The following is a 72089-nucleotide window of genomic DNA, read 5'->3' as shown; positions in this document are numbered from 1 at the left end:
ATTTCCAGGGAATTTGGCAAAGCCAATTTTTGCAACCTCCTTTCCCTTTTAGCAAGGAGAGTGGGAAAGTTCATGATGGAAGTTTCTCAGCTGAATGAAAGTCATAAACAAACACGGACTGGACTCCCCCAGTAGATGAAGACTCTCTGATTGTTCCAGGATCAAATACATTAATACAAATCTGAGGTCTGACAGATTTCAGACCTCAGCAGTCTCTCTGCATTCTCTCCACCAAAACCATTTCAGCTGACTTGATCAAGGAATGTGTTAACTGATTTTTTAACATTTGGACAGGAAGTGGTAGTGGGCATATGGTTAATTTAAGCCAAGACTGGATTATAATTTAGCTGTGAGAGCCATAACATAGTTTCTGCCTCTTTACATGTGTGCTAAGTTGCTTCAGTCATGACCAACTCTATGCAACCCTATGGACTATAGCCTGCCAGGTTCCTCTGTCCATGGGATTTTCCAGGCAAGAACAGTGGAGTGGGTTGCCATGCCCTCCTCCAGGGGATATTCTCAAGCCAGGGATGGAACTCACGTCTCTTATGTTTCCTGCATTGGCAGGCAGGTTCTCTACCGTCAGCGCTCCCTGGGAAGCCCTTCTGCCTCTACCTGATCTGTAACCATGTAGTTAGTATAGACTGAACGCAGATTGGTATATGCTTTAGAAAAAGCCAAGGATGTACCTAGAGATTATCATGCTGAGCGAAGTCAGAAAGAGATACCACATGATGTCACTTATATGTGCAATCAAAAACACAGTGCAATTCAACGTATCTATGAAACAAAAATAGACTCATAGATATAAGGGATGACTTGTGGTTGCCAAGTGAGGGGAGGGGAGGGAAAGAATGGGAGTTTGAGATTAGCAGAGGCAAACTATTATATATAGGATGGTTAAACAACAAGGCCTACTGTATAACATAAGGGACTATATTCAATATCCTGTGACAAACCATATTGGAAAAGAATATGAAAAAGAATATATGTTTAACTGAGTTCACTTTACTGAACAGAAGAAATTAACACAATATTGTAAATCTACTATACACCAATAAAATTTTTTAAATTAAAAAAAAAAAAGCCAAGAGACTTGCCTAGATTCCTCAACTCATTCTGAACTTTCCAGATCTTTATTTTCAGGAATCGTTGTATAACTCACTAAATAATTTTAGTGTATACTTTAAAAAGCTGGAAAATTTGAATGCATCCTTTAAGTATATCTATTATCAGAGCAGCAAGACAATAAAACAGATGCAGGTAGAGCCTAAGTTGTGATGTTTGACACCTACAGGTGCCAAATACTTGGTGTTGAGTGGATGTGGAAGAAAAAGAAGAAGAAAGCTTGTAGGTAGGCTCTCTCTTATCCTTTTTCATCTTAGACCAAGTGCTCAAAAACAAAACATGCTTAGTTAGGAATCAAATGTTCTCCTTACTGGGAAGAAGGCTCGGAGAAGGCAAAATGAGCAGGATGCTGTAGGCAGTTATACTGATTAGGAAATTAGGAAGCAAAATAATCTCTTCTCATCAATAAGTGAAAGCAGGTCATTAGAGGCTTCTTGTGAAATGTGAAGACAATCTCCTGTGAGGACTGTTGATGCTCTAAGGTTCAAACAGCAGAAGCTGAGTCCTATTAGGGTATGAATTCGGGTTTTAAAACTTATCCTTCTCCTGAGTCCTAGTAGTACAATTAGAATTAAATTAAATTGGATCATGAACATTTGAACTGTATAAAGAAAAATACCACATCATATTTAAGCATTCATATTTCTTAAAGTTTTGCTCTAACCCTTCCATATTTTTATTTTTTAATGAAGTATAGTTGACATATACTAGTTTCAGGTGTACAAGATAGTATCTTGATATTTTTATAGATTATATATTGGCTATATTCCCTGTGCTATACATTACATTCTTGTAACTTATCTGTGTTATACCTAACAGTTTGTACCTCTTGATCCCCTTTACCTGTTTCCCCTCCTCCCACTCCCTCCCTTCTTGCAACCACCCATCTCTTCTCTGTATTCTATTTCTTTTGTTACGTTTGTTCATCTGCTTGTTCTTTAGATTTTGCATATAGGTGAAAACATATAGTATTTTGGGATATTTTTAAGTGTTTATATTCATGGTCAGTTAATTATGACTTATTTTATTTAGAGGGTTTTTTATTTTCAGTGTAATTGGCTAAGGTTTACAGTAGAGATTAAGGAAATGAGCCTCTGATCCACCCCCTTCTCTGAGAACTGCCTTTGCTCTTCTGGACCTCAGCCTCAGTGACTTTCCTTTGTGAAAGTCTTGACTTTTCCCTGATTTCCAGCATGGCTGAGTGGATCAGCATGGACACTGGCTCAGGCTGAGACAAATTCTCTCTGGAGAATTTGAACTTGGGAAACGAGGAACAGACTCTAGGGAGTGTGGGAGGATGTTTAAATGCTAGACACATAATTTGGGAGTTTGGGGCCAACTAAGGGTTTATTTAACTTATATGCAGACTATATCATGTGAAATTCTGGGCTGGATAAATCATAAGCTGGAATCAAGATTGCTGGGAGAAATATCAACAACCCCAGAAATGCAAATGATACTACCCTAATGGCAGAAAGTGAAGAGGAACTAAAGAGCCTCTTGATGAAGGTGAAAGAGGAGAGTAAAAAAGCTGTTTAAAATTCAACATTCAAAAAACTAAGATCATGGCATCCAGTCCCATCACTTCACGACAAATAGATGGGGGAAAAAATGGAATAAGTGGCAGATTTAATTTTCTTTGGCTCCAAAATCACTACGGATGGTGACTGCAGCCATGAAATTAAAAGATGTTTGCTTCTTGGAAGAAAAGCTATGACAAACTTAGCATATTAAAAAGCAGAAACATCATTTTGCCAACAAAGATCCATCTAATCAAAGCTATTGTTTTTCCAGTAGTCATGTATGGATATGACAGTTGGACCATAAAGAAAGCTGAGCACCAAAGACTTGACGCTTTCAACTGAGGTGCTGGAGAAGACTCTTGAGAGTCCCTCAGACTGCCAGGAGATCAAAACAGACAATCCTAAAGGAAATCAACCCTGAATATTCAGTGGACAGACTGGTGCTGAAGCTGAAGTTCCAATACTATGGCCAGCTGATGCGAAGAGCCCACTCATTAGAAAAGACCCTGATGCTGGGAAAGATTGAGGGCAGGAGGAGAAGTGGGTGACAGAGGATGAGATGGTTGGATAGCATAACCGACTCAATGGATATGAGTTTAAGCAAGCTCCAGGAAATAGTGATGGACAGGGAAGCCTGGCATGCTGCAGTCTATGGGGTTACAAAGAGTTGGACATGACTCAGTGACTGAACAACAACAAATGTCTGTAAAAGCGGACCGAGCCAGTTTTGTGCAAGAGTATAAAGCACATATGCCAACCAAAAAGTAGAGATGGAAACTAGAGACCTGAGAACAAGAAACAACTTCCTGGGCTCCCAATGGCTTGACAGATTCTGCTTCTGGCCTCCCCAGGTTCTAACTGTTCTTATGTGAAAAATCCCCAGCATTCCTTCTAGAAAATCTTTTTTAACTGAAGCGAGTTAAAAGTGGGTTTCTGTCACTCATCACCAAAAGCAGCAGAAGCTAAGGATTCTGACACAGTTACTCCTAGCTCCTGGGAAAACCTCGCTCATTGGTCCAGCAGCCACAAGTCAGGCATCACCTGTATCCTATGCTATTGTTGTTGTTGTTGCTCAGTCATGTCCAACTCTTTGTGACACCATGAACAGCAGCACACCAGGCTTCTCTGTCCTTCACTGTCTCCTGGAGTTGGCTCAAACTCATGTCCATTGAGTCGGTGATGCCATCCAACCATCTCATCCTCTGTCATTAGGCAAGAACAAAACAGAGGTGTGTCCTGGAGCTGCACGAGTGCCTGGATCCTAGTCTCAGGTCTACCTCAATCCAGCCATGTGATCTGGAGCACACTGTACACCTCACTGTGCCTTTGCTTCCTCTTCTGCAGTATCCCAAGGCCACCTCTTTCCATTTGCAAGGTGCTGAGTGGGTCCTCAGTAGACACTGATCTTCTTCCATTAAAGTGACAGTTTCTCTGGGAAATGTGGGGTTTAGCTCCTCTATTGATCTGATTTTTTCTTTGAGACTTTGAGCTCTTAAAATAAAGGTCTTAAAAAATACCCAGAGTATTTCATGCTCATTCAGGGTCCATTTCAAAAGATGGAGCCAGGCTGCCTGGCAGCATGGATCTACTGCTTGTCTTGCTGCAAGACAGAAATGAACCAAATAACATGAAGGGACATGATCAGGGATTGGAGGATTTTATAAGCTTTATAGCATTTAATTCTTACAAACAATCATATTCCTAATATACAGATGAGGAAAATGAGTCCAGAGTATCTTCGTAACTTTCCCAGGTGTCACAGGCGACAACTCGGAGGGCCAGAACTATACTCAGGTCTGAGTGATCTTAACCACTGCTCTCAATTTTCCCACTGCCTGCAGCTTGATATACAACCCATCTTTGACCTTTGTATAAATTCTGCTGTCCAGACCTTGTTTTTATGGTTTTGATATGACTCATTGATCTTCCAGAAAGCAAGCAATGGGGAAATGGACCACTTTCCCTCATTCAGATATGAAATCCTTCCTGACTGTGACTGCTGTCTCCATCCCTTCACCTCTCCATTATCAGTCTCCTCCTCTGGAAAAATAAGTTTTAAAATAACATCAACATTAGCAAAGTGTTCTGAGAATGACACAAATAAGCCATGGGAAGCACTTCAGGAAATGTCTAGCAGATAGTGAACACTTGAAAAATGTTGGTTATTAAACATAGCATCTGCTTACCTCCCTTCCCCTGGCATAAGTGGCATCCTTCACTTTTAATCAGATTTACACCTTTATTTAGCAAGGAGATCAAACCACCAGTCAATCCTAAAGGAAATCAATCCTGAATACTCATTGGAAGGACTGATACTTAGGTTGAAGCTCCAAGACTTTGGCCACCTGATGCAATAGCCAACTCACTGGAAAAGACCCTGATGCTGGGAAAGATTGAAGGCAGGAGGAGAACAGGGTGACAGAGGATGAGATGGTTGGATGGCATCACCGATTCAATGGACATGAACTTGGGCAAACTCTGGGAGGTGGTGAGAGACAGGGAGGCCTGGTGTGCTGCAGTCCATGGGGTCGCAAAGTTGGACACAACTTAGTGACTGAACAACACCTTTATTCATTTATTCCTTTGATCCACAAACAAGTATTAATGACCGTGCTATGAGAGCACAGACACGGATCTAAATCGACATTTCGAGCTAGGGAAGTGAAGAAAGAAGGAGGGGTGTTCAGAGAAAGTATAATGTAGATTAAGACTAGGATGCAGGAGGAGATATGACACATTCTAGGGAACAAGTAGCTCATTTTAAGACATAAAGTTAGAGCATATCATTCTTAGGATCAGAATGATTGATAGTTTTCCATATCACTCACAGTTGTGATATAAGCTGAAGTCATCATGAGGAATGGTCTACAAGACCTCTGATGATGTGCCTCTGCCCACTTCTCTCTGTCCTGCTCTCCTCCAACCCACCAGCCTTCTCACAGATCCTTGAAATCACCCCCAGGGCCCTTGCACTTACAGCTCCTCCTCCAGATATACGAATGTCTCACTATCTCAGCTCCTTCAAGTTTTCATTCAACTATCATCTGAGATATATCAGTGAGATATTCCCTGAACACCATCTTTTAAACTGTCCCACCCTCTCCTCTCACCCCCTACTCCTTTCTTGCTTTAAGTCTCTCCACTGAACTTATTGCCTTCAGATAGGTTCCATCTGTCTACCCAACTAGAATGAAGCTCTGAGATTTTGTTTCTGTTCACTGTTACATTCTCAGCACGAAGAAAGGACTGTTCCTGGCACCTGATAAAGGTTAATTGAATGAATGAATGTGGTCAGTCACAAAATGGCTAAAACAAAAGAGAAGTTGTCAAGACCCAGATTACAGGGAGGCCCGTGGGCTAAGACAAGGAGATAGAATCTAAGCTTAAATCCTGTGAGGAACCATGAGGGGTGACAGCAGGGTGTGGTGTGATCAGAGTCACACTGTAAACAATCTTTTAGACTAGGGTGTGGAGAACAGTTCGGACAGGTAGTGAGACCATTTCAGAGACCAAAGCTGTGATCCCCATGAGAAGTCAAGAAGGCTTTAATGGAGACTGTGAGCACAAGGATGGGGGAGAAGGAGCGGAGTGACAGGCATCTAAAGGGAGAATATATGGGGCATGGTGACTGGCTGACAATGGCAAATACCTAAGGGGGGCAGGCAGCGTCTTAAATGACTCCTTTGGTTTCTTTTAGAGAATATGAGTGGCAATTTGAAGAAGTGAGTTTGATTTTGCATATATTGAATTTTACGTGCCAATGAAGATGCCCATAACTAGTCAGAGATTTGATGTTCAGTGAAGATCTGAGTTAGACCAAGGAATCTCATTGCATAAATGGTAGTTGCAAGGGTTCCAGCTGAAATTGTAGGTCCTGGAATTGTAATGGAAGCCTTACGGTGGCACCCTACTGTGCGGGGGATGAGAGATGGTAGGAAGTATCAATAAAAATGGATAGGAATCCAATGGGAAACAGATTTTACTCTCTCTCCACGTAGAACTTGGAATGCATTATTCCAATATAACCCCCTATGGTAACTGACCCTGCATAATAATTAGGTACAGTGCTATTGGTCATCTACGTTGTGAGTGAATTTGGTCTTGTGAGCTAGCATAGGAAACTAACCACCTGCTGCATAATATTGTTTCCCTGATAAAATGTATAGCCCATTCACAAGCTGAGGACTGCTGATATTACAAGATGAGAAGTCTGCATAGCAGCCCACATTTTTTCAGAATTCCAGCTGTACCTTGTGAATTCTTCCACCTAAAGGACAACTCTTTCATAAAATGTAAGTAAAGTATGCTTCTAATTCCCAAATGGGTTGCTGATGCTGAGGAATGTAGATCATCTACATATCACAGCTGAAGCTCTGAGATGGGTGGGATCCTCGAGCAGTAGAGCACAGAGGAAACAGAGGTGAGCTCCTAAGGCATGATAACTGAACTCGGGGAACACAAATATCTGAGAGTACATTATAAAACTTGGTATATGTGTTACACACAGAGTCTGTGGAATTCAGAGTGCAGGATTTGGATAAAACAACTGGCTATAAATAATTGGGATTTTTACTTACTTCCACAGCCCACACCCAGATCTTGGTTTCTAATGGTGGTGGTTTAATCACTAAGTCATGTCCAACTCTCTGCGACCCCATGGACTGTAGCCCACCAGGCTTCTCTGTCCATGGGATTTCCCAGGCAAGATTACAGGAGTGGGTTGCCATTTCCTTCTCCAGGGGATCTTCCCAACCCAGGGATTGAACCCAGGTCTCCCATATTGCAGGTGGATTCTTTACAGACTGGAGCTACCAGGAAAGCCTGGTGGGATCTTTGGGTTGCCACTAAAAAAAACTCAAACTGACTTAAGAAAAAGGAGAGAGAAAGAAAGGAAAGGAAAAGAAAAGAAAGGATGGAAGAAGTTAGGAAAAAAGAGGGAATGCTATTGGCTCACATATCTGTAAAGTCAGGGGGAAACTTCTACAGCTCCAGGCATTACTGGATCCTGAATGATGCTTTCTGGTCAGTTTAGCTTTCTACCACCTCTTGACTGATTTCTTCTGTGTTGGCTGCTTACCCGGCAAGCTGACCCTTCACAGAAGCAAGATGGCTGCCATTCGTTTCAGGTTTATGTTCTATTTTCCCAACACGTTTACAGAAAGAGGATGCCTCTTTTCCAATCACTCTAACAAACAGAGTGAACACAAGTGATTGGACTAGCGTGGGTCATGTGCCATCCCTAAAATGACACTAATATACAGAGGGAATAGAATCCATATCAGCCACACCTGAGTTACATGCAACCTAAAATGCAATCAGACCTGAAGTAGGAGAAATAAGTGATTCCCCAAGGAAATTATGGATTCTATTACCAGAAGGAGGATTAGATGCTGGGCAGCACGAATACCAGATGTCTCAGGGGAACCAGACTGGAGAAAAACCTTCCTTAGGGGCTTCTTTTCCCAGAAGGCCTCTTTAAGGGCTGATCCAAAGGTATTAGTGATCTCAAAGAGGCAAAAATAAATAAACAAATAATTTCACATTACGTGTAAAGAGAATGGATTTGACTGAGGACATATCTCCCACCTATGAATGGTAGAATGCTTATCTCCAACCTTTCTGTTTCACCCACCTTCTTCTGCTACAAGACCCAACAAATTGACTTTAATACCCAGCCTTCCCCTGTGTCCAGTGTCACATTGATCTCTGCTGTTACTTGGCAGAATGATTGAGAAGGAGAAAATAAGAAATTAAGTTCAGCAATTCTTGAGATTGGTGTTGAGTATGGAAACAGAAGTTACTTCTGAAACTTGCAGGTGTGCTTTTTTTTTTTTAATTTGGCTGCACTGGATCTTAGTTGTAGCACACGGGATCTTTAATTGTAGCATGCAGGATCTTTTAGTTGCAGCATGTGGGATCCAGTTTCCAAACCAGGGATCAAACCTGGGCCCCTGCATTGGGGGCCAGAGTCTTAGCCACTGGATCATTAGGGAAGTCCCTACAGGTGTACTTCCACATAGAGTCTACCCCCACTTCCCCTCACTCTAGAAATTCATACTGTGTGTGGCTCACCCTCAGGTCATACTTCTTTAAAAAGAAAAATTGTTATTCTACATGCAGGGAGATTGAATGATAGGGCCTGCCACATCCTCTATTTTCTGTGGCAGGGAAAAGGGAATGGGTTGGAGCAAAGAAGGGCTGGGGTGGACTCAGCTCAGGCACCAGCCAAGGGACCAGTGTCGGTAGTTGGTTTAGTAAAGCAGGCTGTACAGGTCACAGGATGGGTCTAAGATGAGAAAAGTAAAGTCCTAAGTAGTGACAGGGATACCAAGAGAAGGCAAATAAGGAGTCTAAAGACACTGCATGAAACAACACAGGCTCCAGAGTCCACAATCCAGTTGTTTTAACAGAAGTGCTACAGCCAGGTGGGGAGAGTGCGAGAGTCGGCCCCTAGAGGTAATTCAAGCTCAAAGGCAACAGGAATTAACAAGGAGAGAATGCACAATGAAAGCCAAGTAGGTACATATTAATGTACAAATGGATTCATGTAGATAATACATGGGACTCTGGAGTAGGGCCAAGGTCATGATGCTTGGACATTCCTCCATAAATCTAAAAATGTAGCCCTTTAAATTCAACCTCTGATATCAACCAATACTATGTTCAAAAACCTTGCTAAGTCCTACTCTACTGGAGCCAACTTTATAGCCTGATGTTTAAAATAGTGTTTTCCCACGAATTCTTTACTAAACTTGTTTCTTGACTTATGATCTGTCAACAAAGGGGTTGTTGTCTCCTAAAATATGGATTCAGCTTTTTTAAGGCCCACACCTTGGCTGGGCACTCCTTTAAGAAAGCTCCCTCTTTTGATGGCTATTTTTCTGCTGAAACAGATCATCAATTCTTTCAGTCTGTGTTCTTGTCGTGCCTGAAGCATTTATGCCTTACTTAAGCCTTTCATTATAATCAGCTGCCCTTACTTTGCTATTCCCTGCAAAGGCTTTGCCTCAATCACATAAGCATTAGAACAACTGCCCTTTTAGCTATGGATCAAGTTTTCTTTGGGGTGCCCTATGTAAATGAGAACACTTCAAAATGCTAATTTATAATAAGTCAAAAATTGACTGACAGAGTAATAATACTACTGCTATGAGTGGACTGTTGAGAGCTAAAAGAATGGATCAAGAAAGAACACAGCTGGGAAGAAGAGGTGAACTGATCAAAAGCAAGGACAGAAAAGGAAGAAAGAGAAACACAGGCAGTGGTTGCCATCAGAGGTGTGGGGATGCTATTAGGCTGGAACTGAAAGGGAAAAAGACAAATTTCTTTGTTACTGTCATGACAGCTGTATAACAGAAAACAATATAAGATTTGGAAGTCTCCAGGAAAAACAAATGAATTTGATAGAGTGACTGATAGGATAAAGCACTTTTAAAAACTATGTATATGAGAAAGGCGAGTATTACAAATAAAAAGGACAAAAAGGAAGGATAATGGGAAATTTTTCAAGATAAGAAATATAATCACTGTATACCTTTTGACTCTTTATATCAATAATAGATATTGTTCACCAGCATTGATACGATTAGTTTACCCTTGAACAACACAGTTTGAACTACATGGTTCCATTTATACACCAATTTTTTTCCGTAAATATATACTACAGTGCTACATGACCCATGGTTGGTTGAAACCATGGATGTAGAACCATGGACACACAAGGCCAAATCTACAGTGATACATGGATTCTTGACTGTGGTGCCAGCACCGCTAATCCCCATTTGGCTCAAGGTTCAATTATATAAACAGTGACGTCACTATAGTAGAAGGATGGGAGTAGGGAGTATAAGTGAGCTAAATCCTCAACTATTACTTCAGGATGTACATAAATAATACCTGAAGTTGATACATCAAGAAATAAGTAAAGGAACTTATTATCTGGGAAATAGCTTGAAGAGTTAAAAACAGTTGCCTTCAGAGAACAGGAAAGGAGGATGGAACAGAGATTGTTGCTTCTCATCACAGTTCTTGTGTTATCTAACTATTTTTAGTTAGCACAGGACTTAGTGTCAGCGGAAGTTTTACCAAGGACCTGCCCTGTGCTAAGTATTGTTGTTATTGAGTCAGTAAGTTGTGACCGACTCTTGTGACTCCATGGACCCTAGCCTGCCAGGCTCCTCTGTCCCCGGGATTCTCCAGGCAAGAATACTGGAGTGAGTTGCCATTTCCTCCTCCAGGGCACCTTCCCGACCCAGGGATCAAACCCGTGTCTCTATCATCTCCTGCACTGGCAGGCAGATTCTTCGCCACTGAGCCAAACAACAAACACTTCTCTGGCTTACTGCCAGACACAAAGCACTTTACGTTTATCAACTCCTTCAGTCTCTGCAACAACTTGATGAAGTGGTTAATCTTATTTTGCCCATTTAACAGAAAAGGAAATTGAGGCACAGAGGATGAAAACCTTGCCTGAGGTCACAGTTGAGAGTGGTTGCGCTAGAATTTGAGCCCAGGTAACCCAGCTCATAGCCTCTGAACTTTCCCTGCTCCCTAACAAAACCAAGGCATAGATATTATTATCTCAACTTTGGAGATGAGGAAAGAAAAAGTTTGGAGATGGGGAGAGAAAAAGTCATTTTCTAAGATCACATAGATAGTGGATAGGATCTGTATGACTATGGGTTTGATTAACTTTAATACTAATGCTCTGTCCCTCCATGGCATCATGCAACTTTGTGTTTAAAAAGGTGAGCTAGTTGTGAACAAGGCAAGAACGTCCATTTCTGCCACTGCTATGTAATATGGTGCTGGAAGTTCTAGCCAGTGCAGTAAGGTAAGAGAAGAGAAAGGGTGAAGAGAGAGAAGAGAAGAGAAAAGAGAAAAGCATACTGATGAAAAGAAAGAGAAAAGGAAGAAATAAAGTGGTCCATATTTACAGAGGACATGATACACTACATAGAAAATTCCAAGGAATCTACAAAATACAACTAGAATAAATGAGTTCAGCGAGGTGACAGGATATAAGATAAATATTCAAAAATCAGTTCTATTTCTACATATTAATAATAAACATATAAAAATCAAAATTAAAACTACAATACCATTTATAATCACTCCTCTCTGCCCAGGTGATACTTCATGTGCTGAGACATGAAGAGTAAGGAGCCTACAGAGACTAAAGCAGGAATGATCAAAGTAAAAGAAGTAACACAGGCTCTGATATGATGGCATGAGTTTGAAAGTGTTCCAAGAACTAGAAAAAAGTCCAGTACAGCTGGAGCAAAATGAGTAAGATGGGAGAATGGACTGAAGGGAGTTTGAAGAGAGACACAGGAGCCATGGAACCTTGAAAAGGCATAGTGAGGCATCTTCTCCTTGGGAAATGATTGAGGGGAAATGAAACAATTTGATTTCACTTCAGATTGAATGATCACTCTGGACACTCTGTAAAGACGGCTTTGGAGAGGAGCAAGAATGAAGGCAAGAAAAATGGGTGAAGATCACTGAAGTAAATAATCCAGGAAAGAGATCATGGTGCTGATTCTAGCTAAGATAGTGGCAGGAAAACAGGGAATTAATGAATTTTGGAGGTAGGGTCAGCAGTACTTATTGATGGACTGAAAAAAAAAAAAAAGAGGACAAGGAAAAGGGAGGGGATCAAAGACAACTCCCAGGTCTTTGGCTTTGGCAACTGGAGAAACAATTATGCTGTTTGCTAAGATGATGAAAAACATGGGAGAAATAAGTAAGCAGAGGAGTGGAGCTGAGAAATCAAGTTTTCAGTGCGGGACATAATAAGACTGAAATTCCTAAGGGACAATCAAGTGAACATGCTAAGTAGACTCTCTGGATCCAAAAGAGAGCTGAGATACAGGCCGAAAGGGGAGAGCTTCAGCATATAGATGGGTGGTTCTTGACTCTGGCTGCTCAATAAATTACCTAAAGGGCTTTTTAAATGTGCTACTGCCCAGATGCTACCACCAAATCAACTAAATCAGAAGCTCTGGAGGTAGAAACCAGGCGTCAGACCTTCTAAGGAACACTTAGATTTAGAGATTAGAGGAAGGAGAAGGGACCGGCAAAAGAAGATTGAGAAGTGGCCAGTGATACAGGAAGATGCCCAGGAGCTATGGCTCATGGAAGCTGAGTGGGGTATATTTCAAAAAGGAAATAAAACATTGCTACACCAGGATGTTATGATAATTCAATGACCAACACATGCAAAGCACTTTGTAAATTTTTAATTGATAAACACTGGGCTTCCCAGGTGGCGCTAGTGGTAAACAACCTGCCTGCCAATGCAGGAGGTAAAAGTGATGTGGATTCAGTCCCTGGGTGGGGAAGAGTCCCTGGAAGAGAGCGTGACAACCCACTCCAGTATTCTTGCTTGGAGAATCCCATGGACAGAGCAGCCGGTTGCAAAGAGTCAGACACAACTAAAGGGACTTAGCACAAACAAACAAACATTAGATGAGGTATTAGCATCATCTAAGGAGAAAACTTGACTTCCCTGGTGGCTCAGACAGTAAAGCATCTGTCTACAATGCGGGAGACCCAGGTTCGATTCCTGGGTTGGGAAGATCCCCTGGAGAAGGAAATGGCAATCCACTCCAGGACTATTGTCTAGAAAATACCATGGACAGAGGAGCCTGGTAGGCTACAGCCCATGGGGTCGCAAAGAGTCGGACACAACTGAACAAATTCACTTTCACTTTCACTTTCACTTAAGGAGAAAAATTACTCTCCTCCTGGTACAGTAGTCCTACCTGGGCCACAGAGGAAGGATATTTCCAACAAACCTGAACCTTAGATAAATGCTGGCAAGGGAGGTCTACCCCTGGCACTTCTTACACTTATAAGAAATAATAAAAAATATTATGGCTGTGAGGATTAAACAAATTTATACCCATTCTCCTTAGCTCAATGCTTAGCATTTCATCATCAGAGTAATAATAATAATTATTATTATTTACTCTAACAATACTAAATTATTTCTAATAATAAGCATTTATTTCATTACTTAGTATTATTATTAATGCAAACATAGTGCTATTTGCTAGGCAAAGTTCTAAATGCTTTACATACACTTACTCTGTTAGTATTCCAAAAGGTTAGCTATTGATTTGTTGTTGCTGTTGTTAACTCCAAATGATTTGTTAATTCCAAATGATTTGGTTTCCCAAGTGGGCACTAGGGGCTTCAGCATTCCAGAACCATTGTTCTGATGTGCAGGTCAATAATGGCCTCATGAGGCTTCTCTGGATGTGGCAGAGAAGATGGGATCTGTCCTGAAGGAAGTCTATGGGCCTCCAGCGCCATGAGTCAATTCCTAGGACCACCTAAAGGACAGCAGGGCTGTCCTATAGGACAGCTGTGTTCCATAGTGATGTCTGAATTCCTTCATGGAGGCTATGTCATAGGCAAGTTCACATCTGGGCATAGAGACAATTTCATCTGGGTTCTTCAACTCAACTACCAATCACTCATATATATCAGGTACTTAAGCCTCATGCTGGCTTTGGAAATAGAGATGGTTATTCCCCATTCTACAAGAGAGGAGACAGAGGCTTAGGTTAAAAACTTGTGCAAATTCACACAACCAATTAGGATCAGAGTCAGGACTCAAACTGAACACCCTAAATCCACATTCAGACCTTCTTGTCTACCATGCTAATCTATTTTTTTTTTTTAACCAAACTTTAAGGAGTTAGAGCTATGGCCAAACTAAAAGAAATCAGTGACAAAGACATCAGAAGAGACCACCTTCAATACACTAAGGGGAAAAAATGGGCAAGGAATATGAACAGGTAATTTGCAGAAGAGAAACACAAATGCCAAAAAAAAACAAAAAAGAGGTAAATAAAATATAAATTTTAAAAAACATATGTATATTATTTTATACTCATCAGATTCATTTTAAAATGTAAAAGTCAGAAAACAATAAGCACTAGAAAGGATAATGGGTACAACCCTTAGACATTGCTGTTGGGAGCTGTAAATTGGTGCATAAAATCCAGAGAAAAAAGCAAGGTATCTAGAAAACTTAAAAACTCATAACCCCATGATTCTACTTCTAGATATTATTCATAGAGAAACTTCTCTCATTTGTATACAAGGAGACACGTATAAGGATATTTCCTATTGGTAGCATGGGAAAAGGTAAACTATTTTAATGTCTGTTTATCAGGGAATGAATGCACAAGATTGTGTATTCATTCCATAGGACACTGTCTAGAAGTTAAAGTGGATAAACTAGATCAATGTATATCATCATGAATGAATCTCAAATATACATACTTGACTGAAAATGGCAAACTGGCAGAATAATGCATGAAGTACAATATCAATGAAAGAACTGATTTTTAGAAGCAGAGGTTGTAGGGATAGTGCAGAGTGAAGAGGGAATGTATTTGGAACCAGAGCCATCTTTGGTTAAAACTCTTCAACAAATCATTTCCAAAGTCTCCCCATTTCTTTCTGATACCATCTTTACTTCTGTCTTCCTTTTTTCCCCTTCCAGTTTCTCTCTCTCTCCTAAAAACTCCTAATCTAATTTCCATGAATCAGTTTCAGAGAAACTGTAAATTCTCTGACATCATAAGTAAAGCTTTGTATTTCTAAGTATTATCCCTGGGGAATGGGTCCATAGTTTCCATCAGATTATCAGAAAGGTCAGTGTCCCACTAAGATTAAAAATTCAGAGGAAAAAGTTTTTTCAGAAAAACATGCAGGTCTGATACTGTTTCCCTTGTCTATCATGCCCCGGGAGTAAGAGTTATTTCTTGTCAGAAAAAAAAAAATAATATAGAGAGAAAATGTAAAGTGATTTGTTCTGACCCTGTTTCCACTAGCCCCTTGCCCTGGGAGAAAATACCCCGCCTTTGGAAACATAAACGTTTCCATCCTCCCCAGGCCTCCCATCCATCATTACAGGCAGGCACTGGGCAACACAGCCGGCCTCCTTCACTGCCACGCATGACCCTTTCCATCAGATGTCTAGCTCTGGCCAGTTTGTTGACAATTATGAAGATTTTTTCCCAACCCAGCCAAACAGCCTGTGCACCATCAAAGCTCTCCAGACGTGGGGAAACTATAAGAGACTAGGAAAGCATAACTTGCTTTGTAGAGGACGCCCACGCAGAGTGCCCAGACCCAGGTCCAGACATAGCTACAGGGGCTCCCCAGGGCTTCTCTGTAACCTGGAGCTCTGGGCCCCACATTTCCCTAAATTAATAGGTTGTCTGGAGAGACCAGTGGCATGAGGACATTTAATACATATACCTGGGGTGAGCTGAGGGTCAGCCAGGTGGCTCTGCTGAGCTTGGCTGGCTTGCTCCCGTGGATGTCAACTGGCTATCAACTACCCGGACTAGCCTCTGCCAGGTGTCCAGGCTCTGCTTTGCTCCAAATGTCTCTCATTCCCTAGCACTCTAGCCTGGGCATGCTCTTATGGCAAATAGGAAAGGACAAGACAGCACACACTGAGCCTGCACTAAGCCTCTGCTTGCATCATATCCAATAATACCCCTTTGGTCAAAGCAAGTCACAGGGCCATGCCCAGAGTCAAGGAGAGGGCTTGATATCCTGCTCACAGTGAGCAGGCTCTGCAAGCCAGGGGTCAGGCTCTGCCTTTTATCAGGGATGTCTTTTCAATTTTTTGAGCAAATAAGAGACTACTTTTCACCTATCTGATTAGTGAAGGAAAAAAAATAATTTTTGTAACACTGTGTGTTCCAGGCACCATTTAAATGAGGATAGGGAGTGTTAAGGGATGCAATGGGGCTTCCGTGGGGGCTCAATTGGTAAGTAGTCTGCCTGCCAACGCAGGAGATACAGGTTCAGTCCCTGATCTGGGAGGACCCCACGTGCCACAGAGCAAGTAAGACCATGTGCTACAACTATTGAGCCCAGAAGACGAAAATACGGAGACCACATGCTCCAGAATGAAGACTGCATGCTCCTGAACGAAGGCCACATGCTTCTGAATGAAGACTACTGAAGCCTGAGTGCCCTGGAGCCTGTGTTTCATAACAAAAGAAGCCACCACAATAAGAAGCCCACATATTGCAACCAGAGAGCAGCCCCCACCCGCCACAACTAGAGAAAAGCCTGCCCAGCCAGGAAGACCCAGCACAGCCAAAAATAAATAAATGAAATTATTTACAAAAAAAAAAAGAAGAAGAAGGGATGTGAAGAAGGAGAGCAAATAAGCCTCACTGAAATCTTGGGGAAGAGTCATACTGGGAGAGGGAAGAGCAAAGCAAAGATGGGCTCCCGAGGGAGAGCTGGGGCCAGGGGAGAATACAGGATTTGAAGGCAGAGAGATGAAAGGGAGACAGGCTGTGTAGGGCCGCTGTGAGGAGTTTCTTATAAACTCTTGCACCTTTCTAACATTTCAAAATCAAATGTGTGTCCCTTTCAAAAGCATAATTTTAAAGAAATACAGACAGCAAAAACAAATAACAATCTTGAGCTGCTCTCCAAGATTCCAGTATTAGTGGACTCTATGAGCATTTTCGGAGAAGGCAATGGCACCCCACTCCAGTACTCTTGCCTGGAAAATCCCATGGACGGAGGAGCCTGGTGAGCTGCAGTCCATGGGGTCGCTAAGAGTCGGACACGACTGAGCGACTTCACTTTCACGCATTGGAGAAGGAAATGGCAACCCACTCCAGCGTTCTTGCCTGGAGAATCCCAGGGACGGGGGAACCTGGTGGGCTGCCGTCTATGGGGTCGCACAGAGTCGGACACGACTGAAGCGACTTAGCAGCAGCAGCCTCATGAGCATTTTATCCTAATTCCCGGCCACCACATCCTCAAGCTTCCCGGAGCCTGCAGAGTATTATCATTGTTGAGCACAGGCTGCCCTCTGCTGTTCACTTTTGGATGCGCACCCACGAGTATCCCCTGAAGCCGCAAAGTCATTGTCCCAAAAGAAGGCAGACAAGCCGTTGTCAGAATGCCTTGTCTTCCTTGCCAGCAAGTTTGATATCTCAGGAAGCCCTTGAAGGGCAGAAAACAAGAAAAAGTCTCCCAAAGCTTTGCACACTCATTTTCCATCATATATTACACTTTTGAAAGGACTCAGTTAACTTGTCAACTTGCTCATTTGGTCCTCCACAAAGATGTGCAGGGCAAGCAGTGGGGCCTTGGTAGCCCATTTTTCAGGTGAGAGGACTGAGGCTTCAAGAGGCTGTAAAACTGGCACTCAGTCCCATTAGCCAGTGCATAGTAAACCAGGGAGAGAATCACGATCCTCCAAGCCCACTCCAGCACAGCAGAAGGGCAGCAAAGAGGAGATGATTTGTTCACAGTCTAAAAATATGAAACAGAAAATAAAAATCCTATTTTTCAGGATAAAACGCTGTGACTTGTCATCATACCAACCAAACCTCCTTTTCATGGTCTCTTCCTGGCTTGATCCGAGTCCCATCACTGGCCCATAGTGATTCTCTGGTTTCTGATATGAAGGTTTTGCAGCTTTTGACAGAAGGATGGAGAGGTGGGAGAAGGATGTGACCCTACACTGTGGCCCACATCACTCTGTACCTCTTGAGGAGCATTTTCTAACTTTAACCTGTGCTTCATTCCAGAGCATCTCCTACTTCTCTGTCTGTCTTCCCCACCCAGGAAGTAGCAAAAGCTTCTAAGACCCATGCCTTCAGGGTAGAGTTACAGAGATACCAAGAGAAAGAAAAGCATGGGTGCTCACTTGTTTAGTTTTTAAAATAAGCTTCTGAAACTCACAGCAGAGAAAATCATTTGAGAGAAAGGGTTTCTGTTTCTCCAAACCCTAGGCTTGGGGTGTCCGTTATGAAGGCCCTGAAGAACCCAGGCATCAGACTTAGGTCACAGACCACAAAATTAAAGGGTGAGAGGTTATGTTTTCCTGCCCTGGAAAAAGAGGACAATTCTCAGGAATAGTGAGGGAAAGAAGGTAGTTGAAGCCTGACAGTCTGGAAACTTTATCCAAAGAGAAACAAGCTAGGAGACACTTCGCAGAAGGGTTTTTTGGAAGTCGAGTGCTGTGTGGAGTGTCATGTAAAACTCTCCATCTCTTCCCGACAAAATCTTCAGTAGGATCTGCACTGCCTACTAATGCTTAGGGAAGTGTGACTTACTTTTCAGGGGGTGTGAAAAAAAACAAGTGCTGCGTTACCTGTACCTTAAGGTGAAAACTGAAGTGATACATAAGGAGAAGCCAGTATACCAACTGCTGTAACATCCTTGGCCTTGGGAAGTTCAAACCTGAGAGAATGAAATCTCCTTATCAAAGCCATCATTAAAACATAATTTGAAAAACATGCTAAAGGCTATTCTAGAAATAAAAAATATTGTAGGTATATATTGGAGACAGTAACTAGCTCTACCTGGGAAACTGAAGAACATTTCACATTTCAAGGTGAAATGATAGCTTGACAGATGGAGAAGTAAAGAGAAAATTGTTCTTTTAGAACTAAAAAAACACTCTCAAAATAGTCACGTTTCTCTTGACTGGGTAACAAAGTAAACGAGGGCAGAATCTTAGGAAAACTGATTAGATTAAATAAATGAATAGTCAATGAGTTAGAGTGCTAAAAAATAAAATACAGATGAAAAAAGAAAGCATGGACTACATTGTAATTGTGAGATTTGATTTAAAGAAGAAAGTATTAAACTAAGCAAAGAGGTTTATGTTAATGATGACAAAAGTACAACCCACATGAAGATCTAACCATCATAAATGTTTATATGCCAAATAGCATGGCTTCAGAGTGCTTACAGCAAAAACAGCAGAAACTATAAGAATTAGACAAAAACACAGTGTAAATGTTCATTCAATTCTCTCAGCCCATGACAGATCAAGTAGATAAGACATTCATAAGGATATAGAGCTTACAGACTATACAGCTGATGAAGCTGAGCTGACAAATACAGGCATAAAGATGAATATGATATTCAGTCAAAAACTACTTGCTGAGCATCTACTATGTGCTTAGCACTATTCTAGGTGTTCAAGGTACAGAAGTGAATAACACAGAAATAAATCCCTGTGCTTGGGGACTTACATTACAGTGCAGAAAAAAAAGACATAGGATCATTGGGCTAAGGTGATGGCAGCCAGGTGTTTCTACCATAAAGTTAATCTTTTTCATTTTGTAAACAATAAATTTCCTTTGGGGAGATACTTCAAGATAATTTAACTAGCCTGTTTCTCATCATGCATGTATTTACCAGTTTTAACATTCATTAATAATTCTTACCTAAAAAATAATTATGGCTCTGGTTATTGCCAAATGGTGATTTCCTAGTTCCCTCATGGCTTCTATTAATAGATTTACTAGTTGGAATTCTACTGTAAGCAAAATGTTTCCCTCCTCACCAGGAACATCTATATAGACTCATGGATTCTTATTTTATTCTTCATCCAGTACTATCATTATTTATTTTGTTCTTCAAACTGTCCCAGATTCGGTCAGTGGGAGACTCTTAAACCTGACTCTTGAGTCCTCTTCCCACATCGTCATCAGCTGAGCACTTTCCTTGCTTTCTGGTATATGATATTCCAAGTTCATACTGTACTTTCCCTACCCTTGCCTTGGAGTCACATATTTCTCCAAGACATCTTGACTCTTCTTATTGGAGAATGGGATTTAGATACCAAGTTATGAGTATTAGGTGTACTCATTATTACTGGGTTGTCATTGCTATGAGACCATCTCAGACATGAGATAGAAAAGAAAGACATATATATACATAATACTATTTACATAAATGATATATTAATAAATCTATTTCTGTATTTTTCTACCTATATTTAAAACCATGAATTCACATGGATATGTCCAGTTCCAATCCAACATCACTGGATTTATTCAAGCCTTTCCTTTTTCCACATTTCCACCCCCCCACCTCTGTTTTTCTGGCAGTGAGAAGCTTGTCTCTCATTTTTCACAATATATTTCCTTTGGGATACACATAAGACAGTTTCAGAATTGTTATTTAAAAACACATACACACACAAATTGAGGAGTTCAGTTTCTAAAACATAAAAAGACTACTGAAGTGAAGTGAAGTCATCAGTCCTGTCTGACTCTTTGCGACCCCATAGACTGTAGCCTACCAGGCTCCTCCGTCCATGGGATTTTCCAGGCAAGAGTACCGGAGTGGGGTGCCATTTCCTTCTCCAGAGGATCTTCCCAACCCAGGGATGGAACCCGGGTCTCCCACATTGTAGGCAGACGCTTTACTGTCTGAGCCAGATTATTGGGTAGGTCTTTTTTATGTTAAAAAAGAAAAAAAGAGAGAGAGAGAGGAGAGAAAACTAGAGCCCAAAATATGCACTGAAGAAGGATGCCACAGGTATAAAAACAGATCTTTTCAACAAATCAGCAAGAAATCCCAAGTTCACAGATAAGAATCTCTCATTCCTTTTCCAGCGGGATGAGAACCTCACATGTGATGCTAGTTTAGCTGAATGTAAGTCTGAGTTCAAAATTGCTTTGGCTCGCAAATTTGAAATCATTGGTAAATTGCTTTGCAGGGACTGCTAGATTCACCCTCCATATTAACTTTTGTCTCATAACTTCTTTTCTTTCCTCTTTGTTGCCCATTTGTACTGCACTTTGGGACAAACCATCACAGATTTGTTTTCAGTGGTGTGTTTTCAATGGTTTAGTCTATCTTGAGGGATTTTTTTAACGTCAGTGTGCTCGTTTCAAGATCTTTAGTGCTTCTTTTTCATATCAGCCTATAAAATGTTTTGTGAATGCTATTTCTTGCCCAATAACTCTTAAAATATGAGCTATTTGTATTTTAAAGTCTTTCTATCCCATATTTCCTATTTTCCTATTTCTTGTGTGTTAGTTTTTTCAGTTTACTCAATTTGTTACCTACTTTTTAATAACGTTATTTCCTAAATATTTTTGTGATTCCTGAAGGTATGCTTACCTTTCAGTTGACAAAAAGAATAACCTAAGAGCTCCAAGAAATTTAAAAAATGTAAAGCCAGTTACCCATACAAGAAAAAATGATCATAATATCATCAGACTTCTTAACAGCACTATCAGAAGACAGAGAAGCAATGTCTATGAAGTTTTGAGAGAGAATTATGTGGAGTCCAGACTTTTAGCTCTAGTCCAACCTATAAAGAAAACTGCTGCTGCTGCTGCTGCTGCTGCTGCTGCTGCTGCTGCTGCTGCTGCTAAGTCGCTTCAGTCGTGTCCAACTCTGTGCGACCCCATAGACGGCAGCCCACCAGGCTCCCCCGTCCCTGGGATTCTCCAGGCAAGAACACGAGTAAGTTGCCATTTCCTTCTCCAATGCATTAAAGTGAAAAGTGAAAGTAAATTCGCTCAGTCGTGTCCGACTCTTAGCGACCCCATGGACTGCAGCCTACCAGGCTCCTTCATCCATAGGATTTTCCAGGCAAGAGTACTGGAGTGGGTTGCCATTGCCTTCTCTGATGAGGAAAACTAATACCATAAAAAAGCTTCAAACCCATGAAAGAGAAAATTAACCCCTAAAAAGTGACAGTTAGTTGGAGAGGCAAAAGAAAATGTTAAATTCTATAATTAATAGTTTCAGAAATATTCAATAAGAAATCACATTAAAAACACATTAAAACTACATTAAAGGACTTCCCTGGTGGCTCAGTGGTAAAGAATCCACTTACCAATGCAGGAGACACGGGTTCAATCCCTAATCTGGGAAAATTCCACATGCCGTGGAGCAACTAAGCCTGTGAGCCACAACTATTGAGCCAGTGTCCTAGAGCCCAGGACCCACAACTACTGAAGTCCGCAGGCCTCTGCCAAAAGAGAAGCCACTGCAGTGAGAAGCCCAAGCACCACAACTAGAGAGTAGTCCCCACTTGCAACAACTAGGGAAAAACCCACACAGCAATGAAGACCCAGCACAGCCAAAAATAAATAAATAAAACTATTTTTTAAAATCCTATTTAAAACTCCTGTTAAGAAAAATAATTATTAAAACTATTTATACTTTAAATAATTAAAAATTAGAAATTTATAAAATATCTTCACTATAATTTGCCAATATATGGACAGCACAGAATCACAGAGCTAAAAGCCTGAATTTATGATCAAACTAAGACTCCCAGAATGAAGATAAAAGAACAAAAATATTAAAAGTCTTCCATAAATAAAGTTCAGAGAATTAGAGAATAAATACAGAATTTCTGCCATTTGTCTGTCAGTAGCTCAGAAAAAGGGAACACAGAAAATGGAGGAGATAAAATAATAAAAGAAATAATAAGGGAAAACTTTCCCCACAGTAAGGAAATGTAAATCTATGAATAGGCAAACTATGCATAAAATGTTATAAAATAAAGTTATTTTTCAGACATTCAAGGATTCAGAAAATTGATTCTCATTCTTTAAAAAAAAAAAAGCCCTCATTTTTTCAAAAAAAGAGGAAAACATAGCATCTAAGATACAATGGCTCTAACCTAGTAATACATAAAAGGAGACCCCTAGACATTTGTGTAGCAGGTTGCAAAACAACTAGTTTAAATCCAAGGTGGAAGTCAGAGGGCTCTGAGGGAGCTGGAGATGTCTTTGTAAAAAAAAGACCATACTCAGCAGAGAGTGGAGTTGGACATCTGTTAGAAATATGGTTATGCTTAGGGAAATTATAAAGACAAGCTTCTTGAGCTACAGAGAGAAACAAAAAGAAAGGCAATTAGAAATTCCAGAACCACTTTCTCCCAAAGAAAGCTATATAAGGAAGTTAGGGTCTAAATATAAAGCCAGCCTAAGTTTGAAGTGATTTTTGAGCAACTGATGGATTCTAAGAAAAGATAATCCAATTTATTTTGATACCATGGAACACTTACCTTCAAGCATACATGTTTAGCAACATAAGATCCTATTTTCCTTTCCACAAGTCCAATCATAGTACTTAGCTCTGGAATGAAAGATATTTATATTATCATATTTATAATATCATGATAATACATGTATTTATTCATTTTCAATTATTTCGGTGCTAAATCTATTAGCAAAATGTAAATATTATGAAAGTGGCAACACACAGAAGTTGGGAGGCAGAGGAAAGTGAAAAACGTAGGAGTACTAACTTCTACATCTTTGAAAGTATCAGAAGATATTATCTGAAGATAGATATTGGAACAATAAATTAAAGTTTGTAGATCATATTAACTTTAGAGGAATAATTGCTAGAACTATAAATAATAAAGTAGCTAGTTAAATTTGGAGGTGGGGACTTTTAAGTAAGATTTCTTTTCTTTTTTTTTTTTTTTGCCTGTTGACAAAGATTTATTCACTTTATTCCTTTGTCTAAAGAAATTTTCCATAAGTTTGACAGTATTATCACTGGTTTCACAAAGATATATTATGGCATTTTGTTTTTGTTTTTTAATCTGGAACTATTTTACTTTTTCATTTTTATTTTATATTGAACTATATAGTTGATTTATTAATACAGTGTTGTGTTAGTCTCAGGTGTACAGAAAAGTGAGTCAGTTATACATCTACAGATATCTGATCTTTTCCAATTCTTTTCCCATTTAGGTTATTACAGAATTGAACAGAGTTCCCTGTAGGTCCTTGTTGGTTATCTATTTAAATATAGTAGTATATATGTCAACCCCAAACTCCCAATCTGTCCTTGTCTGCAACCTTTCCCCTTTCATAACCATAAATTTGTTTTGTCTGTGAGTCTGTTTCATAAATACAATCATTTGTATCACTTTTTAAAGTACCACATATAATCCATATCATATGATGCTTGTCTTTCTCTTGTCTGATTTACTTCACTTAGTATGATAATCTCCAGATTCATTCACATTGCTGCAAATGGCATTATTTCATTCTTTTTAATGGCTGAGTAGTATTCCATTGTATATATGTAAGATAAGACTATCCCTTAACTTTCAAAATAGAGCTTCAATAAATACTGCCTGTATATAACAAATAAAAACAGTAAAAGTATTAAAAAATATTTGCTATGAAAGTAACAAGCATAATAATTCAAAAGAGAAATGGTTCAAAAGTAGATTCTGCTGAGGAATGGAGTCAGGGGTCTGGAAAAGTCTTGCTTTTCGTGTTATGCCTCCTTTCTATATTGCTTAGCTTTTTTCCCCCCACATTTGTGCCCTAATTTAGTGATGAGTTTTTAATGTGTTAAAATATTAGGACAACCACTGAAGAATAGAATAGGATCTATAACTTCTAAAAACCCAATATGAAAAAAAAAAATGAACCAAAGAAACTCAGCCAACACAATAATATGCAGCAGAATAGGGGAGGGAGACAAAGAACAAGAAATCATTGTAAACAGAAACATAAAGTATGATGGGGATAAAAAGATTCAAACCTTGAAAGGCAAATGGAACAGAAGGTTAATCTATTATATTAAATGAGAGAAACATATTAATTTAAAAAATAAATTGACAAAAGCTTTGGCTATGTTATATATAGCTGCTGCTGCTGCTAAGTTGCTTCAGTTGTGTCCGACTCTGTGCGACCCCATAGACGGCAGCCCACCAGGCTCCCCCGTCCCTGGGATTCTCCAGGCAAGAACACTGGAGTGGGTTGCCATTTTCTTCTCCAGTGCGTGAAGGTGAAAAGTGATAGTTAAGTCACTCAGTCGTGTCCGACTCTTAGCGACCCCATGGACTGTAGCCCACCAGGCTCCTCTGTCCATGGGATTTTCCAGGCAAGAGTACCGGAGTGGGGTGCCATTGCCTTCTCTGGTTGTATATATAGCAATAAAATTCAAATCATGAATTCAGGGAGGACCTTAAGAGAAAAAGAATTGAGAAGAAGATAGAACAGAGAGTTGTATATTCTTAGGACCACAAAAATGAGGTGAGCCCAAACCACAGCTGAGTCTAGCCAGGTTCAGCCAGGGTTCCAGCTGTGACTGAATGGGGCCAAGGCATGTCTGACCGCCCAGAGAGTGTTATGGGCTGAATTGTGTCCCCCTCCCACCACCAAATCATATGTTCAAGTCCTAACCCCTAATACTTCAGGATGTGACTGTATTTCAAGATAAGGTACCGCACAATTGCACTCATCTCATATGCTAGTAAAGCAATGCTCAAAATTCCCCAAGCCAGGCTTCAGCAATACGTGAACCGTGAACTTCCTGATGTTCAAGCTGGTTTTAGAAAAGGCAGAGGAACCAGAGATCCAATTGCCAACGTCTGCTGGATCATGGAAAAAGCAAGAGAGTTCCAGAAAAACATCTATTTCTGCTTTATTGACTATGCCAAAGCCTTTGACTGTGTGGATTACAATAAACTGTGGAAAATTCTGAAAGAGACGAGCATACCAGACCACCTGACCTGCCTCTTGAGAAATCTGTATGCAGGTCAGGAAGCAACAGTTAGAACTGGACATGGAACAACAGACTGGTTCCAAATAGGAAAAGGAGTACGTCAAGGCTGTATATTGTCACCCTGCTTATTTAACTTCTATGCAGAGTACATCATGAGAAACGCTGGACTGGAAGAAACACAAGCTGGAATCAAGATTGCCGGGAGAAATATCAATAACCTCAGATATGCAGATGACACCACCCTTATGGCAGAAAGTGAAGAGGAACTAAAAAGCCTCTTGATGAAAGTGAAAGTGGAGAGTGAAAAAGTTGGCATAAAGCTCAACATTCAGAAAACGAAGATCATGCCATCCGGTCCCATCACTTCATGGGAAATAGATGGGGAAGCAGTGGAAACAGTGTCAGATTTTATTTTGGCGGAGGGGGTGGGCTCCAAAATCACTGCAGATGGTGATTGCAGCCATGAAATTAAAAGACGCTTACTCCTTGGAAAAAAAGTTATGACCAACCTAGCTAGCGTATTCAAAAGCAGAGACATTACTTTGCTGACTAAGGTCTGGCTAGTCAAGGCTATGGTTTTTCCAGTGGTCATGTATGGATGTGAGAGTTGGACTGTGAAGAAGGCTGAGTGCCAAAGAATTGATGCGTTTGAACTGTGGTGCTGGAGAAGATTCTTGAGAGTACCTTGGACTGCAAGGAGATCCAAACAGTCCATTCTGAAGGAGATCAACCCTGGGATTTCTTTGGAAGGAATGATGCTAAAGCTGAAACTCCAGTACTTTGGCCACCTCATGCGAAGAGTTGACTCATTGGAAAAGACTCTGATGCTGGGAGGGATTGGGGACAGGAGGAGAAGGGGACGACAGAGGATGAGATGGCTGGATGGCATCGTGGACTCGATGGACGTGAGTCTGAGTGAACTCCAGGAGTTGGTGATGGACAGGGAGGCCTGGCGTGCTGCGATTCATGGGGTCGCAGAGAGTCGGACATGACTGAGCGACTGAACTGAACTAAGTTAAATGAGGTCATAACGGTGTGTCTTGATCCAGGATGACTGATGTTCTTCTAAGAAGAGGGATAAGAGACAGATACACACAGAAGATCACATGAAGACAGGGAAAAGACGGGTATCTACAGTCAAGGAGACAGGTTCTGAAGGAAACCAATCCTATGGACACCTTGATCTCAGACTTCTAGGCTCCAGAACCATGAGCAAGTAAACCTCTGTTGTTCAGGGCACCCAGAGTGTGGTAGTTATGGCAGTCCTGGCAAATGAAAACAGAGGGTCTCCTTTTCTTGATAATATTATAATTAGAAAAGTCACATGCCAATGACATGGACAGAATAAGCAGTAATTACCAGGAGAATAGCATATGGTCTAGCCAGTTCCACTTTTTTTTTTTAAATTTAAATTTTATTTTTTACTTTACAATACTGTATTGGTTTTGCCATACACTGACATGAATCCACCACAGGTGTACATGTGTTCCCAACCCTGAACCCCCCTCCCACCACCCTCACCATATCATCTCTCTGGGTCATCCCAGTGCACCAGCCCCAAGCATCCTGTATCCTGTATCGAACCTAGACTAGCTATTCGTTTCTTACATGATAGTATACATATTTCAATGCCATTCTCCCAAATCATCCCACCCTCTCCCTCTCCCACAAAGTCCAAAAGTCTGTTCTTTACATCTGTGTCTCTTTTGCTGTCTCACATATAGGGTTATCATTACCATCTTTCTAAATTCCATATATATGTGTTAGTATACTGTATTGGTGTTTTTCTTTCTGGCTTACTTCACTCTGTATAATTGGCTCCATTTTCATCCACCTCATTAGAAGTGATTCAAATGTATTCTTTTTAATGGCTGAGTAATACTCCATAGTGTATATGTACCACAACTTTCTTATCCATTCGTCTGCTGATGGACATTTAGGTTGCTTCCATGTCTGCCATTTCCACTTTAGCAGAAGGTCTGGTGAATGGTTTGGGAGGTTTATGAGCAATTAGCAAAGGATTAAGAGAGAGGGAGATGGGCTTTGGATATAAACTCAAGGAAGCTGGGCTTGAAGAAGGAATTCATAGGGCCTGGACTCCATCTTAGGCCTGTTCATGCTGATCATGCTCAGCCACCTTTCCAATGGACTCTGAACTCTGTGTTTAGTGCCTATGAAAACAACAGAAGGATAAGACCCCCTCCAGACAGGGGAGCCTTGAAGATCATATCTAGGTTACTCATCACCTAAGAGAAAACATACACTATCACCCCTTCCTCCAGACAGGCGATAAATTTTTCTGTATCTATTGGAGTGTAACCTCAGGTTTATTGATTATTGGCTAATTGTTTGACTGTTTGAGCACATGAGCACATAGCAAGTGAATGATGGGGTTATTGGGACTGTATTTTCCTTAGTTTATGTAAGTCTCAAGGAATTTGGAGTGGTGGGTTCAGACATAAAAGATTTTCACAAATGCTGGTCGGAGTCCTTGGCTAAGAGGAGACTCTGCCTTGGGCCCGCCGGTGTAATAAACTGCACTCCACTATCTGCATTGTCCTTCTGAGTGAGTTTGTTTCCCAGAAAGCATGGCTACAACAGGCTGAAGCTGTGAGCCCCAGACATTTTTAGCTACTGCAGCCCTATTCTTTCACTGACATGGTCAGAACTAAGGTAGAAAACGTTGGCAAATCCATGTTGCCTAATCCTATTATCTGGTGACTACTGATTAGTAGAAGGAAACTCCCACTAACAGTAAGCAGGCTCATTGGTTTTTCCTGTGGTCATGTATGGATGTGAGAGTTGGACTGTGAAGAAGGCTGAGCGCCAAAGAATTGATGGTTTTGAACTGTGGTGTTGGAGAAGACTCTTGAGAGTCCCTTGGACTGCAAGGAGATCCAACCAGTCCATTCTGAAGGAGATCAACCCTGGGATTTCTTTGGAAGGAATGATGCTAAAACTGAAACTCCAGTACTTTGGCCACCTCATGTGAAGATTTGACTCATTGGAAAAGACTTTGATGCTGGGAGGGATTGGGGGCAGGAGGAGAAGGGGATGACAGAGGATGAGATGGTTGGATGGCATCACTGACTCGATGGACGTGAGTCTGAGTGAACTCCGGGAGTTGGTAATGGACAGGGAGGCCTGGCGTGCTGCGATTCATGGGGTCGCAAAGAGTCGGACACGACTGAGCGACTGAACTGAACTGATTCTCCTGATGGCTTTGTGAACTAGTTTACTAGCAGCTGGACAGTCATCTGCCTTATCTGCTTTTCATATCCTTCCCTTTTTTACCAAGAAAGTTTGGGCCTAATTAAAGAAATGAGGATATATAGCAGGCAGTCAACAAAGTACATCAATAATCTCCAATTAAAAGACAAAGACTCAAAGTAAGGATAGGGAAATAGATCAGTGGAACAGAATAAAAGCAAAAAGACTCACACCTACTCAATCCACTTATTTTAAATAAAGGTGTCAAGTCAATGCAATGAAGAGAAGAATTTTTAACAAATGATGCCGAACAATTGGGGAAAAAATAAAAAGAACTTCCTCCCTCTGTCTCCTTTATACACAAACATGAATTTTAAATGAACCATAGACTGAAATCCAAAAGGCTCAAAGTCCTACCTTTTTAGAGTGAAACACTTGAACAGAAACATCATATATCAATAAACACTGGAAAAAGTGCTCAATATCATTATTCATCAGGGAAATGCAAAAGACAGAGACCCACTGTTTCTATGTCTTGCTATGCAACTATGGGCTGTGCATTCCTAAAAATGAAAAGAATTCCCTTAAATGTGGGAGATGAAAGGGATGGAAAAATCAACACTCTCATTCTTCTTTTTTTTTAATATTTATTTGGCTTCCCAAGGTCTTAACTGCAGCACACAGGATCTTGATCTTCACTGAGGCATGCAGGACTCTTAGTTGTGGCATGCGGACTCTAGTTCCCCGACCAGGGATGGAACCAGGCCCCCTGCATTGGGAGCACAGTCTCAGCTGCTGGACCGCCAGGGGAGTCCCCAGCACTCTCATTCTTCATTAGGAATGTAATTGGCACAGCTTTTGGGAGAGCAATTCAGCAGAACTTAACATCATTTTATGTAATCATCTTCAACCCAGTGATATCTTATACCCAATGATACAGGGATAATCTAAAGAGAACTCACTCCTGTGCACAAAGATGCCTAGACAAAAGTATTCACTGCAGATTTGTTTGGAGTGAAAATCTAGAAACTCTCTCTAAAATATTAGCCCATAAATATGGGAAAAGGTCAAGTTATGGTGCATCCATTATTCATATGAGAGATGCAATTGTTAAAATGACAGAGTAGATGCCTACTTACTGACATGGAGAGACCTACAAGGTATATAGACCTACTGCTAAACAAAAAGAAAGAAGTCACTGAACAGTGAAACTGGCTCTATTTACATTATTAAAGACTAAACTCTGGGAGATAGTGAAGGACAGAGAAGCCTGGCATGCTGCAGTTCATGGGGTCACAAAAAGTGACTGAACAACAACAACAACGTCTTTAAAGACACATAAACAAAAGCGAAGGTAAATTTCTGGAAGGATGCAAATAGGAATGTGGCAATGTCCACCTCTGTGCACACAGGGAGTAAGGATACCTTTCATCACTTTTTACTCTTCCTGTTATTTGTTTATAACTAGGATGAATTACTTGTTACCAATGTAATTATTTACAAAATAATACAATAAAAACTGCTTTTTAAAGTCCTGAATATTAATTATTAACAGAACTAACACAAGATTATGTGCCACACTCTCTGCTAAAGAGCCTTACATACCTTTTTTCATTTAATCTCACAAAACAAGCACTGGTACTCATTTTTTTAACTTTTTATTTCATCCCGGAGTATAGCCGATTAACACTGTTGTGATACTTTCAGTTCAGTTCAGTTCAGTTCAGTTCAGTCGCTCAGTCGTGTCCGACTCTTTGCGACCCCGTGAATCGCAGCATGCCAGGCCTCCCTGTCCATCACCAACTCCCGGAGTTCACTCAGATTCACATCCATCGAGTCAGTGATGCCATCCAGCCATCTCATCCTCGGTCGTCCCCTTCTCCTCCTGCCCCCAATCCCTCCCAGCATCAAAGTCTTTTCCAATGAGTCAAATCTTCGTATGAGGTGGCCAAAGTACTGGAGTTTCAGCTTTAGCATCATTCCTTCCAAAGAAATCCCAGGGTTGATCTCCTTCAGAATGGACTGGTTGGATCTCCTTGCAGTCCAAGGGACTCTCAAGAGTCTTCTCCAACACCACAGTTCAAAACCATCAATTCTTTGGCGCTCAGCCTTCTTCACAGTCCAACTCTCACATCCATACATGACCACAGGAAAAACCATAGCCTTGACTAGCCGGACCTTAGTCAGCAAAGTAATGTCTCTACTTTTGAATACGCTAGCTAGGTTGGTCATAACTTTTCTTCCAAGGAGTAAGCGTCTTTTAATTTCATGGCTGCAGTCACCATCTGCAGTGATTTTGCAGCCCCCAAAAATAAAGTCTGACACTGTTTCCACTGTTTCCCCATCTATTTGCCATGAAGTGATGGGACCGGATGCCATGATCTTCGTTTTCTGAATGTTGAGCTTTAGGCAAACTTTTTCACTCTCCACTTTCACTTTCATCAAGAGGCTTTTTAGTTCCTCTTCACTTTCTGCCAAAGGGTGGTGTCATCTGCATATCTGAGATTATTGATATTTCTCCCGGCAATCTTGATTCCAGCTTGTGTTTCTTCCAGTCCAGCGTTTCTCATGATGTACTCTGCATAGAAGTTAAATAAGCAGGGTGACAATATACAGCCTTGACGTACTCCTTTTCCTATTTGGAACCAGTCTGTTGTTCCATGTCCAGTTCTAACTGTTGCTTCCTGACCTGCATACAGATTTCTCAAGAGGCAGGTCAGGTGGTCTGGTATGCCCATCTCTTTCAGAATTTTCCACAGTTTATTGTGATCCACACAGTTTCAGGTGGACAGCAAAGGCATGCAGCCATATGTATACATGTATCCATTCTCCCTCCAACTCCTCTCCCATCCAGGCTGCCACATAACATTGAGCAGAGTTCAACACTGGTACTCATTTTTTATTACATGAGAAAGCTGAAGCTTAGAAAGTTTGTTGGTAGTACAATTGCCCCTTAAAAATCATCTGAGGAATGATTCTGAAAAAGAAATTCTGATAATTGGAACTCATGTCAGATCTACAGAATCAGAACTTCTGTGGATGGTGTCCAAGCATCTGTATTTTGTAGTTAAAACTCCCGACAGTGATTCTAATGTGCACACAGGGTTGAGAACCAATGACTGACATTGATTCTCAGTCTGAGGTCATATTGCTTGCAATTGGAAGAGCAAAGGTTGGAATTCACTGACACTTCATATGCAGGAAATGATAGAGATAGAGATAAAGAGATGGCAGAGATGTAGGCAAAGATATATATACTGAATTCTTTTTTCAGCTCTTGAGAAAGAGCATCTCAAGCATAAAACGGTCCATGCACTAATTCCTCTTCTCCCTTCTCCAGAGCCCATCCTCTGAATCTGTCTTCTGCAGTGGTCCCTGAAACTCCTGCGGGATGATGTTTCAAATAGTTAACAACCAGACACCACAGGCAAAGACCAATCAGAATGGACCCTGAACTCAGCACTGGAGTGAGAATCAGGCTTTCAGTTTTTGATCAGTGAATCCTAGAGAGCTGAGGCGGTCCCAGGGAAAACAGCAGTGGGATGCCACTTAGCAAGCTCAAGACAGCAGCTGTTTACTAACCAACATGGAAATAGTTCAATATTTTAACAACTAATACAGTAGTAGCACCAGTGTCTGTCTGCACCTAGACTAAGGTCTGGGGTTTGGTGGGGGGTGGGGGGGATCGACGGAGGGTGGGAGGCATGGGCGGGGGTGAGTATTTTTGAAGGTTGGTCTACGATGGTCTGCCTATCAGGCAACTATTTTATGTCTCTACCCAAAGACTGCTTATTGACTGTCGAGAGGGAAAGTAAGAGGCTGGCACACAATCTGTGATCCACACTGAGCTGCCCCACCAGCTGTTGTGTGCCTAGCAGCCCCGGCTCCCAGCCCAACTCATTCCCAGCTCCTAGGGGGTTTGTCACTTTGCTGGTTATTGCTATGTTTCCATCCTGAAGTGGCAGCTCCAGTTGTGTTTCCCAGATAATTTTGAAGATGCTAATTGCCACCTGCTGATTTCCTGTATAAACACTGTACTTTACACATGAGATTAATCAGAGAGCTGTGGACTGTTCTGAGGAAACGTGTGTATGTGTGTGTGCATGAGTTTCATTACTGTGGCGGATTTAAATCATCGGCAATGTTTGCTCACAAAGCTGCATTAGCAAACGACAGGGAAAACAAAATTACAAAATACCATAAACTGCAAGTTCATAGACTGTATAAACAACTACTCGAGTCAGCCGACGATGCACTGACTAAATTCTAGAACCAAGCATGAGGAAGGTAGCCTCTCTAAAGGAGACTTTGACTCACAGATGCTTATGTTTCTAAAAGAAGCCAAACCTGAAAACATTTTCAAAGGTTTCAGAGAAAGTACATTCTCTTCAGATTCAAGATCGGCCTTGTGTCAAATCCTAGCTCTTCCAGTGACTACCTGTAATATTCATGCAAATTACCTGGGTCTTCAAACCTCCATTTCCTCATCTGTAAAGTGGACATTATAATATCTAAGTTACCCAAGACAATATGTATCAGGCTTAATTGCATGTTAGTCAGAAATGTATGGATTGTGACAGAAATTTAATTCAAAGTGGCCTCAGCAAAACAAGAAATTTATTGGCTCAAAATTTTTTAAAAGCCAGGCCTCTGGCTTCAGGTTTATGAGCCCAAATGATGACTATGGAACACTTTGTCACCCTCTCCACTTTCTGGCCCTGCTTTCCTCTGCCAGACCTCATTCTCAGGAGGACTTTACTTATGGTGAGCTAGTAGATTAGCCAACAGCCCCACACATATGTTTTATCCTCTCAGCAACCACAGAGAACTGGTATAGATTGCATTTCACTTGGGAAATGACCCACTAGCCCATTCTCAGACCACACAGTTGGGTAGGGAAGTGTCTACTCACATAGCCCTAATCAAGCCCCGGAGATATGCACAAAATCAGTCACATATATGATAACACTGCTGGACTTCTGACCCCAAAATCATTGAAAAGTTTGAAGGGCAGCCAGCCTCATAAGTTGGACCATAAAGAAAGCTGCATGCCAAAGAATTGATGCTTTCAAACAATGGTGCTAGAGAAGACTCTTGAGAGTCCCCTGGATAGCAAGGAGATCAAACAAGTCAATCCTAAAGGAAATCAACTCTGAATATTCATTGGAAGGACTGATGCTGAAGCTGAAGCTCCAATACTTTGGCCACCTGATATGAAGAGCTGAATCATTGGAAAAGACCTTAATGCTGGGAAAGACTGAGGGCAGGAGGAGAAGGGGTGACAAAGGATGAGATGGTTGAGTAGCATCACCAACTCAATGGACATGGATCCGAGTAAACTCCGAGAAATAATGAAGGACAGGAAACCCTGGCGTGCTGCAGTCCATGGGGTCTCAAAGGGTCAGACATGACTTAGTGACTGAACAACAACATAAGAAGGAAAAATCAGTATTCCATCATCGGAATCTGAACCCCAGACTGATACTCACCCTTCTGTATAAGCAGACGTGCTGAGTGACAAGACAGAGAAGTTTGCTCAACTCAGAGATGCTGGTCAGCCCTCTCTGCACATGCTCACATGGGATGAGATGATTTTGGTCCTAGGCCAACAGTGTAAAGTGATAGTTCGCAGACTCAAACTCAGGCCCATTTGGCCAGGGTAGTCATTTGCCATTTTCTGTTTCCAAGCATCTCTGAAAGCTTACTGTATTTCCTACAAGAAACTCTCACAGTATTCCAGCCAGTGGTCCTGGTCTCCACCTAGTCACTATGTCCCTTTATCTAGCTCCATCCTCACAAGTGGGGCAAGATGGGGTCCTCTACCCCTTCATTTCCATTGTCCCTCCTCCTCAACTTCCTCCCTGATGTGAACAGTGTCTTCAGAGTGTGGTAATGTATCAAATTTATCCTGTGATAGTTGGTCAATATTAGCCACAGGATTTCATGGTCTTTAGGTATCCTGCTCTTAAAAAAATTTTTTTAATGTGAGAAATCAAGGCAAATGGGTCTTATCAGGACAGATTAAAAACAGTAGGTACACAAGAAGTCTAGAGCTCTTGTTAAATAAGAATGGAGGGATGCCAAGATAAAGGGGACTTCTTGGTGTCTATGAAAGTAAAAACTTAGCCTGATTGAAAAATAATACACATAAAACAGAAATGTTGATAGCAGCCTCTGGATGCCCTTCCTGACCAGCTATGAGGAACATTAAAGTCCTTTCTATAATGAGTTGAGTTTATTTGCCTTTCTGGTCACTTGGTTAAAGTACCAGATTAACTAGAGCATAAAGTGACATGTTCCTTAGCACAGCTCCTAATTCAGACCACCCGGATCTTAACCCAAGATCCTCCACTCCACAGCTAGAATGCCTTAGGCACATTACTTAACTTCTCTGTGCCTCCATTTCCTTGTTAGGAATAATAGCATCTGCCTCCCAGTGTTGGCACAAGAAAGAAATTAACTAACATCTATACAGTAACTAATTCAAACTAAACCTGGCTCATAATAAAACTGAATACACTTAGCTGTTCTACAGGCAGCAACCTAGTCTCCCTTCCTTCAGGAAACTAAGCTCCTTGTCTGCATATACTTGGTTGATTGGGTAATACCTCAGGACAGTGTTAGGTCTCTCTATGGACTCACAGAGGCAAAGCTGAGGTACCATAGGGATGTGACTTGCACCCACGGAGCTTTCCTTTCCTTACAAATTGCTATTTGCTTTTGTGCACTTGATTTTCTGATTGGCAGGGATTTTTCTTCTGTTTGACAGTGCTGGAGTAAGCGCATCCATTGGTTTACTCTGAAAGGGGGGAAAGGTCAGCAGCAAACTTTTCTTGCCCTTAGGCTGAAAAAACTTGGCACAGTAAATTACAAGAGGTGAGCTAAGCTGGTCACAAGAGGGCATAAATGGACAACAGACTTTGCTAACAACTAGGAAGCAGCATCACAAAGCAGTAGCAGGTATTATCAAAACTCCAGAGGCAAAGGCTATAGAACCCGGAAGGTTGTTATCCAGGCATAGAGATGAGGGTGGAGACTACTTGATGGGCTGGCACAAGCCAACTTTGCCTGGAGGCTTGTCTGCAGCTCTTGTAGCTCGAGGTATCTTGTCATCTTTGCATTCTGGTATTTCCAACCTCCCTCCTTCACCAACTTATACACTTGGGTCACTCTGGTCCCTTGCCTGTACTCTACCCAGTCACCTCTAGAATTGCTTTTATCAAGTCAATTCCTACTCATTCCTCAAGCTTAACTAAATTTCAGTTTCCTCCAGTAAGTTTATTGCCCACTTCCAAATCCTTTGAACTAATGGGTCTCTTTATCTGATACAATCAGGTGGAATAAAACGCTGTCTTATGGCACTCCTTACACTCAAGACTTGTAAGACAGCAAACATCATTGGTTTTACCTGGGCAGCATCTTTTATTCTTCCCTCTAGTAGCAATACCTACCTGATTTTTTTCTTTGGGGGAAAAAAAAAAAAACCTTCCAAACTCTTGGTCCACGTGGCTGTTGAAGGAGGTCATCAAAAGGACATGACCACCAGGTGACCTCCGAGCTGGACCAGGGCAATCAGAGGCTCTTCAGGCCCTTGCCCTGTCCTTGAAGTATAAGTACACATCCTGCCCTCCAATCGTACAGTGAGAGCTCTTCGAGGATACAGCCTTGAGAGTAATGTGCAGTAGAAGGCCAATTAGACTGAATACATGATTGAACCCAATCAAAGCCTCTATATAAACTACTAAGACTCTAGGGTGGGTACCAAGATCTACTCATCCATGGACACTAAGACAAGCCATATATGTAAGTTCTCTCACATGCTACCAGGCACTGCAGAGTGTGAAGACCCTCCAAATGCTCCTGCCCCCAATCCTGGGGAGAACCCTGTAGTCTGCAGGGAGGGAGTCGGGGAGATTTCCGCTAATGCCTGTTGCACGAGTCGGGTGGGAGTGGTGACCCATGCACATGGACTGCAGTCACTCTTCAGCCCAACACTGACACCGTCTGGAGGGAAATGAGACTGGACTGCAGTTGCCAGATGGCTGAACTCAGCATTTGGTGATCACTTCCAGCAGGTGCAGTGGTAAAGAATCTGTCTGCCAATGCAGGAAACTCAGGAAACACAGATTCGATTCCTGGGTCAGGAAGCTCCCCTGGAGATGGAAATGGTAACCCACTCCAGTATTCTTGCCTGGAGAATTCCATGGACAGAGGAGCCTGGCAGGCTACAGTCCAAGGGGTCACAAAGAATCGGACACAACTGAGCCACTGAGCACACACACACACACACACTTGAGCTCTGGTCATTAGCCCTTTGCACTGACAGTTGGGCTGTTCTAAGGGGATTTACCCCATACCTTAAAAAATGGGAAGCTGAAGGGTGGCTGATCATGAATAATCCCTTGTGGAGTCAGGATATTTGAGTTTGCCTGTAAGAGCTTGAATCAGTCCTCACTGCCCTCCACATCCTGGCTCAGAGTGTGCCAACACCCCAGGGCAACCAGAAGTTGATGTGGCCTAGGTGCAAGCCCTAGCAGCTGATCCTTCAGTAGATACAACAGATGGGTGCACAGAAAAAGTGACCACAGTAGTGCCTGTGTGGGATGGTGCATTGCCAAGGATAATTGCATGCCCCTGAAATACAGTGACTTGGTTAACGCTGTAACATCATGACCTGTAACAGCATGACCTGCGTGTTCCAAATATTTCCATGGCAGCTGCAAAAGTCTAGGGTCATCCACTGGAGTTCCCAACTGGCAAGGAACTGGAAGACTGATTGATTATACTGGCCCCCTCCCTCTGAAATAGGGCTCTAAATATGCCTTGTTTTGTGTGGATACTGTGTCTCGCCTAACCCAAACTTTCCTGTGTCACTATGCAAACCAGGCAGCCACCACTGGGGCTTAGAGAAACTGACTACCCTCGTCAAAAAAAAAAAAAAAAAAAAGCAGTGATCAATGGTCACCTTTCAAAGGTCATGATATGCAAGACTGGGGAAAAGACCATGACATCAAATGGAGGTCCCACCTCCCCTATAAGCCACAGGCAGCAGTATGGGCAAAAAAAGGAGGAAACATTAAAGCAGCAGATTAAATCACTTACAGGTAAAACCTCCCTGGTCAGGTGGACTAAAGTACTGTCCCAGCCTTTAATATAGTTGAATGACAACCAGTAGGGTCTGTTGCCCCATCTACCAGTAAGGGGACCCCTGCCCCAAAACTCAATGCCCTAAGGGTAGGCAGTCTCTGGAGGCAGACATTGCCCTGACTCCCCCATCTGGATCAATGTGCTGAGAACATCAAGCCCTGCTGCACCTGGGAAGGGTGTTATCTACTGCAATCTGTGAGGGTACATCCCACTGGGATGGGTGGATTCCTTCACACCCCTGGGTGAGGGGGAACTACTCGGTCTCCACCAGGATCCTGTTGTCTTGCTGCAGGCCAGACCAGCTGAAATGCACTCTACCTGGAATGGAACATGTACCATCAAACAGGGGAGAAGGTGGGACACTTCCCACCCACCCCCACCCATCTCCTCACACCTGACAGTGCTACCTACCCCACAAGCACAACCGGGTCAAGTTCTAAATGCCGCAGCCGCATTAACATCCAAGGGTCAGGTCACAGCTGTAGTTCTTACAGAAAGGGAGGACCTCCCCATGTAAGTTCCTACTACGTTTCTGTCTTATTGACCTTGGTCTTCTGCTGCTCCTGTGGTTTCCAGTCACAGGATGGGCACCTGATGGAGATACCCTTCTACAGTGGGCCCACCTGATGTCTGGCAAGCCAATCAATCCACCTGTTAGGTATGTGGGCAGCTACTCCTCTCAACTCGTCTGGACTGGCATAGTGGGTATCACCACTCCAGGGAGGGGACTGGAAGGTTCTAAAGCAGCTTAAGGAATGACAAGCCAGGACTAATACTCTTCATTCATCTGATATCACCAACACTGTTCCAGAACACTGGCTCCCACGATCAATAACACTGAACAGGGTACACTTTTTCTGTCAATCAAGCTACACAGCCAGGCCATCAAACTGCTGACAGGAAGGGTCCTAAAAATATCACTGGAGTCATGGGTGGTTCTCAAATTTGGTTTGTACTCAAATGTTTGCACTCAAATGGTTTGCACTCAAATTTGGGGTGGGTTCACTTGGGTCCATGCCAGATGATGGACATTTGAGCACCTGGGCAACTCAATGTTGGAAACAGAAAAATCACTCTAAAAAGAAAAGACCCAGACTTCTCTGGTGGTTTAGTAGTAAGAATCCACCTGCCAATGCAGGGGACATGTGTTCAATCTCTGGGCCAGGAAGATTCCATATGCTTCGGGGCAACTAAGCCCATGTGCCACCACTACCGAGCCTGCACACCCTAGAGCCTGTGGCTCTGTGATAACAAAAGCCACGTCGATGAGAAGCCCACACATCACAACTAGAGAGTAGCCCCTACTCCCTTCAACTAGAGAAAGCCCACATGCAGCGATGAAAACCCAGAGCAGCCAAAAATAAAATAGAAAAAAAAATTATACCATGGGTGTGGGGGCTATCACTGAACTGTGTGGTCATTCTGTCACAGTAAGGGCTAGTGACTGATTTGGCACTAATTGGTCACACCGCATATCTGCTAGATGACCTGAAATGTGACCCAGTGGTTGTGTGGCTCAGGTCTTTGGCCATGGCTTCCACCTGTGGTTGGGCTGCTGTGACCCTGGGTTTTCCTGAGCCCAGGGGAGAATCCACCCAGAGTAACAAAAGCTGCCAAACCCCCTGTGGTCAAGGCCAGATGGGCACATCCTGTTTTCCACTGGTAACACTCCATCTGGCCCCCATCTTTATCCCCTCCATTGGCCTGGAGGACATCATAGCACACACAGAAGCCCTTACTAAGTTCACCCAGAAACTCTTCTATGACATATAGCAAAGGCTGTCCTTACTAGACACTGAAGTGTGTCCAGTGAGAAAATCCATCCTACAAAATAGGATGGCCTTGCATGTTGTTACAAGGAGGCACCTGTGCCATGACCCAAACAAGATGTTGTGTGTTCACACCAGATGAGTCAGCTAATGCAGCATCTTTAACAAACCTCATGAGGACACAAGCGCTTGCTCTGAGTGATCCAACCCCTAGCCCGCTGCTGCTTCTGCTGCTAAGTTGCTTCAGTCGTGTCCAACTCTGTGCGACCCCAGAGACGGCAGCCTACCAGGCTCCCCCATCCCTGGGATTCTCCAGGCAAGAACACTGGAGTGGGTTGCCATTTCCTTCTCCAATGCATGAAAGTAAAAAGTGAAAGTGAAGTCACTCAGTTGTGTCCGACTCTCAGTGACCCCATGGACTGCAGCCTACCAGGCTCCTCTGTCCATGGGATTTTCTGGGCAAGAGTACTGGAGTGGGGACCCCTAGCCTAGGGGGTTTAATAAACCAATGGCTCAGATCATGGGCTTCTTGATGGGAAAAACTGTTACTTGAGAATCATTATCTTGATGTGTGTTTTCTTGTATGTGCCTCTACAGCTGCTGTGGCTTCTGCCTCTAGTACAACCAGATAACCACCCAACAAGCTACCTCCCTGCTGGTGACACCCCTTGCTGACCACTCAGGGTCCCCACTGTGGAAGTGGGGGCTAGGTGGAGTGTCAGAGGAGGTCACCAAGAGAACATGACTGCCAGTTCACCCATGAGCTGGACCCCAGTAATCAGAGGCTCCTCACTCCCTTCCTTCGTCCTTGGAATGTATGTTCTGCCCACTGCCACAAAGTGGGGGCCATTTCAAGGAAAGAGACTTGAGAAAGCAGTATGTTGTTGAAACCATCTGGACAGTATTCATGACTGAACCCTATTAAAGCCTCTACATAAACTATTAAGATTCCGGGGCTGGGTGCAGAAATCTAGTCATCTTGTGGCCCCTAAGCCAAGCCTTATGTGTCAGTTCCCTTGCTTGTTACACCCACCACCTACCTATCTGGAGTGGCTGCCTCTTTTTGGTCTGTCTTCCATGTACAGGGACATGTTTACCGACCCAGAAGTGGCTCAGAAAGCTCAGCTCCAGAAATGGACATGTGGCCCAGGTCTAACCCATCAGGTAGTCCATCCCCCTGGTCACAATGATTGGTTGAGGAATGGTACATTACCCAAATCAACCTCATCAATGTCAGCCCCAGGATTTTTGCTCGATTGGGAAAAAAATAAAAGAGCAGGTACTCTCTTCCAAAAGACCAACAGCTACCATAGGATGGAGAGAACCTTTACGAAAATAAAGCCAAGTCAGAAGAAAGCAGAACTGAATAAAGGGAGGAATTGGATACCTGAGGGCATAATCTGGATAGAGCTATGACTGAACTTCAACTTTCCCTGGACATTTCAGTTATATGAAAAAAATTCCCTTCACTCAACAAATATTTATTGAAGGCCTACTGCTCCAAACACTAAAACACATTAGTTAACATTTTTTTAACTTACTATGATATAAACTAGGTTTCTTCACTTGCAACTGAAATAGCTTTGGTCAAAAAAAGACTTCACGTTGCTTAATTCCTGCATTGCCATTTAGCATCCTTCATGCGGATGCCTCTTTTTCCTACGAAGATCATGAATTCATTAATAGAGACCTTATATCTCTCTGTATCACCAACTACGGTATGTACATAATTGTAAATAATTGACAAAGCATTTGTTAAGTCAATAAATAAAGGCTACATTTATTGGACATCCAAATCAAATAGCCCAGTTCACAAGAAATGTCCAAGGAGACTAGCCAGTGAGTTCTGATTAGACCCTGGATTTCAGGAGGTATCAGTGCTCCATGAGCACAAACATAGCATGATAATAAAATCAACACTGGTCTACAAAAAAGGAACATATCACAGTCAGAATGTATGCACATGCCTACTTCTGCTCTCAGCCCAAATTCCTAGAAATGACCCAAGAAAACATATTTTTAAATAATAAATACATAACATTGATGAAAATCAAGAAAAAGTATAGCAAAGGACCATAAATTCTGAACAGAAGAAAAAAAAGAGCTAAAAACATGCATAGAAAAGAAACGCCGTGAAGATGGAGTGGTTTCAGGGATGATCCAAATTCAAAACAAGAAGCAGTGAGTAGTGAATGGTGAATGGAGTCATCAAAGAACCCAGGTCAAAGCAATTGAGTGGTCAGTCCATTCACTGAGAGTTTCACGCTCCTGGGGAGTAGGGAGCAACCATCTTTTCCTACAAATCAAAGCCGTGACTGAACACAAAGGAGGAAGACACCTGCCACTGCCCAAAGTACCTTGCAACTCTCAGGAGAAATGAGAAATACTCAAAGCAGAACAAAAACGATCAGCTCACTCTTCCTGGCAGCACACCAAGTCCCTTCTAACACTGAAAACAAGGTGATACATTATCAACAGGTGAATACTGTTGATATGAGATTGAATAATGTCAATCTCAAACATGAGTGGTTTGGGTGGTGGGGGGACGAGAATTCCCAAATACAATGCAAAATCTAATCTAACAGTTCTTTCGCTATCCTCGCATTTAATCTCTCAACAGCCTTTAATAAAAACGGCCCCTTTCTCCTTCTTGAGACACCTGTTTTCCTTGGCTGCCCTGACACCACACCCAAGTGGTTTTCCTTCTACTTCTCTGGTGAGCTCTACTCAGTGTGCTCTGCAAGATTCTTCCATGAGTTAGTTAGCTAGGGCTGCTGTACCAAAACACCACAAACTGAGGGATCCAACAGAAATCTATCACTCATGGTTCCAGAGGCCAGAAGTCTGAAATCAAGGTGTCAGCAGAGTCACGCTCCCTCTGAAGGCTCCAGGGAAGGATCTTCTCCAGGCCTCTCTCCTAGCTTCTGCTAGTCCTTTGACTGTGGCAGCAAAACTCCAGTCTTCACATGGACTTCTCCCAGTGTGGGTGTCTATTTTCAAGTGTCCCCCTTTTATAAGGAAAAATGTCATAATGGACTTTTGTCCATTATGGGCCCCCCTAGTCCAGTATGATGTCATATTAACTAACTACATCTTCAATGACCCTATTTCCAAATAAGGTCACATTCTGAAGTACTGCAGGTCTCTACTTCAATATATGAATTTGGCAAGGGACAAAATTCAACCCATGACAATTCTCCTTCACTGTCTGCTAAACGATCGGGTGCTCTAGGGCATGAGCCAAGCTTCACTTTCCTTCGATATCTGTGTGTGTGCATGTATATGTGTGCTCAGGCATATCCAACTCCACCTATACTCTTTCCTTGTATGTTCTCTTCAAGTTTGATGGCTTTTAATACATGAGGATGACCTCCAGGTTTATATCTTCACCAGTGCCTCCCCCTTGAGGTACACCACCCGTCTACCTGACACATATCTAATAAAGATCTCAAAATATCACAACCAAGTAAGAATGAGTGATTTTCCCATCACCGTGCATGCATGCTACGTCCCTTTACTCTGCCCGATTCTTTGTGACTCTATGGACTGTAGCCCATCAGGCTCCTCCACCCATGGGATTCTCCAGACCAGAATACTGGAGTGGGTTGCCATGTGCTCCTCCAGGGGATCTTTCTGACCCAGGGACTGAACCCAAGTCTCTTAGGTCGCCTGCACTGGCAGGCAGGTTCTTTACCACTAGTTCCACCTGGGAAGCCCCCCTTCCCACCACCACTTCACTCTAAAAAAACAGTTCTATGAGTTCTTCCCATATCAAATACTGTAGTGCCATCAACCCAAATACCCTCAAATAAAAAATCTAGGAGTCATCCTCAATTCCTCTTTCTCTTATGCTCCATAACCAAGCTGTTCCAAGCCTGCCAGTTCTACATTCAAAATATATGGAACACATCCATTTCTCTCCACTTTTGTTGTCACTCCCAAATCTGAGTCACCATCACCTTTTGCCAGAACTAAATCCAGAGGCCCATCTGGCCACTCTTCCTTCATTCTTACCTCACTCCAATTCACTCTCAACATCAGCCAGGGTGATTTTGTTAAAGTGTACATCAGATCTTGTCACTTGCTAGTTTAAAATCCATAAATGTCCATTTTTAGAATCAGTTACCAGGACCTGCAAGACTCCTGCAACATGGTCTGGCCCCTGCCTGACACTGTATCTCACTCTGGTCCCATTCCTCCCCTTGCTCAGTATGCACCAGCCACACTGGTCTCCTTTCAGCTTTTGTTTTTAATATATTATTCTTTTAATCTTCTGGCTGTGCTGCACAGCATGTGGGATCTCAGTTCCCCAACCAGAGATTGAACTCATGCTGCCTGCACTGGCAGAGCAGTCTTAACCACTAGACTGCCAGGGAAGTCCCTCCTTTCAGTTGTGTGAACACTCCACACTTTCCTACCTCCAGCTCTTTACATTCTCTTGTCTTTTCTCCTTTCAGAAATGCTCTTCCACTAGCTGCATATCTATGGTTCTATCTCATCCTTCAGACTTCAGCTCACAAATATCAAACCTTAGAGAAACTTTTCATTGATCAGCCTTTCTAAAGTTACCTCTGCCTAGTTACAGTCTATTCCATCATCTTATTTTCTTCATAGCATTTATAACAATCTGATGTTATGCTATTTATGTTTCTTCGTATGTTATTTTCCTCCTTCTCCAATCTCCACCTAGAATGTAAGCTTCTTAAGAGCAAGACTCATTTATGTCTTTCACCACTGTATCTTTGGTATTCAACACTTTACCTAGAACATAATTAGCTTCAATATCAAACCAGTCAATCCTAAGGGAAATCAACCCTGAGTGTTCATTGGAAGGACTGATGCTGAGGCTGAAGCTCCAATACTTTGGCCACCTGATGGGAAGAGCTGACTCATCAGAAAAGACCCTGATGCTGGGAAAGACAGAGGGCAGGAGAAGAGGACAACAGAGGATGAGATGGTTGGATGGCATCACTGACTTAATGGACATGAGTTTGAGCAAACTCTGGCAAGATAATGAAGGACAGGAAAGCCTGGCGTGCTGCAGTCCATGGGGTCACAGAGTCAGACACAACTTAGCAACTGAACAATATGTGTTTAAAAGATGAGTGCATGAACAGAAAAATTAATAGACCCTAGAAATCATCTTACTCAATTCCCTGTATACTGAGTACTCTCTCGAATACTGTTTCCACAGTGGATCTGGACCAGGAGTCTATACGGAAGCAGATTTTCTCTCAAAGACACAGAGATGCCCTCACCTTCCTACAGAACAGGCATACTTTCCACTGCCTTCCTCATAAAGTTAAAATGCTCTCCACATCTGTGCACTCAGCTTCACACCATTACATGAAAATACCACTCATGCTCATGGTTTTGCCTCTCTTTGGAATACTAAATATCCCTCTGCTTCCCTCTATGAAGGTTTTCCTGGTAGCCGGAGAGGCTATACTTTGTACTGTCACAGGCCTTCATGCATCCCTCCACATTTATTCTTGTTGTTTATTCACTAAGTCACATTTGACTCTGTGCCCGTCAGGCTCCTCTGTCCATGGGATTTCCCAGGCAGGAATATATGACAATTCCATGACTAATTTTCCCCATTTTACTGTTAATACTTCGAATTTAAAAGTTATGTCTTATGTCTCTGCTTATCCCACCAGTGCCTAGCATAGCACCTCATACCGATGCAGAGAAAAACCACTGACTATTACATATGCATATCAAGAAATAATTGAGAATTTTTCATTATTGTATTACTCAATGTGGTGAAAAGAGCTGGAACATTTAATTGGTTATTATTCTGTCAACTATCTGACCATCATTAGCGAACCAGTGGGAGAGGCACTTCTGAATCTGTGAAATGGAAATTTATTTCAATTAGTTACAATTTGGTTAAGAAATCATATTTGAAAATATTTATACTATGTCTGAAATAGACACACCAACACAAACATACTCAACTTTTTCACTTTTCACTTTCAGCTTGGATTTTTTTTAACTAAGCATAAGCACTGACAGAATTTCTTGGAACTATATTAATATACACTTAATATACAATTAATGCTCACTTTTATGGTAACCCTACATTAAATCTCATTGGCCAAAAGCAAGTTATAGCTGCTCTAGGTGCCGGCTAAAGGCTGTCAGATCAGCACCATGGACAGAGGAAAATGGGGCAAAAGGTGACTCCAGGGCTACTTGTAAAATAACAGCTGTGATAGCAGATGTACTACCAAGGAGAGACTGGTGTGAATGTTCCTCTGGGGATCATGGGAAGAGCGTGACATTAGGGTTTGGGTATTAAGAAAACAACCACTCTGCCAAGATGGTTCTGAGTAGCATGATCTGCTTCATTTATTGACCCAGATTGATTCCCTACTTTTCCAACAATTTGCTCTTCTGTTCCCAAGGTGCCAACATTTTCATACTGAAGTAAATGTAAATACCTAACTAGAAAATATAAAGAACATTTGTTCTTTTTACCTGTCCAGCATCTATGACCCTTTTTCCCTTTCCAAACCACCTCTGAAACAAATAAGACGTCTTTAAAAGATGATACTATGGAATTTTTGATACTGTTGGGAAGCATTTATGATGATATTGAAGTTATGTTTAAGGTGGAAGTTCCTGTCTTTTAGCAGTACATCCTGACAGTTACAGATGAAATAATATGGTATCTGGGACTTGCTTCAATATAATCCAGGATTAGGGGTGTGGACAGAGGTATAGGGAAGACAAGACTGGCCATGAATCGCTAACTGTTAAAGGCAGAGCATGAAAACATGAGAGTGAATTCTCTCTACTCTCTTATATGGGTTTTCCTAGTGGCTCAGACAGTAAACAATCTGCCTGCAATGCAGGAGACCTGGGTTTGAGCTCTGGGTCGTGAAGTTCCCCTGGAGAAGGAAATGGCAATCTACTCCAGTATTCTTGCCTGGAGAATTCCATGGACAGAGAAGCCTGGTGAGCTACAGTCCATGGGATCACAGAGTCGGACACGACTGAGCAACTAACATACATATACACTTCTATATGTTTGAAGTTTTCCATTAAACACATACATATAGCTGTGTATGCATGTGTCACTGAAAGACCCCGCACAAAAAAATAAAAAGTGATTCCTGAAGAATGTATAACCCTGCTCCTAACAGATAATGCAGGGCAAGCCTTAATACCCTCTGCTCCAAGAGTACCTTTAAGGAAGCTGAGTTGTAACTGTCCACTGCACACTTCAAACTTTGAGCTCTAACTCTCCACTGCTCCCTAACATACCTGAGCTGCTTGTGACACTTGCTTCTCCTAAAAACACCAGATGGCTCAAGGAGCTTATAAAAGACCTTATTTCTTAGCTGACTCAGAATTGTAGGTGGCCACTTAAGTCTGAAGTAACCTTGGGCAGTTATATCACCTCACTGAGGAGTCAACGTCCTTAACTCTAAAACAGAGGTAATCTTACCTGCCTTGTAGGATTTCCATGAGAACTAAACTTTGCCTAGTCAGCTCTTACTCCTCCTTTGTTTCTCATCTCTAGCTTCACCTCTTCAAGAAACTTTCCCAGACCATTTCCCTCTAATACACACAGACTCTCAGCACCATGTTCCTCTCGTTGGCAGCACCTGCCGCAGTTACAGCTATCCATTGTGTAACATCTGCCTCTCTCAACAGCAACAGGGGATGCTGTTTTTTTCTCACCACCTATCACCATGCCTGGGAAAAGAAAAAAAAAAAAGAGGCTCAATAAAAATTATTTTAAAGAGACAAAAGAAATGAAGTAAAGGAAAGTAAACTTTGTAGACAGCTGTGTAAAGACAACTTCTGGTATATACTAGATGCCCAGCAATGGCACCCCACTCCAGTACTCTTGTCTGGAAAATCCCAAGGATGGAGGAGCCTGGTGGGCTGCAGTCCATGGGGTCGCGAAGAGTCAAGACACGACTGAGCGACTTCCCTTTCACTTTTCAGTTTCATGTATTGGAGAAGGAAATGGCAACCCACTCCAGTGTTCTTGCCTGGAGAATCCCAGGGACAGAGGAGCCTAGTGGGCTGCGGTCTATGGGGCCGCACAGAGTCGGACACAACTGAAGCGACTTAGCAGCAGCAGCAGCAGCAGCAGATGCCCAGGAGAGTATCACCTAATGTCTCTTGGCTGTTAGAATTTGCATGTCAAGATTTAACTAAGACTTTCTCTGAGAAAGAAAAGCCACTAAGTTCTATTTTCTAAAAGGCTATCTACCCAAGTCCCCACTCCCAGAATAGGGATTTTTTTTTTTTTGCTTTGCTTTGCACGCTGAGGTATACCAAATGCCTAAAACTGCCTGGCACCTAATCAGTAAAGGGATGGAGAGAAGGATGGATGGGTGGACACTGTTCGGGGGTTTCACATAGGTTGGGTGACTGGACGACTCCTCCCGGCATCACCAGGAGGAAGCTGCAGCCCGTTGGAGAGACTCTGAGCCAAAGACGACATCCCCTCCGAAAATTTTTGCACCCCCTCACCCCCCGCCGACTTCCCAGGTGCCCGAGACAGTAAGAATCTCCCAGGCGAAGGGTAGACCCTCGCGCTGCCCTTTAGGCAACTGATGCGAACATTTACAGATGCGAATATTCACAGCAGCTCCCACAGGGAATGGGCCGGTGCGGCGCCATGTCCTTCCGCGAGGGCTGCAGTCCCGCCGTCCGATCGCCTCACGCAGGAGTCCCGCCAGCACGCGACGGTCCCAGCGCGTCACGGAACCCTCCGCCAGGCAAACGAGTTCTCACACCGCGCGACAGAAATAACTTTGCACCGCCTCAGTAGCGCTCCTCCACCTCACAGTCTTCCCGCCTCCCAGACTCCCCGGCTGAGCGAGGACGCCCACTCCCCTTTCTCGTGCAGTTCTACCGCCTCCAGCAAAGTGCCTGTGCTGTGTCCCTCCGCCCCGCGGACGCAGCGCCCCTTCTCATTCCTAAAGTGTCTCAGCGGCGAGTCACTGCGCTGCGCGCTCTCGCGAGAGTCCACTGCGCAGCCCCCTCCCCCCAGCCCCTCGCTGAAGAGGGAGCCTCCCCTGAACCCCACGGCGTACGGGCGCGAGCGGCGCATGCGTGGCCGCGGCTCCCAGCGCCCCCCGCGCAGTCCGGGAACAGAGCGGACGAGCCGCCAGTGAGGAACCCGTAGCCTCTATCTTGCGAAGCGTCGTTTGGTCCCCGCAGCTCCTTTCCCTTAAGGGGCAGGGCCGCTTCGCGGCTTTCCTCAGCGTGCGGAAGTTTCCTGAGGACGGCCCAGGCCACCTTGAGCCAGAAAAGCCAAGCGCTGGCCTCGGATAACGCCGGCCCCTACCACCCGCCCGCAGCGGCCTGGGCGCGCCGCCGTGCCCCGAGCCTCGAACCCGGAGCCGGCAGGGGCTTGCACACCCGGCCCCACCCACTCGGGGCCTCGCCTCCTCGGGCTCGCTTCCCCGGGTCCCTGACACACCCCCTCCCGGCCCCGCTGACGGCCCCCGCCTTCCTGTCCTCGGTTCCCTAGATTTTCTGGTCCTCTAGCCTCGCTGTTGCAGACATTGCACTAAAAGATGAATCCTGAAAAACCACATCGCGGGGACATATATTGTAGCGAGAAGAGGCCGAGTTTTTGGACCTTAGATTACAAGTTCACTTTTTCAAGGGCCTGGGATAGATTTGAGTAATCAGCCTAGGGTACCCTGTTCCTGCTGACACTGCCGTTTTCACCTCCCTTCTGTCCCATACTTCCAAAACCATTGGAAGTGGCGGCTCTCAGAGGTTTGACTTCCTTGAGTCTCCTTCGAATCAGAAGTGAGGTTGACCTTCGGGTTAGAGCATGGCTGCATCCCTGGACCCTCAGACCGACGCGCCCCTGGAGGTTGAAGGATGCCTCATAATGAAGGTGGAAAAGGAGCCCGAGTGGATATCTGAGCCCATTCTGGAAGGATCGGATAGCTCTGAGTCCGAGACCTTTCGCAGATGCTTCAGGCAATTCTGTTATGAGGATGTAACTGGACCCCATGAAGCTTTCAGTAAACTCTGGGAACTTTGCTGCCGGTGGTTGAAGCCAGAAATGCGTTCCAAGGAACAGATCCTGGAGCTGCTGGTGATTGAGCAGTTTCTCACCATTTTACCGGAGAAGATTCAGCTGTGGGCACAGAAACAGTGTCCGGAAAGTGGAGAAGAGGCGGTGGCCCTGGTTATACATTTGGAGAAAGAGACTGGAGGACTAAGACAGCAGGTGAGAGAGGCTTTTCCAAATTTTTATGTTTAGCATGGAGAGGGTGGAAAGGAAAATGGACAAGAGATGCATTGCAGAAAATGCAGATTACAGAAGGATAAATAGTAATGAAAGACCTTTAAAGGGGATCTACCTAAAAAGGATCAGAATTTCATATTAAATAGGAAAAAAGCTTTGGTTGAACTATTATCTTGCAAATGACACTAAACATTATGCATCTGAGTATTTGTTTTAAATCTTTGCATAATGTTTCCCCAAAATTTTGAGAGAACAATACATTATGCTTCACAGGGTTTGACTTCTGCAGCTTGCTCCTACAGAGGGCTGTTTTGATCCCTCTCAAAATAAAAAAATAAAGGACTTCATCAGTTATCTTAGGGCCTCCTGTAATCCTTTTATATTCCAGTCCAGTCTCCTGAAGTGCCGTCAGTGTCATCATCCTTGTCACCCTTCTCCATTTTAATCTGTGATCCTTATTGTCAGTGACTTTGCATGCTCGTCTAATTGTTTTTCCAACAGCCCTTTCCCTAACCTCATGAAATCCTGCAAGATTTGCACTTTCACCTGGCAAGGGATTTGCATTTATGTAAAGACCTGTCTATTAGCAAGTTGCTGTGCTGGTCAGAAATAGACACTCATGTCAAGATTAATTTTCTAAGTTTTCATTTCACTAGTGAATTAGTGTTCTGAGAACTTTCACTTCTCTGTGAACCTCATAGTATCAGAATACTCAGTATTCTGATAACAAGGAGGCTCTGTATTTTACTCTTAACAGATTTTCCCTCTCTGTATATTCCCCCCTCTCCTGTTCCCTTCTGCCTAGACTTTTGGATATCACTATGGACCCGATGTCCTCAGAGGTCCCATTGGGAATAGAATGAAATTTTCACTCCTTCTCACATCTTCTATCCTTCTTTAATATCTTTCATGGGGGAATTTGGCCCTGATCTGGCCCTCTTTTCCTCCCTTTTTCCATTATGGCATTGACTTTATTTCCCAGGTTAGCAGTCCTGTGCACTTGGAGAAGCAAGCCCCCCTTGGAGCAGCCTGGGAGGTGGCAGACTTTCAGCCAGAGCCAGTGGAGGCCCAACCCAGAGTGATGTCTCGGGAAGAAGCTGAAAGCCTCCACTCAGGACGCCAGGAGCAGCCGAACCAAAAGAGAGAGCTTCGACCCTTACCTCAAAATGGTAAGAAGAATGTTGTGCATGCCCTATGCAGAGACCATGGCAGATTTGTTTTGTAGCCCTAACATTCTGACTTGTTCACTGTAGGGCCCTCTCGATACATACTTGAAAATAAATTGAATATTTGGGGAGGAAGACTTCATTAGGTTCAAGAGTTAGGAATATGGGTGACGACCCTTTGCGACCCCATAGACTGTAGCCCACCAGGCTCCTCTGTCCGTGGGGATTCTCTGGGCAAGAATACTGGAGTGGGTTGCCATGCCCTCCTCCGGGGAATCTTCCCAAGCCAGGGAACCCAGGTCTCCCACATTTTAGGCAAATTTCTTTACCGACTGAGTCACCAGGGAATTCCAAGTAAAAGGGATCTTAAGATGAAATTTGAGAAAGTTTAAATTGTCCAGACTGGCCTTAAGGTCTCATAATGTTATTTAAGAGTCTTCATTCTGCAATCAGCTTGTGGGTTTTAGTCCTGCATGTATATGATTTCTTGGCTGGCCATAAACACCTTGAAAGATTGGAAGAGGTAATGAGATTTATTTTCAAAAGTGATTCACCACAGTAAGATGTCACAGAAGTGACATGTGAGAGGGATAAGACTTTGCAGAGAAGGGACCACTGATGTTCATGTCTGCCCTGGACATTAATGAGTCAAGTCAGATACAAGGAAATGAAGACCGGTCCTCCCCATCCCCTGCAGCGTAGTATCAGGCTTAAAGAGAGGAGTGGAAAGATCACTGGACCTAGAGCACAGTATAAAAAAGCATGGGTGTATATCCTTTCTCTGCCCTTCTTTCTTTGTGATCTGAACAAGTAATATTAATCAACCTCTGTATTAATGCATAGAGATTAAGAGATTAGGCTTTAGAGGCAGACAATCTGGGTTCAAAACCTAATTCAGGCATTCTTTATCTGTGTGACCTTGGTCAAGTTGCTAAACTTTTTGAACTTTCCATTCTGTCATCTCTAAAAGGAAGATAGTAAGATTTTAGCATAGATTAAAAGAAGCCTCATAAAAAAGTCAGTGCATAAGAGTGCTCAATAAATGTTAGTTTCCTTTCTCCCATAATGGCATGGTTATTTTTAAACTTTCAAATCTGTGTGATTTACACAATCCCTCATCAAGAGGCAAGATTCACTAATACGGACACTACCTCCTTATCTGTCCTGAAATTCATGTTATGACAGAATGCTTTGCAAATATTAATGGTTTCTGGATTCTTTAATATTTGTTCATCAACATCAAAGTTCCTGTATTCACATGGATTAGATGCTGTCAGTTACTTTACCTGGTAAATGTATGGTATTTCTGGGTTTTGCTATTCCATGGTGATAAGGAGTTCCTAAAATGGGAAAGTTTGTTCTGTGGAGGTTCTTACTGGGGGTATGGAGGACAGGAAATTTGAGGGATAAGTATCTCAGAAAGGTGAATACCTTCTAAAAGATGACATAGGATTTCAGCTAGGTGTGCCAAAAGGAATAATATGTTTCCAAGGAAGTGGTTCCATTTGGTTTCGTAGAAAGTAGTAAAGCAAGCTTCTGAGTTCTTGGTCACAGTAACATTTATTTTTGAAGTTTTCCTAGATAGTGCTAGGGCAGAAGTTAGACTGCAGATTGTCTTATACTATATAAGTTTATTTCTTTTCCTTCCACCTTTCTGGGGGTACGTTTGCCTGTAGTATTCAGTACTGTGTGTCTATATTTGTTAACTTTATAAGGATGATATTTACTCAGAGGGGATGAATTTATGCTAGAGATTGCAAACTGGTAACTCATGTGCCAAGTCAAACTTGTTTCTCAAAGAGTTTGGGGATGGAGGTTTTGTCTGTAGTTCTCAAGGTTTAAGACGAGATTGTACATAAAAATCCAGCTTTCTGGCTTCTCTTGAAAAACGTTAGAAGCTCTGGCTATGGCAGGGCCATAGTCTAACAGGGAGGCATCACCCAGAACCAAACACTGGACCTGTGCTCTCCAGTTCCCCACAGTCCTCACCTCCCCTCTTTTCATGATGTACTCTACCTGCTTTCTTCCTAAAAGCATCTGCATTTGTGAGCCCTGCTCATGGTTTGGAGCATTGTTCTGAACTCATTGAAAAAATGACCGATTTTTGTTGGCTTTTTTATATATGCTCATCCATAAAAGGAGAAGCAGAATGAGTAAAAGGGCCAGAGCCCACAGCACTGATAGTTTCTTTTCTTCTTACAGCTCGGCCTTCTCCCTGGGTTCCTTCTCCTGCTAATGAATGGAACACCATAGATCAGGAAGTAACAGCCACACGAGTTCCTGTCAGGTCCCAGGTAAATTGTAACAGTTCTCTCTGGCCTAACTTCCTAGGATATTCAGTCACAATGATTTCTTCAAACCTCTGTACCCACTCCAAGAGACTTTTCCCCCATTGCTCCTTGTCCAGAAAAGACTACCTACACGCAGCCTTCTGAGTAATCAGACTCCTTGCTGGGTCCTCTCTCTTATGAATTCTTTATAGTACCTTTGCTTCATTTGATACATAATGTATACTTGGTTCTTTGATTTCAGTTTTTATCTAGGGCTTTCCTATCCTTCATCCATGATCATTCATCCTTCAGAACCTATGTGGTTATCTTGGTAGTCATTACTCTTAGTGTGTTACAGGGACCAGTGAAAGATGTCCACACGGCAAGAGGTTTTTCCTACAAAAAGAGTGTGCATCAGATTCCTGCTCACAAAGACCTCTACCGGGATATTAGAAAGGAGAGTGTTGGGAACATGGTCTCCCTGGGTAAGGATTCTATCCCTTTTCAAATAAAAGACGTGAGGATTTCTAGTGTATTCACTTCTACTGATAGTAAAATAGTTATAAAAATGTTATCATTTTAAGGGCCATGGGTTTTCTAGTCATTTCTGTGCTCTAGCATACCATGCTTTTTTACCTCACTCATTCCTTTCTTCCAATTTATATTATAGATTTATGCATATTCTTATAATTTAGTGATTAAAACATTAGAGAGGTTTATAGATGATTGTCATGTTATTTAAATATAAAACTCACCCACATCCACTAGACTAAAAACTCTATAAAATCACAAGGTATTTTTAGGATTTGTTTTTGTTTAACATACGGTAACCCCAACATTGTGCACAGAGCCTATCTATGGGTGATGCCCAGCAAATATACATTGAATGGATGGAAATCTGATAAATGGAAGAAAAGTGATTTAAATACAGTACCCTTGTGAATTATTTAAATAGCACACATTTTTACAAGCACACATAACCACTTGTTAAGTGTAATTTTACAAGCAACCTTTTGAACTGTATCATCTGCTTTAACAGCAGGGATAAATATGCTTCCTTCATATGTAAGCTGCAAGTCAAAGATTACTTATGAATAGAATGAAAGGCCTAAAATGTGTACAATATACACTATAGATACTACAGACCTGTGTTGTTTAATAGAGTAGCCACTAGCTACCCGTGGCTATTTCAATTTAAATTTATAAAATTAATTAAAATCAAACGAAGTTTAAAATTCAGTTTTTCAGTGGCAGTAGCCATATTTAAGTTATTGAGTAACTGTACTGGACAGCACAGTTACATAACTTCGTCACAGGAATTTCTGTTTAACAATACATGTAGACACTAAAGTATAGAGATTACAAAATGGGCCATGTCAAACTGAATGAATGAAGATAAACCAACAGTTGTTTATGATCAGAAAGCAATTAAAGCACTTGGGAAAAATTGCCAATTTAAGATGATACCAATGACACACCAGTAACAAAGCACTCTTCCCAAAACAGCAGGACCCTTGATTTTAACTTTCACTTAGGGCATCCATGCTTCATTGCTGACCATTCATCCTTCAAAGACTTGTGTGGTTATCTCAGTAGTCATTGCTGTTAGTTACAGAGACCAGTGAAAGGTACCCACGTGGCAAGTTGCCCACACAATAGGTGTTTCCTAGTGTTGCCTTGGATCGCACAGCATCCAGACCTAGTAAAATGATGGATTAGAGGCCTTAGTGAAAGCTGCCGTGAGTGGGTTAGAGACCATACTCTGCACCTTCAGCTGTAGCCCAGTGATTCCATGTGTAATAATTATATATGGGAAAGCTCAGGGACACCTCACACAGTGTTTTATCTTAGATTGTAAACTAAAGGCTCGTGAATCTAGCCTGAAAATCTATTTGGGCCTTGCACAGAGTTGTAACTTAAAATTTGTTCATAAATCTGGATTTCCAGCATCTCTTAAAAAACCTACCGTCAGGCACATTCTCACACTGCAGCAGGTGACCAGAGCAAAGTGGAGGAACTTGTGCTGAACGGCCAGGGCTCTCACGGCAGCCTGCCTGGTCCTTGTAGATGTTTGAACATCTATTGTCCATGCCCTTCTCTCACATGAAAATGAAAAGCAGATCCTCAGCCCCAGGGTTCTTTGAGCAAGGATTTGATTTAATGCTGCTTTTATAGGAGGGGCTTCCTTGCTCAGTTGGCAAAGAATCTGCCTGCAATGCAGGAGACCCTGGTTTGTTCCTGGGTCAGGAAGATCCCCTGGAGAAGGGATAGGCTATCCACTCCAGTATTCTTGGGCTTCCCTTGTGCCTCAGCTGGTAAAGAATCTGCCTGCAATGCGGGAAACCTGGGTTCAATCCCTGGGTTGGGAAGATCCACTGGAGAAGGGAAAGGCTACCCACTCCGTATTCTGGCCTGGAGAATTCCATGGATTGTGTAGTCCATGGGGTTGCAAAAAGTTGGACACGACTGAGTGACTTTCACTTCACTCATTCCATGAAGCTCTTGTGTGTGTTTTCCATAGAAGAAAACTAAATGTTATTACATACCTATCAGACATTAGATGCATTATAGATGATCACTTATTTAATATTCCTAGCACCTTGTTGGGATTCCCAGGTAGCTCAGTGGTAAAGAATCTGCCTGCCAGTGCCACAGGAGACACAGGTTCAGTCCTGGGTCAGGAAGCTGCCCTGGAGGAGGAAATGGCAACCTATTACAGTATCCTTGCCTGGGAAATCCCATGGACAGAGGAGCTTAGTGGGCTACAGTCAACGGGGTCACAAAGGGTCAGATGCAACTGGGCATATGCGTGCACTGACCTTTGGATAGATGATATTATTCCCTAGGAAACTGAGGCTCAGAGAGATTAAGAAACTTCCCCTCTTCAAAAAGTAAAGTTAAGTGGTGGAGCTGCTACTGCTAAGTCGCTTCAGTTGTGTCCGACTCTTTGTGACCCCAGAGATGGCAGCCCACCAGGCTCCCCCGTCCCTGGGATTCTCCAGGCAAGAACACTGGAGTGGGTTGCCATTTCCTTCTCCAATGCATGAAAGTAAAAAGTGAAAGTGAAGTCACTCAGTCGTGTCCGACTCTTAGGGACCCCATGGACTGCAGCCTACCAGGCTCCTCCGTCCATGGGATTTTCCAGGCAAGAGTACTGGAGTGGGGTGCCATTGACTTCTCCAAATAGTGGAGACGTGGTGGAGCTAGGATTCAAATTTAAGACATTTTGATCTCCACAGTACTGTAAGGTAAAAAATTCAAGTTGCTATCCTATTATTGCATCTCTTTCCCATTAATTTTGTTAGAGTGTCTCCAAAAATTCATGACTTCTCACCTCCCACAACCCCAGTGTGTGTGTGTGTTGAGTGGGGGATTGAGGAGATAAAGGGAACAGCTGCAAGCACACTTTATAAGTAATAAACACCAGTTCATAGGAGCATGCTGTGAATCTAACAATGTTAGATACTTGAGAGACAGTCAAAGGTAATAAGTGTTTCTTACCCCTAAAGATTTTCCTTTAAGAACTAGCTGGGGAAGGAAGTGGTACATACATGAGATGTGAAACGGTAGTGTAAGTTAGTAGGTGATTGTGAGGAATAACTCATGCAAGAATCTAGTGTGCACTGTCATGGTTGAGGAAGGCTTTAGAGAAAAGATGAACTGGACAAGATCTTTAAAGGGTAGCTGTGAACAAGGGGTCCAGGAGAGCATGCTAAGCAGGACCTTGGGGCATGCAGTCATGATCTCTCTAGCCTGAAACGTGTTTGTCTCACTGTAGGAAGCTCAGTGTCTGCAGCTAACAAGATAGCCCAGCTGGAGCCAAGAAAGGAGCCATGGACCATAGGTCTGCAGTCCTCTAATAAGAGGACTGTCCTGCGAAGCAACTACATCAAGGAAAAATCAGTTCATGTTATTCAGATCCCTGCAAGGAATGCAGGGAAAACGTGGAGAGAGCAGCAGCAGTGGGGTCTGGAAGATGAAAAAATAGCAGGTGTGCATTGGAGCTACGAGGAAACTAAGACTTTTCTTGCAATTCTCAAAGAGTCTCGCTTTTATGAAACACTTCAGGCTTGTCCCCGAAACAGCCAGGTATATGGTGCTGTGGCTGAATGGTTGCGAGAATGTGGCTTCCTCCGAACACCAGAACAGTGTCGGACCAAGTTCAAAAGTCTGCAGAAGAGTTACCGAAAAGTGAGAAACGGCCACGTGCTAGAACCCTGTGCTTTCTTTGAGGACATGGATGCTTTGTTGAATCCTTCAGCTCATGCTTCCTCCACGGATAAGCCAAGGGAGACTCTGTCTCTCCCCAGACTGAAGAGAATTGGCATCAGTGCTAAAGAACAGATCAATTTGGTGGAGGAGGAAGAAGCTGCGGAGGAGTCTGATGGTGATGCAATGGGTGTTGAGTTTATCCGGAAGCCTGAGCTTCATGGTGCCCCTGTCATATTTCAAAACCTGAGTGGTAAGAATGGTGCTTTTATTCTGGTATGAGAATGGATGATGTGGTCTTGTGGAAAAAGGAGTAGACCCCCAGAAGTGACCAAACACAGGGAATTCTGACACACACACTTGCCACTCATCACTGTGATTGGCCACGTAACTGAAAGTGCTCCTAAGTGTTCGTTGCTGCCCCCAGTGCAGTCTGAGTAACAGCCATGAAGGATTCTTTTTCAGGTTAGGGCACAGCATGGATTTTGAGTATTTGGAGTCTGTGGAAGGAAAATAAATGGAGTCCAGGGTACTAAGGATCTAACATTATCTAAGAATTGTTACAGTACAGTCAGTTGTGTTAGATTATAAAAGTCAAGGACCCATTATCAAAGATAGCCAGTAAAAGAATGTGTAACCAACAAAAAAAGAATTGGAAAAAAATGAAATTCTGAAAGAAGAAAGGAGAGAAAAAGGAACACAAAGTAGATACAACAAATGGAAAAAAAAAAAAAACAGGATGGTAGGTGTGTATCCACATGTCATTAATTATAAATTTAAAGGACAGGTTTTTCAGATATATTTTTTAACTACATTTACAAGAGATGCATCTTTAATATAAGGACAAAGAGACATTAAAATTAAAAGGATAGAAAAAGATACTATGCTAAAGAATGATGTTGAAATTTGGGGACTGGGAAATGGAGAACTAAACCACCAGTTGACAGTCATTGTGTGACAGTTGACTTATCATATAACTACTTAGAACTCAATTTTCTGTCTTTAAAATATGGCTTAGATTACGAGCCTAGTTGTTACTGTTAAATGAAATAATATGGATGAAGACATTCTGCAGATGCTAAAATGCAATAGAACATTGCCTGGTGGCAGTTAACCACCTTAGGTGCCTGCAAACCACCTTATGAAAAAGATGATAGTTTCTTAGATAAAGTGGAAAAATAAACCAGACTAGGAGAGCTGAGACTGTAATCATGATTGTACCTATTCAAAAGAAACAAATCTCAGGGAAAAGATGGGAAAATGTATTACACACATACAGGTATTCACCATTCTGGAGATCCATAAACATAAGGGTCAGACAGTTTCAAATTTGGGATTCCAGTGAGGCTGAAGGAAACCCTTGAGGCAGAGGTTAGAAAAGACTTTCCTATTGCAGATTACAAAACACCCCAAAAGCATGTTTAACTATATTCAAACATACTCTTAAAACTTTAATTCTGTTATAAAAGCAGGACATCTGCTTCTCTTATAGATCATTTCATCTCTTGAAGTAGAGGACTCAGTAACATCAAAAACTACTCTAGATATAGTTCTGCTCTTCAAAGAAGATGGGCTAAAGAGCTGATAGCAACTCTCATGCTATTGCGTGTCTTAGTCCATTATTCCTAAAAATTTTTTAAAGGCAGACAGCTCACTCCTTAATAACCATAGCAACAGCAGATTTAGGGGCTACATTTTTATTCTGACAGATAAACTTTGAGATCAGTATATCAATTTTAAAATCCTTTTGGGTTTTTGACTAAATAGATTTGAGAATTGATATCTGTACAGTTTGAGTCTTCCTACCCAGAAATATAGTGTCTCTCCATTCTTTGTAATTCTTTTATGTCTTTCAATATAATATTACAGATTTTTTATACAGATCCTCTCCTTTCTTGCAAAGCTTATTCCAAGACATATTATTGTTCCAGGGAATGGGATTTGTTTTCTTGTACTTCTTATATTTTGTAATGTATGAAGGCTACAGGCAACTTATATCTTTGAACTTTACTCTTGAATGGCTGCAGACACCTTGTATCTTTGAACTTTATCCTTGAATGGCAGGTGTACACTGGGGCTACGAGGAAACCAAGACTTTCCTTGACATCCTCCATGAGACTCGGTTTTACGAAGCACTGCAAGCCTGTCATCGGAAGAGCAAGTTGTATGGTGCCGTGGCTGAGCAGCTGCGAGAGTGTGGCTTCCTCCGAACTCCGGAACAGTGCCGGACCAAGTTCAAAAGCCTTCAGAAGAGTTACCGCAAAGTGAAAAATGGTCATGTGCTAGAGTCCTGCGCATTCTACAAGGAGATGGATGCTCTGATTAACTCGCGGGCATCTGCTGCTCCCACCAGCTCCCCAGAAGAAGCCCCATCACCCTCAGTTCAAGAAAGAGAGGACATGGAAATTGAACCCCAGGAACCTGCGGTCTGGGAACCTGAGGAGGACTCCCAGGAGGCACTTGTTGAAGACTCTGGCAGTGAGAGAATGAGTGAGGAGGAAATCATGCAAGAACCAGAATTCCAGGGACCTCCAGGTTTACTGCAAAGCCCAAGTGGTAAGGATCACTGGGGCTCTGGTAAAGGAGTCAGTGGGATTACTGACAAATTAGGAGAGCTGGCACATCACATGTGCATGTCTGTTCATTAAACAATATTTGTGTGTCCTGTGCCATTTGAGGAGAAGGGTAAAGTAGCAGTGAATAAAACAGTCCTTGTCCTCATGGTGCTTCTGTTCAAGGGAGGAGCTTACATTTTCCTGATTTAGTCCTTGGGATCCCAGCCTTGGTTTTTGTGTGTAGGGGGAAGATAATGTTTTATATCTCCTAGAAATACTGTTGGGAAGAACTTGGAATTATATGTGAGAAAAACTCAGGTCAAGGAGACATGTTGGTAAGCTCAGAGCAGAAATGTCTGTTATGTGTGATATGCATAAGAAAAAGGCAGAGACAGAAAGACTTTATTCTGGATCTGAGCTCCACCTACGGGTGTCCCACCAACCACTGAATGCCCTCACAGGCATCTCACCAGCAGCCCAGCCTTAAAAGTTTGAAAAGGAATATCAACACCTTCCTTCCCACAACATGGCTCTTCCTGGTGCCCTCCCATAGCACATCCAACCTGGAAAGGTAGCGATGTGTTTTGATGCCTACTCTTTCGTTTACATCCAGGCAGATGACATATTTTCTCAACTGTTGGGGAATTTGCATCTGCCCCCTCTTTAGTTGCCATAACCACCAGTTTAGCATTTCTCTGTCTCTTGCCTAAACTATTGTAAAAGTCCCCAAACCAGTTTTCCGTATTAGACTTGTGTTAAGCTTCCACAGCCATCCTTAATCTGAGCTTTATAACCTTACCTGTCATTATTTTCCTTCCTATACTCTATGCTGGTTCAAAACAAACGTTTGAAAAGGGAGTTCACACACATGCTCTTTGGTGGTATTTTTATGAGAATTTGTAGTAGACAAGATGAAATTGTTGACTCTGGAACTGAAACTGCTGAGTTGATAACTTTGGAAACAAAGTCCTTCTGTACCATCTCTGGTGAACCTTGTATTTTAAGATGAGCTCCAGACCTGTCACCAAATTACCAGGTTCTATGTAAGCCAACTGCTAGGCTGTAACTTCCTCCAAGGCCCAGATGGACCCAATCAGAACACTTCCAAAGATGACGTGATTAGGGCTTCTTATGTAAGTCAGTGGATTCACTGATGGCTGTCCATGGGACTGAAAGAAAGTAAGGCCCAGTGAATCAGAAAAGAGTCCCCCTTGCCTGAGGTCAGTGAAGCACACAGAGGCCTTAAGGTACAGGGCCTGTCAGCTGTGTTATTTATATTAACCCAGAACTGGTCCGAAATTTTTATTGTCTTCTTTTTTTCAGATTTTGAAATTGAAAGTAGTATCAAGGAAGATGCAACACGGGTGATCTGTAAGGACATGGAGCAGCATAGGGCATTCATAGAAAAGTCTAAAAGGGTCATTTCCCAGAATGTTGATCCAGGTAGATATCGTAAAAGGGATTGCATCTCAGGAAGACAGTGGGAAAACCTTCATGGAATCCGACAGGGAAAACTGATGCCTCAGCCTCGAGATTTGGGGAAAGCCATAGTGCATCAGAGGCCTCTCGTGGGGAAGAGGCCCTTCCGGCTCCTCAGATACGGAGAAAGCTTTGGAAGGAGTGCGCGTCTCATGTGCCGCATGACCCACCAGAAGGAAAACCCTTCTAAGTGTAGTGTCTGTGGGAAGTGCTTCGGTAGAAGCAGGAGTCTAGTCCGACACCAAAGAATCCACACGGGAGAAAAACCTTTCAAATGTCTCGACTGCGGGAAAAGCTTTAATGACTCCTCCAACTTTGGTGCCCACCAGAGAATTCACACAGGAGAGAAACCCTACAGATGTGGAGAGTGTGGGAAATGCTTCAGCCAGAGCTCAAGTCTCATTATACACCAGAGAACCCACACTGGAGAGAAGCCCTACCAGTGCGGAGAGTGCGGGAGGAGCTTCACCAACAGCTCACACTTCAGCGCCCACCAGAGAGTCCACAACGGCGAGAATCCCTACAAGTGTGTGGACTGTGAGAAAAGTTTTAATAACTGTACAAGATTTCGCGAGCATCGGCGAGTACACACCGGGGAGAAGCCCTACGGGTGCATCCAGTGTGGCAGACGTTTCAGCAAGAGTTCTGTGCTCACCAGACATCGGGAGGCTCATGTGAGAGAAAAGCTGCTGCCACCCCCGCCAGCATTCTGCTCCCCGGAGAACCCCCTCAAGGGCAAGACTGATGAATTCAGGCAGACTTTATGATGATGAGCTCTTCTCTTCCTAAACGTCCCCTTAGCCATTTTACCCTGATCTCACTCTCGGAAGCAATCTTTTCTTAGCTAGAAAGAGTCATTGCCAAGATAAGCTTGAGAACATAAATAAGCTAAAGGCTTGGATCCTGTTCTCACCTCTGCCTCTTACTTGATTAGTCTGTTCCTCTCCTTCTATGTGTCTCAACCTTTTCCCTTTAATAAAGTGAAGAAGATACAGGGTGTGAGTGCAGAGGGAAATTCTCTTCAGTATGTCGAGGCCACTGCCGTGGGATCGCTAAACCCAGCAACATCTAGAATCCTTCAGCGCAGGGGACACTTGTTGCCAAGGAGATAAAAAATGTTCAAAGTCGTTTTCATTATCCGCCACATGTGATCCCGGATGTAACTCAATCACAGTTTCCCGTTTGGGTAGAAATTTCAGGAGCCTGATAAGAACGGCATCGGATCTGTCTTGGTTTTGAAGGTATGCACAAAAGGAGATTGAAGATTTTTTTGTTCCCTTCAGGAGTCTGTTTCAGTGTACCTTTTTTGTGTCAAGAAGTTGATCTAAAGAGCTCGGGTAGTGTTTCTGTATTGTCACTGAAACAATGCCCTGCCCTCCATAGAGACAGGATGCAACTGATCACCCATTGTCCTTTGTAGACTAACCCTCTCTGTACCTGAAGACTGACATGCCCTTGGCTGTTCCAGCCTAGGCGTAATCCAGTTCCCTTTACTGTTTCTTGTAAGTCCAACACTTACCTCTTCGTTGTTCTGGGTGCCCTTGTCTGACTCTTCTGAACTCCCATGCCTTCCTCAGACTGAGTAGCTTGCATGCTCCTGGTGTGTCTCATTAAAGTGGAATTCAGACACTTTCCAGTTCTAAATGTGTAACTGCTCTGGTTTTTATCTAGGATATGACTGATAGGTGGCAAATTTTCTGCCTCCCAACCCCACACTTATATATAATGTTATATAATTTTAGATAGTTTTCTAAAACTCTGAGGAGCCAGGGAAGAAGTGAGTTAGAGACCTGAAACATTCAGTATTTCAAAGACCAGTTGGATTCCTTAGCCCTGCTTTAGATCAGGTAGTCACCTTGGTCCAGACCAGCACTCCAGGGCAGTTTGTTAAGTATACCATTGTGGTTTTTTGAGGCTAGCCCTTGTTCATGTGGTCATAAACCTCTCTGTAGAGCTGAGTAATTTATACAACTCTACAGCTCACTGATTGAAGGTGGAAATACTTTCTGACACTTCCAGCCCAGAACACTTACTGTTTTCCACGCTTAACTGTTGGTCGGAAAAGTCTCTTTGACAACCCCCAGCACTGACCCAATGACTACTGAAGGAAGAGTTCAAATGGGGAGATAGTTCACTTACAGATGTTGCAGATAAATACCTGGGATTTGGTCATCCAAAGTTGTTCCTTCAGGATGCGATCAGTGGCATTTATACCCTTAAGATGATGGTGACCTCAGGGGAATTTGCTTTGGGAAAGGATAAGTCACAAGTTTAGTGGAAAAATAACCAGAGTCAAGGCTGTGTGTAGATCATTTTTTCACTTTTCTCCTTTCCTTTGTCAAATGCTGTCTTATTAGAAGACATCTGAGTATGTTTGAATTTTCTGAAACTTATACAAGAAGGTACCAAGGAGGATATAGGCAGGAAGGAAGGAAACCCAACCTATGGTGTCAGAATAGGCTGTGGCCTGTTGGAAGGCAGGTGACTCAGGTAAACGTTGATAAATGTTTCTTTCTGACATTCGTTGGGAGCATTAACGATTGTTCACATCTCACTAGGTTGATTTCCGCTGTGTTATCCAAATTATAAATTCCTAATCGTTTAGTGCAGTTTCATGTCACTAGTGTGCCCAGCACAGAGAGGTGTGTGTGGTGCCAGTGGGCGTGTGCTTGTATTGTGTAGATGTTCTGAATTCCTGCTCTAGAGAAGATGCACATTAATAGAAATCACCACTTAGTAATAGGTACCCAGGGTTGATCATTATATCAAAGCATGATTCAGGAAAGTAGATGATTTACTATAAATATTAATTAAGCACGGTTATGTGTAAGGCTATGTTCTAGGCACAGTGAGGGATATGAAAATGAAAAAAGGCTTGGTGTCTGTGCTCAAGAAACTTGCAACATGGTGAACGAACTATTGCAGCAAAAGAATGCCAATTACATTCATGTCAGTTATGGAACATTATTTGGTCATTAATGAAAGAGCCACCTTCTCTTGCAGAAGAGTTTTTCTCAATGCCTAAAATCGTATTCTCTACCTCCGTCTCTTAAATTTCCCCAATGGCCAGAAAGGCTCAGGAACAATTCCTTCTCCAAGCTGAACAATCCAGTTCTGTCTGTCATGTCTGGGATCATGCCAAGGTGGAATTTGGGTCCCCTTACCTATTGTCAGTTGTAAGTGGGCATTTGAACTTGTATTACATTAACTTAATGAACTTTGCTTCTAAAGAAGGAGACAGTCCTACCCACCATCTTAGACCAAGGTTGTTTGTATTTTATCTTTTTTCGGGTGGAACATGAAAGTCAAAAGTGAAGTCACACTCTGATTACTGTGTCTCATATCACATAACATTGCCTTCATGACAATCTGTAGAAGTTTTTTTCCCCAAGTTTCAGTAGCAGGGAAAGCTCTGATCCTAAAGCAAAAAAAAAGTTACCTTACAAACACTGTGAAATTTTTTTTTTTTTTTATTAGCAACTTACTACTATTCTTTGTTCTGGCTGCTGGAACAAAGAAACTTACAAAAACAGAACTTTTAAGTCACCTCAGCCAACCACTTAAACCTGTATTTACTTAATCCTGTCTTATATCTTTAAAAATTACCCCATATCCTATTTTTTTTTAAGTGTACATAAGTAGTCATTTTATTCTCTGACTTCTTAACCAAGACCCTTTGGAGCCTGGCTGTATCCTGCCTGCGCTTACTGTGTTACTCCCACAAATACCCTAATTCTTACTGGCATTTTTATTACACATACAACCTACTTTATTCATCTGGAAGGAAACTTTTTTTTAAGAGAAAAACTTCACAGTATGCTTAAAACAGCTCAGGGCAGCCTGCCACATAGAATGAGCATTAGACCAGAAGCTGTAAGACAAGTTTCATTCTTGTCGCTACCACTTTCTGAGTGTTGTTGGACAAACCAGTCTCTCCTGGGCCTGAGTTCCTTATCTGAAGAGAAGTTGAGCATGATGGCCAAGACCACTCCAGCTCCAAGGTCCTGTGAGGCTGTGGGGCATCAGAAGAGAGAAGTTATAAGACCAGGCCGCCACCCTGGCTCGCCACTGCAGACAGCATTCAGGCCATACTGAATCCATCCCATGAGTCCATCCCATCCTTCAGCAAGAGGTTGCTACGAGCAGTCCAGGAGCATGCTCAGTGAGGAGAAGGGACAAATCACTCATGTTCAACAGCAGGCGATAGACAGTGGCAGGTAGCTGCAGTGAAGAAAGCCGATTTGGGGACCTCTGGTGCCCCATGACAGACGAACCTCAACTCTGAGGGAGCCAGGGACACCCCAAATGCAATGCTAAGCCCTTACCTCTGAATGCATTCCTAGTATAAATGTATGTCCACTCATTGTTTTGTGCGAATGTTCACTTAGATGTCTTCTTGAAAACTTGTATGTGAAATAAATGTCTAAATAAATGACTCCCATTGGTTTTTGCCATAATATGAAGGCTGTCTTCATTAAGGAAAAAGAGAACTTATTCAAAGGTAATAAAAGCTGATTCTCACAGCTAAAGAGAATCTCAGTCTCTTTTCTGGTCCACTGTTCTGCCCCACAGCTAGCAGGGGTCTCGTGTGAGCCCACAGCTATTCCCCTGCAGCAGTCCTCTGACAGCTGTCACTGCCATTGTCCTAGAAGATGCTTGGCTCTAATTCCAGAGTAGATTACCCTTGGAGGCACACACTAGGTGTATGCTTGGTGGGGCACTCACAGCCTCCCCTGGTGGAACCAGCCAACATGATTTCCCCGGACACAGTGCTGCTTTTGGTTCACTATTTGACTTAAAGAGTTCCAATAGCTTCCAGTTAGCCCTCCCCATAGCACCTCCAACTCCATAGGTCACCGAGTCAATGTAGAGATTTTGCCACTTGTTGAGGATGTTTTTCCAACTATACTCTTAGAAACTGTGAGAACCGCAGGATGAATTTCGAGCCAGCTCACCTAAATATGAGGTGGATTCCAGACAGTTTCTCCCAGCTAGACCTTATAAGCAGCTGACGGCAATCGCACCCACCCAAGGTTCTCAAGAGTGATAACTGCTCAGGGTCAGTACCTGAGAGTCCCTGTACATTTTCTATACTTTCCTTGAGCAAATGGCCATGACTTTTTGGAGGAAACAGAGGCTCAGAATATTCATCTTAGAGTTCTTCCACAAGATTTTCTGATCTTCCATTTCTCTATGGAGATTTAGGTCTGTGAACTGACTCAGAGTTAGTTAGATGAGAGATTTTAAATCTCAGGCATCAGGAGGTGGGGGTGTGGGAGGCATTCTCTGATGGTCCAGTGGTTAAGACTCCACCTTGCAATGCAGGGGACACTAGTTTGATCTTTGAGAAGATCCCACATGCCATGGGACAACTAAGCCCACACACCCTAGAGCCTGTGCTCCACAACAACAGAAGTCACTACAGTGAGAACCTGTGCACTGCAACTACAGAGAGTAGCCTCCACTCACCACGACTGGAGAAAGCCCATGCGCAGCAACAAAGACCAAGCGCAGCCAAAAAAAATTTTTTTTTAATCTCTAAGGGGAGAAAAGATCTATCTTAATGCTACAAATTTTCAATTCCTAAAAACCAGTTAAGACATTTTGATTTCAAAGGAAGAAGAATGAATCCTTTGTGTTTCAAACACCAAAAGGAACACAGCTAATCACAACCTCCAAACTCCATGATGGGTGCAGAGATTTGGAGGGGAAGCAATGGTTTGGGGCCCAAGACTGGCAAACTGCCTACCCTGCTCTGAGGTGGGTAGATGCCGTGGCAGTGTGGGAATAGAGGGGATGGGGAGCAGACTAGGAAGGCTGGCCTTAAGAGTTTGTTGGATACACAGCATGGAGCCATGGAACACGCAGGTGTGCTTGCAACCCCTCTTGCTAGAAATCACCCCAGCCGAGACAAGTGTGACTCAGCCGCAGAACGTGCCATCTCTGAGGACCACTGGCGACGGCCCCATGTGGTAGACAAATGGCAGCCACAGGGGGCGTACCATAGAGAGTTAGGACCTGAAGATCAAGGAGCAAGGAATGGATAAAGCAGATGTGGTCTATTAATACAATGGAATATTCACTAATGCCATTTGTGGCAACCTAGAGATTATCATATGAAGTAAGCCAAAATCAAATATGTGGTATAACTTATATGTGGAATCTAAAAAAATTGATACAAATGAATTTATTTCCAAAATAAACTCACAAACACAGAAAAACAGGATTACCAAAAGGAAAGGGTCTAAGGAGGGGGTAAATTAGGAGTTTGGGATTAACAGATATACACTGCTAAATGTAAAACAGATAACAACAGCAGCCTGCTGTATAGTACAAGAAACTATATTGAATATCTTTTAATAACCTAAAATGGAAAAGATTCTGAAAAAGAATATCTGAAATCACTTTGTTATATGCTTGAAACTAACACAACATTCTACCTCAATTATAATAAAAAAATTTTTTAATTTTAAAAATAAAAAGGACATGAAAGTAGAAGATTGGCATACTTCTCTTTTGGATTGTTTAAACTCAGAGTTCTTGGACAGTCTTCTGAGGGTAAGCTGCAAGAACATAATACTAGGTCCCTCAACAACATAGCGGGTGAGGTAAGAATCAGTACTTGCACTCCAAGGGTCTAGAGCAGTACATGCTTCTAGAAACACTAGAGAGTATGTCCAAACTCCTGGATTCTAATTGAGTTCTGCCTTTAGATCACTGTGTGATTATAGTCAAATTATTTAGTTAGCCTCTCTGGATTTAGAGGTTGGACAACATGAGCGGTTCCCAACATTTTCCCATCAAGAGGTCCAAAGATCCTTATGTGAGGGTAACTGAGAAAATACATATGTGCAAAGCCCATTCAGAATCTCCTTGTCAGAGATCCACCCCCTTGCCATGATTCTGATATCTGCAAGTTTCAAAACCTTTGATTAGATGACCATAAATATAAAAACCACCACACTGTCCACTTACAAGCTTTGAGGCAGTATACTAATGCTTTATGAACATCTTATTTATTCTCAAAAGCATGCTGAAGGTTTTCCATTGCACAGGGAAGGAAATTGAGCCTGAGAAAAATTAAATGCCTTCTTCAAATGTATACAGCAGACAAGCAGTTCTCAGACAAGTTCTGAGATTTAAACCTGGATCTTTCTTAAAATCCAAACTCGTAGCAACTGTATTTTACTACTGTCATAGAGTTTCAAGCTCCAGCATCCTCAAATTCTCTGACCTCATTGTTCCTGAGAAGATGAGAGGTGGGGTAGAGGTAAACAGGTGACCTGTTTCAATTTTGGATTTGACTCAGAAAAACATCTACTTCTGCTTCATTGACTACACTAAAGTCTTTGACTGTGTGGATCACAACAAACTGGAAAATTCTTAAAAAGATAGAAATACCAGACCACCTTACCTGTCTCCTGAGAAACCTATATGCAGGTCAAGAAGCAACAGTTAGAATCAGACATGGAACAATGGACTGGTTTAAAATTGGGAAAGGAGTATGTCAAGGCTGTACATTGTCACCCTGTTTATTTAACTTCTGTACAGAGTACATCATGCAAAATGCTGGACTGGATGAATCACAAGCTGGAATCAAGATTGTTGGGAGAAATATCAACAACCTCAGATATGCAGATGATGCACTCTAAAGGCAGAAAGTGAAGAGGAACTAAACAGCCTCTTGATGAGGGTGAAAGAGGAGAGTGAAAAACCTGGCTTAAAACTCAACATTCAGAAAACTAAGCTCATAACATCCATTCCCATCACTTCATGGCAAATCGATGGGGGAAAAGTGGAAACAGTGGCAGATTTTATTTTCTTGGCCTCCAAAATCACTGCTGACAGTGACTAGCCACTAAATGAAAAGACGTTTGCTCCTTGGAAGAAAAGCTATGACAAATCTAGACAGCATATTAAAAAGCAGAGACACCACTTTACCCACAAAGGTTCGTATAGTCAAAGTTATGGTTTTTCCAGTAGTCTTGTACAGATGTGAGAGCTGGACCATAAAGAAGGCTGAGTGCCAAAGAATTGATGGTTTTGAACCGTGGTGCTGGATAAAACTCTTGAGAGTCCCATAGACACCAAGGAGATCAAACCAGTCAATCTAAAGGAAATCAACCCTGAATATTCATTGGAAGGACTGATGCTAAAGTTGAAGTACTTTGGCCACCTGATGGGAAGAGCCAACTCATTGGAAAAGACCCTGATGCTGGGAAAGATTAAGGGCAGGAGGAGAAGGGGGCAACAGAGGATGAGATGGTTGGATGGCATCACCGACTCAATGGACATAAATTGGAGCAAACACTGGGAGACAGTGAAGAACCGAAGTGCTGCAGTTCATGGGGTTGCAAAGAGTCAGACATAATTTAGCAACTGAGGAAGAACTGCGGCAGAATGAATTTGAAAGTCATGAGGATCAGCTTATGCCATTCTTTCAATGAGTACTCAGTCCCTTCTATACAGCAAACACTAAAGCAGATAACATGGAGTCACAAAGAGGAATTAGCATCGCTCTTCCTCTTGAGAGCTTATGGTATAGAAATTGACATGGAGACCCAGACTTGCAATCCAATTACAAGTTAGGAATGAGAAGAGTTGTAATACACATCCTCTGTCCCTCTCCTCATGGGGGAAAGGGGCATGTGGGTGACAAGGCAGGAGACATACTGTCCCTTATTCAGCAACAGTAACGTGATGACAAAGATCACGTGAACCCTGTGTTTCTCAGGTCTACTACATCCTTCTACTTTTCTGTATATTCATTCTCTAATTTTTGAGAGTTTGATATTGAAATTCCAACTAAAAATCTTAATTTATCTACTTAAAATATAATTGTAATATATATAGTGAAACTATATGTAACTTTGTTCTGTATTTTCCAAGTCTCTTGTGAATGTGTTTTCATACTTTCATCATTTAAAAAAATAAGAAAGAGGAAAAAAAAGAGAAAGAGATCATGAACTCTGCAGTCAAATGTACCTGATCTTAAATTTTGGCTCCACTAACGTACTATGTGACTCTGAGTAACATCTCTTGAAATCTGTTCCTCTGGACAAAAAGGAAAGAGTAAGAGTTCCCCGGTGGCTCAGATGGTAAAGAATCCACCTGCAATGCAAGAGATCTCCCCCTGGGTCAGGAAGGTCCCTTGGAGAAGGGAGGGGTTACCCATTCCAGTATTCTCGCCTGGGAAATCCCATGGACGAGAGCCTGGCGGGCTACAGTCCATGGGGTCACAGAGTCAGACACAACTCCTACCTGTATTCATTTCCTGAGGCTGCCGTGAAAAATGGCCACAACCTTGGTGACATAAAAAAGAGCAGAAAGGCCTCCTCACCATTCTGGAGACCAGAAATCTGAAATCAGGGCATCATCCACCAATACTCCCTCCAAAGGCTGCTGGGAAAAACCCTTCCTCACTTCTCGTAGCCCTTTTTGGTGACCCTGCGGCCCCACAACTCTGCCTCTATCCGTCTTCCATATACGCCTTCCCTGTGTCTCTGCGTCCTTTTCTGTCTCCTATTAAGTCACTCTTCTGGGACTTAGGGCCCATTCAGATCCCATATGCTACCTTTCTTTGCGTCTGCAAAGCCCTTATTTTCAAATAAGGTCACTTTTTTTTTTTTTTAATCTTGTGGCTGCACCACATGGCATGTGGGATCTTATCCCTCCCCCAGGGATCAAATCTGTGCCCACTGCAGTGGAAGCGCAGTCTTAACCACTGGACCACCAGGAAAGTCCCAAGTAAGGTCACATTATGAGGTTCCAAGTGAACATGAATTTTGAGGGAACACTCTTCAACCCACATACCTCACAGAATTATTGTTGTGAGGAGTAAATGAAATAATACATGGAACGCATTCTGCACAGTGCCGAGCATACAGTAAACATTCAATAAATGTTAGCTGTACACATGTATGTGTGTGTGAGTCTGTGGATATATATACATGTATATACAACTATTTTGTTGCTTTTTAATGTGTATGTATTCATTTTTGGCTGCACTGGGTCTTTCCTGCTGTGCACGGGCTTTCTCTAGTTATGGTGAATGGGCTTCTTGTTGCTTCTGGTTTTATCAAACTATTTCCT

The 72089-nt window shown here is 42.6% G+C and overlaps 1 protein-coding gene across 1 annotated transcript; it reads left to right on the top strand.

The window, feature by feature from the left end:
• Positions 1-49216: 49216 nt before the first annotated feature.
• Positions 49217-66520, top strand: ZKSCAN2 (zinc finger with KRAB and SCAN domains 2). The gene is made up of 7 exons (XM_040258174.1): positions 49217-50300; positions 51301-51487; positions 53687-53778; positions 54113-54239; positions 57533-58216; positions 60028-60519; positions 61842-66520. Exons 1-7 carry the CDS (start codon positions 49896-49898, stop codon positions 62762-62764), a joined length of 2910 nt encoding a protein of 969 aa, XP_040114108.1. The 5' UTR covers positions 49217-49895; the 3' UTR covers positions 62765-66520.
• The last annotated feature ends 5569 nt before the right edge of the window (positions 66521-72089 follow it).

The sequence above is a fragment of the Oryx dammah genome, unplaced genomic scaffold (assembly GCF_014754425.2).
Source record: "Oryx dammah isolate SB20612 unplaced genomic scaffold, SCBI_Odam_1.1 HiC_scaffold_2, whole genome shotgun sequence".
Classification (NCBI taxonomy): domain Eukaryota; kingdom Metazoa; phylum Chordata; class Mammalia; order Artiodactyla; family Bovidae; genus Oryx; species Oryx dammah.
Note: the sequence above shows the minus strand (reverse complement) of the source record. Positions and strands in the feature narration are given on the sequence as shown.

Excerpts from the sequence above, each read along its gene's own strand:
- ZKSCAN2 (XM_040258174.1), top strand. The coding sequence starts at position 49,896 with ATGGCTGCATCCCTGGACCCTCAGACCGACGCGCCCCTGGAGGTTGAA. Across the intron at positions 50,301-51,300 it reads CTGGAGGACTAAGACAGCAG|GTTAGCAGTCCTGTGCACTT; the intron begins GTGAGAGAGGCT and ends TTTATTTCCCAG. Across the intron at positions 58,217-60,027 it reads CATATTTCAAAACCTGAGTG|GTGTACACTGGGGCTACGAG; the intron begins GTAAGAATGGTG and ends CTTGAATGGCAG.